Source organism: Nicotiana tabacum, chromosome 20 (assembly GCF_000715075.1).
Source record: "Nicotiana tabacum cultivar K326 chromosome 20, ASM71507v2, whole genome shotgun sequence".
Taxonomy (NCBI): Eukaryota; Viridiplantae; Streptophyta; class Magnoliopsida; order Solanales; family Solanaceae; genus Nicotiana; species Nicotiana tabacum.
Genome location: NC_134099.1, coordinates 11752565 through 11824653, shown reverse-complemented (window position 1 = coordinate 11824653; position 72089 = coordinate 11752565). Strand labels below are relative to the sequence as shown.

At 36.0% G+C, this 72089-nt stretch overlaps 2 protein-coding genes across 2 annotated transcripts; one reads left to right on the top strand and one right to left on the bottom strand.

Annotated features, from left to right (window-relative positions):
* Positions 1-46371: 46371 nt before the first annotated feature.
* On the bottom strand, positions 46372-46818 carry LOC142174242 (uncharacterized). Its single transcript, XM_075240036.1, has 2 exons — positions 46684-46818; positions 46372-46551 (listed from the first exon to the last, which is right to left on the bottom strand). The coding sequence occupies exons 1-2, from the start codon at positions 46816-46818 to the stop codon at positions 46372-46374; spliced, it is 315 nt and encodes a 104-aa protein (XP_075096137.1).
* Positions 46819-64914: 18096 nt separating this feature from the next.
* On the top strand, positions 64915-65768 carry LOC107784831 (uncharacterized). The gene is made up of 3 exons (XM_016606015.2): positions 64915-65035; positions 65193-65318; positions 65520-65768. The coding sequence occupies exons 1-3, from the start codon at positions 64978-64980 to the stop codon at positions 65657-65659; spliced, it is 324 nt and encodes a 107-aa protein (XP_016461501.2). The 5' UTR covers positions 64915-64977; the 3' UTR covers positions 65660-65768.
* Positions 65769-72089: the final 6321 nt, after the last annotated feature.

Below are 72089 nucleotides of genomic sequence, written 5' to 3'. Positions count from 1 at the left end.
TATATTACTTGGGAATATTTTCCTGGGGATTTACCTGGAGATATTACCTAGGGATTAACTTAGCGATTTTATTGTTGCAATTTTAGCTGGGAATTGTTCTTGATGATTTACATGAAGATTTTATTAACTTTTTATCTTATGTATCTTAGTTTTCTCCTATGTATAGTTAGAATGATGAAACTTAATTATAATATGTTGCTTAAGTTATATTATTTTGTAAAAGATTAGTATTGAAACATAAGTATCAAGTGATCTTATATTTTTTTTCTAACATTATCTCTTGATTAATTTCTAACATTATTCAAATAATGTAATTGTGCATAGGTTTTTGTAATTAGCGAAATAATTCTTACCCATTACTTAATTAATGTACAATATATTTAATTCTTGTTGGTTAATGTATTTCAAACGATCCGACCGGTTATTTTGAGTATTTGCACTTTGCTGGGATGTTTGAAGGCATGAGTAGCTCCGTATGAAGTATTATGACTTATGTAAATCATCGGTATTAGTTTTTAAGTTATTCGGAATTGATTTGGAAGAATGATTCTCACCTAGAAGTTTTAAATTTGAAAGGTTTGACCAAGTTTTGACTTTTTATAATTTGACCTCGAATTGGATTTTTGATGGTTCCGTTAGCTCCGTTGGCTGATTTTGAACTTAGGAACGCGTCCGGATTGTGATTTGGAGGTCCATAGTAGAATTTGGCTTGAAATAGAGAAAGTTGAAATTTTGGAAAGTTTGACCGGGAGTGGGCTTTTTGATATCGGGGTTGGATTCCAATTTCGGAAGTTGGAGCAGGTTCATAATGCCAAATGTCACTCGTGTGCAAAATTTGAGGTCAATCGGACTTTTTGTGATAGATTCCAGCATCAATTGTGGAAGTTTGATGTTTCAAGTTCATTGATTTTGAATTGAGGTGTGATTCGTCGTTTTGATGTTGTTATGTGTGTTTTGAGGCCTCGATTAGGTCCGTGTTATAATATGAGACTTGTTGGTATGTTTGAATAGGGTCCCGAGGGGCTCGGATGAGTTTCAGATAGGTTTAGATTGTGTTGCGCTCATTTTTTATGTTTCGACGTCATTTTTCAAGCATAAATGGTACTACATTATACAAATGTGCTCCGATTTCTATTTTTATTGAAGCATTAGATCCGTATCGTAATTACGGAGCCATAGCTAAAAGAATCGTTGAATTTGGACATCGTATGCCGATTTTATGACTATTTTACTAAGAATTGAGTTGCCAGATTTTTTTTAGATTAATTACAAAATTGCCACTGAATTCGTATTTAAAAATCTGCACAATTTTCAAATATTAAAACTAACATATCTCCTTTAATATAAGGTTAAATGGAGTGATTCAAGAGCCTAACGTGACTAAAATTTCATAAGGAATTCATCGGAGGCATCAAAAGTGAGTTTCGGAATCATGTGCACGAAAAGCGAGGCAGAATAGCTGGCAGAAAAATATATAAAATAAGAGTTTGTTCATTTCGTCATATTTTAAGTTGGGGAGCTTGAATTTAGGCGATTTTGGAGGCGATTTTCACCATATGGATTGGGGTAAATATTCTCTACTCGGTTTTGATTATATTTCATGAATCCATCTTCATTTTTGGCATTTAATTGATGATTTCAAAGTGAAATTTGGGGTTTTTTGCCAAGAGTTTCATAAAGTGAATTTTTAAGTTCTTACCATCGATTCAGAGTTGGAATTGGATGAAACTAGTATTGTTGGACTCATAATTGAATGGGTTTGTTACACCCCATGTTTTCGTACATGAAAATATGCCATAAGTGAATTGATGAAAGCTTGGGAATGAGATATTACATCCCGCATTTTCGGACATTAAGGTTTCGTCGTAAAGTTAATCGACGCAAGCTCGGAAATAAGATTATTTTGAGGTTATAAGTATTATGCTATTTCAAACAAGGGATAAGTAAATTCGTGAAGGTGAGAGGGTAAGCAAATCGAAGAAAATGAGTTTCGTCGAAGCTTGGCAGTTTAGGATAAAATACGGTACGAGCGTTAATACCCTGTATTTATGGACTAGTACCATACAAGGTATCACATGGACATGATAGTAAGATGTATAAGGTATGTTAGAAGTGGGTATTATTTGAAGTAAGTTGAGATAGTTCTTAATTATGTGGTTAATTATTAGATAATGGGACATTACCTAGTTAATTAATAATTGTGGTTGATTTATTTTAAGTATTTGGATAAGAACCTAATCAACTAACATGGAAGCCATACCTTGAAGAAATGGTGACTATTTTGGTCTTGAAAGTTAGGTGGCAATGTAAGGCATTGGATTAATTATACCCCAAAAGTGGGCCTATCTAAAAATTTAATATAACTTTCCTAGTTCAAAACAATTATCTTCCTAACCTCTTAAAAGACTTTCAGAAAATGAGTCTAGTAACGTTACTAGCTAAGACACCTTAGATCAAGGGTACTATTGAATGCCATAAACCAGGAGCAAAATTATACGTCCAATAATTCAAGGGAAGATGCAATGAGATTTTGCGATTCTAAGGGAGTACGGTGCAATCTTTCTCAAGAATATCATACAGCTTTTCCCTACTTCGATCTTGACGATACATGTTTTATCGCAATTGACGTGTGTTAGACGGATTATCAAGAGAATCGATTCAGGTATGTTAAGGCTATCCCTTCTTTCTTTTTGGCATGATCTATACGACACGAACGAAACAAGCAAATGCACAAGTTCCATAAATGACTCTATTCATAGAAATATTAGAGATGCTTAAGTTCTTGATTCCCCATGTGTCATATTATTCTATCATCTATTCATGGGTCTAAAAAATATGTAAGTTGGTAAAATTTATTTTATGATATTAATCAGAGGCATAATGGTCTTATGACGTACCGAGAGATTTTATTAACGTATTCCATATGCATTTCATGCATTTATACATGCACATTAACCCATGACCAGATGGTGTTATATACACGTATATATATGTATATGGGATATGAGAAAGGTTATGGAATTATATACGCACCACCTCATCAGCCGGTATATGTTGATGATTTTACTCATAGTGGCCTAGATGATATGATGAGATGCCCTCAGAGGCCTGATGATGTTATGAAACATGTACCTATGCACGACATGACATTCATACACATATGCATGACACCATAATTATTTCATGAATTACAGAGTTATCCAGACTTATAGGTTGAGTCATTTACTCTATATTTCTTCCATGTCTGTTATGTACTTATTTATGTGCCTTACATACTCGGTACATTATTCGTACTGACGTTCCTTTTGCTTAGGGACACTGCCTTTCATGCCCACAGGTCCCGATAGACAGGTCAAGAGCCCTCCAAGTAGGCTATCAGCTCAGCGGAAGATGTTGGTGTGCTTCATTTGCTTCGAAGTTGCTTGTTTGATTAGTATGATTTAGACGGGTATTGTTTGGTATTGCGGGATTCTGTCCCGACTTTTATGAATATTATGTATTCTCAGGGGTTTGTAGATAGATTTCATGTATGTAAAAGATTGTATGGATTTGTCGACCTATGTTCAGTATACAAGTGATTATTTTGGTCTTATAGGCCCGTATGTCTTATGTATAAGTTGGTCTTGTATTCTACTTATCTCACGGCAGCCTTTCGGTTCAGTTATCTTTGATAAGTATGGCATAAAAAGATACGTTATGTTGGTACTCAATTGAGTAAGGTACCGGGTACCCGTTGCGGCCCATAGGTTTGGATCATGACAGGGTTGTCAGATTTTGTGGTTTTGTTGGGTTCCGAGATGCGGGCTCGGGTTGGGTTTTTTGGTCGATTTTGGGCTTTTGATTAAAGATTTGACCTTTTTCGATTCGGATTGGTCCCTTTAGCATTATTTGATGTATTTGAGTTGTTTTTGGTTAGTTTCGAGCCATTAAGAGGTTGGAACGCGCGAGATGGCATTTTTGGATCATCACTTGGCATGTTTGGTATTGGAATTGGCTTGTTTGAGGTAAGTAACGATTGTAAGTCTAGTCTTGAGGGTATGAAACCCCAAATTTCGTATTGTTTTACTATATTTTGAGGTGACACACATGCTAGGTGACAGGCGTGTGGGCGTGCACCGTTAGGGATTGTGACTTGGTCCGTCGCGTAGCAACTATAAGTTGCATATTTGGTTGAAACTATATGATACTGATGTGTTTTAGAAAGATTTTCTGTAAATTGGGTTGAATGCCATATTTGGGCCTTATGCCAAAGCTGTTTGGACCCTTAGGGCCTTTTTCTTATTATCCTCTCATTGTTTTGGTTGAAAATATATACTCAGTCATATTATAATTATTGATTTCATAACTCAGTCTTTATTACTCTGTTTTGATGCATATATAATATTATTTTGGGCTGAGTACCCTATTTTTACTAATAGCCCAAGTTGCTTGAGAGGTTTATGACTAAGTGAGGCTGAGGTCCTGATTTGTGAGGATATTAATGTTATTGGGCTGCACACAGCAGTTACTGATTCATGATTGAGAGAGAAGCCGATGTCCTGATTCACTTATGCCACGAGGTGGTTTGTTATAGCTCTTCATAGTCTACACACCCCCAGTGAGCGGGGTACCCTGATTTTTAGTGATGTTGTGCCCGAGGGGCTGTTTACGAGTGATTGTGAGATTTGCCCGAGGGGCTGTATATGAGTGATGGTGAGGTTTGCCTGAGGGGCTATTATGATTCATAATTGCCCTAGGGGCTGTTTATGATTTATGTTTGGCCGAGGGCAGTATACGAGTGACTGTGAGATTTGCTCGAGGGGCTGTCCATGAGTGATGTTTTTCTTTGGGGGCTGTTTACGATTTCATCATTTTTCTCACTGTTGCACTGAGCCTCTATTTGAGAACTGTTGAAAAATATCTTCAAATGATTTTTCTAAAACTTAGTTTTAAACGAAATGATTTGATTTAAATTCTACTTTTAAAGCCTGTTGCATTTTACTGAGATTTCATGATATTAACTTTATATGTTTTATTACTCGTCACTGCTTCTCAACCTTTATTTACTTTGGTTACTTACTAAGTTGGCGTACTCACGTTACTCCCTGCACCTTGTGTGCAGATCCAGGTATTTCTAGACCCGGTAGTGTGTTGATTATTCAATTGCAGATCCATCGGAGTTAGCAAGGTAGCTTCCTGGCGATCACAACCCTACTTTCATCCCTCTTTATCTTCCCTTAGTTGTATTCAGTTATTTCCAGACTATGTTAGTCTTGATATTGTCAAACAGTTGTAGTAGATGCTTATGACTAGTGACACCCTAAAGTCGGGCTTTCTTTCCGCACTTTTATTTTGTTTTGAACTCCTTTATGAAGGTTTTATATTAAATAGCTTGGAAATTATCTTTGAAACAGAAATATCGATTTGTTTAGATAATGTATCAGCTTGCATAGTACTACGATAGGCGCCATCATAACAGGGTTAGTTTTTGGGTCGTGACAAGTTGGTATCAAAGCCTAAGCTACATAGGTCTCACGAGTCATAATCAGGTTTAGTAGAGTCCTGCGGATCGGTACAGAGACGTCTATACTTATCTTCAAGAGGCTGCAGAACCTTTAGGAAATTTCACATTCTTGAATTCTTATCGTGCGACATTGATTCAACTTGAAGTGTAACTCTTTGAATTCCTTCGACGCATTCGTGTGCGTACATGAGCGCTCGGTATCAACTGTGCATCGACAACTAGTGATTTCCTAGATAAGGTGTGAGATGTGATTTCTATATGTTGTTGTTGGGCCAGTCTGGGGGACTTGAGGCCGGGTTTTGATTGTAGCTTGAGCACTAAGGTGTTGATTATGTGAGCACATACTTTTGGATTTATATCTTCTGTATTGTCCCTATTAGTGGAAGTGATGGTTGGATGGCTACGTGATGAGTCTGATTTGACTGCGAGATGTGTTCATATGATTTGAATATGATGAGAAGGGTCTGCTTGAGGTGTAGAAAGAACTATTTGGTGCTTGATTTCCATCTCAATTAGATGTATAGCCCCGAGTTATGGGTGTGTTGAAGGATCTTTTCATTTTTTTATTTGGGGAGTGAAGTAGATTACATGTCGTGATATGAGCTCAGACTCAGGAAGATTAAGTGATTGCGTGATGTTTATGATGGTGGAAAGGGTATAAAGAGATGTTAGTTGGAGGCAAAGCAGGTGGGTTATCTCTTGCAAGGTGTTCTGAGGGCGTGTGATCCCTATGTTGTTTTATAGCGAGTCCTCTTTTACTAGTGACTTATATGTGCTGCAGTTTAAGTTTGGATCGCATATGAGAGTTGGCTTGACTATTACGAGGGTGAATGTGAGATTTGCAAATGATTTGAGGTATTAGATGGGTTGTGTTGCATGAGCTTATGAAGGATTTAGTTGAATCTCACTATGGCATTATGGCAGTAATAAAGTATGGGCATCACGAGTTATTATGTGTTTTGATCTATGGCTTTGAGCCAAGTGGGAGAGTCTGCTATTGATTAGTTGATTGCACGGTTATGTGTTGTATTGGTTTCAGTTTGAGGTATACTGGTGAATCAGTTGTGGCTTATAGAGGTTGAAGTTAGGGATATGACTCGGGTAAAGAAAATTTTGGATAAGGGTTATGTTATACTTTATGGGTATATGAGAACATTAGATGATTTAGTTGTTGTTGTAAGGGATGTAACGTGTATAGAGTAGGAAATCGCACGACGGCTTAGAAGTATGGGTTACTTCCTTAGGTGGTGTTGTGCTAATGGGACACAGGTCGTTCGGTTCATTTTATCAATTAATTGAGACCTGAGTAAAATGGATGAATCTCGAGAATGGTTATGAAAGATTCAAGATTTATATGTAACAAGTGGAGATCTTCAAGATGTGTAATTGGTTAGGAACTAAGGTTTACATTGAATGGTGTCAAGACTTGTGGCATTCCTATATCATTATGGATTCTACATATCAGGAAGGTAATGACTTTAGATTCATAGGAAGTCTCTTCAGAGTAAGTATTTTGAATGTGGTACTTTTGGGGATATTTAATAGAGTATTCAATGACTTATGAGCCTTAGAGCGGTGTGGTTTTATGCTTGGGTCTCTTGTGGTGAGTTTGGGTTGAGGATTGTGGTGTTATGACGAGGAGAAGTATCAATTTGAAGGTAAATTCAGAAGGAACTCGGATAAATAGGAGAACTTGGTAGCATGTTGGATCGGTATCATAATGGGTACGATTAGTTCTTTGGGTATTTATGAGGTAATGAGTTTCTACAGGTATTTCATGACAATACTCTTGAGTTTTGGTGACCTGCATAGCTTGGTTGGGTTAGAAGGATTCAGTCCTGACGGTTGAGGTTTTTGCAAATGGGATTCAGAGAGTTCTCAATGGTTCTAGGTGTATATTTCCTATCGGTGTGTGGAGCATGTTGCGAATAGGGATTTTCTCTTGGATGAGATCAAATGGAAGGTTTCTAACTAGTTGAGTATGTAGTTTACTGTGACTCGGAGTAGATTATGATATTTTCACACTTTTCATATGATGGCATGGTACATGCAGTGTGTTATGTGAGATTAAGATTTGCAAGAACAGGGTCACAGGGTATCCTTAATCAGCATGGGCAGTTTCATATGACTAGGTAAATGATATTACTATTTGGTGTGGATTGATGAGAGTATACAATTCAGAAGGGGGCAATCTCCATCGGTATTGTGATACTCGTCTAATTGATCGACCGCTGATACTTAGATTTTGTGATATGGTACAGAAGAATTAGAGAAGCATTCCTCGTGGGATGATCGTGTGTGAGATATGTGTCAGATATTGGGTCGGTGGAGTTGGGATCAAATATGGTGATTCCTGTGTTCTATGGTCTCGTGAGTAGATTGTTTCATGGTTATGGACCGTGAAATTGTAGCTAAGGTTAGTCAGAGGGTAGTATGTGTTGTGATTCAGTCACTATGGACTTTTGAAGGGTTATTTATCTATTGTGGGTGACCAAAGTTGATTTGGGGTTCAATGGTAGGCCCAATATGGATGTGTGTTCTGTACCGGGTCGGATTTGTTGACTCCGAACTTCTATTGTTGAGGGATGTACGATTCGATTGTTGTTGAGCTTATTCATTTTCTGGAGTGATCTATGAGTTACTCTTCTATGTTATGAGGAGTTGTGATTTGTTGGTTATATGCACATATGGTGCGATTCTATTTGAGATTTATAGTGGAATTTGAGCGAGATGAGTATTTGGGTATTGCATGATTGATTGCGCGTTGGCTATGTTCTTTCCAGATTGTGGTATTGGGTTATTTTCTCCGTAGTTATGGTAATGCACTTTGGGTGCTTGATGTCGAATGTCGCGTGGTTATTGATTTTGAGCAAGGCGGCTCGAGGTATACAATACGGACCAACGTTTGGATAGGATCGCACATTGTAGTGGAGTTATGTAGAGGTACGACCCTTTGTGTTAGATTCGTGAGTTTTTATTCTACATTGTGTGCTAGGCTCTTAGCATGGTTGTGTTGGTACTTGTTAAGATGGCGGGGAAGTCCTCTCGTTGAGTCATTTTTTTAATGATTTGAGTACATTTAGGATGTTGCTATTGGGTGTACGAATTGCATAGGTTATGGCTTTGGATTGTATTGGTGTGTCATGTCATCAGAGTAGTCTTGTTGATGAGATAAGGTCATTGGAGCTAGAATGAATACTATCAAAATTGGTTACAGCATGGTTGGAAGGATAATATCGGAAGTCGACTTAGAAATCTACTATAGTTCTTGTCGAAGAAGAGGGAGCTCCATGACTTGTTGATCTGACAAATGGTTATGAGCTTCTGCGTGTTTCTTTCATCATTGGCAGTATATGAAAGTATTAGAACGAGGCTTTTTTTGTTAAGAGGTGTATTACTGGTAGTAGGTTATTTTGAGAAGCTATTGTTATTAGGAGTTATCGCCATGAATGTTTGAGTTATATGGTATATCATGTGATTACATGTTGGGTTACAGATATGGTTTGATACTACTTTTTCGGACTTATACAGTGTGTAGATGCGAGGTTCTGATCTCATAGAAAATTCCGGATGTTGGAAATTGGGCCTTAAGACTTATGGACTAGGTTAAACTAAGAAATTTCAGTCATGTTGTGTTATTAGACCTATATGGTATAGAGTGACGTGGGATCACCCCCGGGTATGTGCATATTGAGGTTACACGGCGATTTGATAGCTTTTGGAACAACTCCTGGCACGTTCAAGGACGAACGTATGTTTAAGTAGGGGAGAATGTAACGACCTGACCAGTCATTTTGAGCATTTGCACTTTGCTCGGTTGTTTAAAGGCATGAGTAGCTCCGTATGAAGTATTATGACTTATGTGAATCGTCGGTTTTGGTTTTCAGGTTATTCCGAATTGATTTAGAAGAATGATTCTCAGCTAGAAGCTTTAGATTTGAAAGTTTTGACTTTTAAGAATTTGACATTGATTGGATTTTTGATGGTTTGTTAGATCCGTTGGATGATTTTGGACTTAGGAGCGCGTTTGGATTGTGATTTGGAGGTCTGTAGTAGAATTTGGCTTGAAATAGTAAAAGTTGAAATTTTAGAAAGTTTTTCCGGGATTGGACTTTTTGATATCAGGGTCGGATTTCGATTCCGGAAGTTGGAGCAGTTCCATAATATCAAATGTGACTTATGTGCAAAATTTGAGGTGAATCAGACGTGATTTGATAGGTTTCCCCATCGGTTGTGGAAGTTTGAAGTTTCAAGTTCATTGATTTCGAATTGAGGTGTGATTCGTCGTTTCGATGTTGTTATGTGTATTTTGAGGCCTCGAGTAGGTCCGTGTTATGATATGGAACTTGTTGGTATGTTCGAACAGGGTCCCGAGGGGCTCGGGTGAGTTTCGGATAGGTTTGGGTTGTGCTGTGCTCATTTTTTATGTTTCGACGTCGTTTTTCAAGCATAAATGGTATCACATTAAGAAAAAGAGCTCCTATTTCTGTTTTTATTGAAGCATTAGATCCGTATCGTAATTACGGAGTCATAGAAAAAAGAATCGTCGAATTTGGACATTGTATGAGGATTTAATGGTCATTTTACTAAGAATTGGGTTGCTAGATTTTGCAGATTAATTACGACATTGCCAGTGAATTCGTATTTAAAAATCTGCACTATTTTCAAATACTGAAACCAACATATCTCCTTCAATATAAGGTCAAATGGAGTGATTCAAGAGCCTAACTTGACTAAAATGTTACAAGGAATCTATCAGAGGCATCAAAAGCAAGTTTCGGAATAGTGTGGCACAAAAAGCTAGGCAGAATAGCTGGCAAAAATATATATATAAATAATGGTTTGTTCATTTGGTCATATTTTGAGTTGGGGAGCTTGTATTTGGGCGAGTTTTACCATCTGGATTGGAGTAAGTGTTCGCTACTCGGTTTTGGTTATATTTCATGAATCCATCTTCGTTTTTGGCATTTGATTGATGATTTCAAAGTGAAATTTGGGGGTTTTGCCTAAAGTTTCATAAAGTGAATTTTTATGTTTTGAATATCGATTCAGAGTCGGAATTAGATGAAACTAGTACGGTTGGACTCATAATTGAGTGGGTTGTCGGATTTTTTTGTTTTGTCGGGTTCCGAGATGCAAGCTCGGGTTGGGTTTGTTGGCCGATTTTGGGCTTTTGATTAAATATTCGACCTTTTTCGATTGGGATTTGTTCCTTTAGCATTGTTTGATATATTTGAGTTATTTTTGGTTAGTTTCGAGCCGTTTGGAGGTTGGAACACGCAAGATGGCATTTTTGGAGCATTGCTTGGCTTGCTCGGTATTGGAACTGGCTTGTTCGAGGCAAGTAACGATTGTAAATCTAGTCCTGGGGTTATGAAACCCCGGATTTCATATCTTTTTATTATTTTTTGAGGTGACGCACTTGCTAGGTGATGGGCATGTGGGCGTGCACCGTTCGGGATTATGACTTGGTCCGTCCCGTAGCAACTATAAGTTGCGTATTTGGTTGAAACTATATGATACTGATATGTTTTAGAAAGAGATTTTGTAAATTGGGCTGAATGTCATATTTGGGCCTTTAAGCCAGAGTTGTTTGGACCCTTAGGGGCCTTTTTCTTATTATCATGTCACTATTTTTGGTTGAAAATCTATACTCAGTCATGTTATACTTATTGATTTCATAACTCAGTCTTTATTACTCTGTTTTGATGCATATATAATGTTATTTTGGGCTGAGTACCCTATTTTTATTGATAGACCGAGTGACTTGAGAGATTTATGACTGAGTGAGGCTGAGGGCTTGCTTTGTGAGGATATTTATGGGATCGGGTTGCACGCGGCAACATGTTATTACTAATTCATGATTGAGAGAGAGGTTGAGGGCCTGATTGATTTCTACCACGAGGTGGCTTGTTTAGTGCTTGGGCTGTAGGAGCCCTTTCAAAGTCTGCACACCTCCAGTGAGCGCGTGTACCCTTATTTTAAGTGATGTTATGCACGATGGGCTGTTTACGAGTGATTGTAAGGTTTTCCCGGGGGCCTCTATATGAGTGATGGCGAGGTTTGCCCGAGGGGATGTTATTTTTCATGTTTGCCCGAGGGGCTATTTATGATTTATGCTTGCCCGAGGATCTATATACGAGTGACTGTGAGGTTTGCCCGAGGGGCTGTACATGATTGATGTTTTGCGTGAGGGGCTGTTTACGAGTTCATTATTTTGCTCATTGTTTCACTGAGCCTCTATTTGAGAACTGTTGAAAAATATCTTCAAATGATTTTTGTGAAACTGAATTTTAAACGAAATGATTTGATTCAAATTCTGCTTTTAAAGCCACTTGCATTTTACTGAGATTTCATGATATGGACTTTATATGTTTTAGTGCTCGTCACTGTTTCTCAACCTTTATTTAATTTGGCTACTTACTGAGTTGGCATACTCACATTACTCCCTACACCTTGTGTGAAGATCCAGGTATTTCTAGACCAGGTAGTGGGTGTTAATTATTCAGTTGCAGATCCATCGGAGTTAGCAAGGTAGCTGCGTGGCGATCGCAGCACTGCTTTCCTCCCTCTTTATCTTCCCTTAGTTGTATTCAGTTATTTCCAGATTATATTAGTCTTGATAATGTTAGACGGTTTTAGTAGATGCTCATGACTAGTGACACCCTGATATCGAGCTTTCTTTCTGTATTTTTGTTTTGTTTTGAACTCCTTTATCAAGGTATTATATTAAATAGCTTGGAAATTATCTTTGAATAGAAATATCAATTTGTTTGGATAATGTGTCGGCTTGCCTAGTACCACGATAGGCGCCATCACGACAGAGTTAGTTTTTGGGTCATGACAGTATTTTATATATAAAAAGTTAATGTGTTATTTTAGGATTATAAATAAAACTTTATAAAAATTACTAAGAATATCTTTAAATTAAAATAGAATCATAATTTTATTCACTTGTTTTTACTTGAAAATAATTTTTTATTTGATTTATTGAATCCTTATTTAATTATCTCTTTTTAATAAAAAAGAAAGAAAGAAACAAATAATAAAATGGATAAATTAGTAAATAAATATTCTATGTGAAGAGAAGAAAAAGTTGGAATATCCTCGTCACACATCGACTGAAACGTATGAGCTTTTTCACGTTAAAGTTTAACTTAATTCCAGTGAGTTCAACAGTTGCTTCTTTTTGTTACTAATAAGGCTTTTACTAAAACATAACTAGTGCATTACAGAAGTTGGATTTGAATGGTATGTTACTAGTTACATCGGAAGCTAAAAGCGATAAGGTAAAAGTAGGGGTGTCATGACCCTAAGCTCGGACCCGGTCGTGATGGCGCCTCTCATGAATACAAGGCCAGCCGACACTTACCCACTTCAGTTTTAAGCAATTAAACAATAAGAATTAAGTCTAAAATGTAATAAATAATCTCAAAGTAAGCAGTTAACAGTACAGTTTGCGGAAAAAAAATCCAACACAACCCGATACCAGGATGTCACCAGTCATGAGCATCTATCAATACACTACAAGTCTGAAATGTATTCCAAGCTATTACAGAATAACTAAAAAGAGAAAGAAATGAGGTAAAGGGGGAGAGGCACGGGGCTGCGAACGCCGATCAACTACCTCGTGGACTCCGAAATCTGCCAGGAGCTCTCAACCCTCATTAGCAGGATCATCAATGCCTGAATCTGCACACGGGGTGCAGGGAGTAAAGTGAGTACTCCAACTCAGTGAGTAATAATCATAAATAAAGACTGAGCGATAAGAAACCATGAAAAGCACATCAACATGTTGTATAGAAGCAGTGCAAACCAATAAGAAAACAATGAAACTGTGAAATCTTTAAAGTATCTTAGCTCAGTTTAAACTTCTTGAAAAATGCATTTTTAACAGTTAAGCAACTTCTTTAGAAATATCTCTTTAACAGTTAAGCAATTAAATTCAAAGCAACTAGAACAGATAAGCACAGAAAATCCGCCCCTCGGGCAACAACATGGAACAACACCAGCCCCTCGGGCTATATCTCACATCACAATAGGTACCCGCGCTCACTGGGGGTGTGCAGACTCCTGGAGGGGCCCCTTACAGCCCAAGTGCAATATCAAGCCACCTCGTGGCATCATAAACAGGCTCTCGGCCTCATATCAATATCAACAAGCCACCTCGTGGCGTACATATCTCATGCCCTCGGCCTCATAATCAAATCAGTGTATCACCGTTGCGGCGTGCAGCCCGACCCAAAAGTATCCTCATAACACAGGCCCTCGGCCTTACTCAGTCAAAAATCATATAAGCCACTCGAGCAACAACAAAACATGATGCTCAGCCCAAAATATGATTTAAAATATCATTTCAAGTGTTAAAGCAGAGTAAACATGGCTGAGTTTTAAAAACAACAGAATATAGCATGACTGAGTACAAGTTTAAAGTAAAAACAGTGATGAAATATCAATAAAATCCCCGAAGGGTTCAAATAGTTGGCATAGGCCGAAATATGGCATTCAGCCCAAAACATGATGATAACAAACAGTTTTCAATCAAATACGCGGTAAAACAATAGTTTGGGATGGACTAAGTCACGACCCCCAACAGTGCATGACCCCACGCTCGTCATGTAACGTGTGCATCACCTCAATATAGCACAACGATGTGCAATCCGGGGTTTCATACCCTCAAGACAACATTTACAATCATTACTCACCTCGATCCGGTTCAAACTCTAGCCCGCGATGCCTTTGCCCTCGCGAATAGACCTCCAGATGCTCCAAATCTAGACACAATCAGGACATAGCCATTAAAATATGCTAAGGGAACAAAGCCCACTCGAATATATCCAATTTACATCAAAACTCCCGAAATTGCTCAAACCCGACCCCCGGGGCCACATCTCGGATTCCGATAAAATTTACATCAAAAGGTTCCTTATCTCCTCACGAGTTCATACATATCCAAAGTGCTAAAATCCTACCACAAACGGCCCCTCAAATTCCAAATCCTAGGTCTCCAATTACAAGCCCTAGTTCTTCAATACTAGGCTTAAATTCCATGATTAATTAGGTAGAATTCACACAAGAATCGAGTATTGAGTTCAAAAATCTTACCTCCAGGTGTTATCTCTTGAATCCCTCTTCAAATCCTCTCAAAAAGCTCCAAAATCTCCCAAAAATGGTGAAAGTTATCCCTAAAATCGCGGACAATGGCTATTTAAACATTCTACCCAAGCATCAAAAACCTTCTTCACGAACGCGGTAAAAGCCTCGCATTTGCGAAGCACAAAAATCCGCTGACCATAAATTCCTCTTACGCGAACGCGACCTCCAGCTCGTGAACGTGAAGCGTCTGCTATCCAGACTATCGCGAACGCGACCTCCTTGCGCGAATGCGAAGCACAAAAGACTGGGACCCCAACTGCTCCCACTTACTTTACGCGAACGCGGGAACCTCATCGCGTTCGCAATGCAAACTGAACCTCACCCTTCGCGAATGCGGGACAAACATCGTGAACGTGAAGGCCAAATTCTCAGCCTTATCACTCATCAACGCGAGATCACTCTCGCAAACGCGAAGGCCAAAAGTCTATAATACCAACAGCAGAAAATCTGCATCTCCCCACAACAAGATTTGATCCGTTCAACCACCCGAAACTGACCCAAGGCCCTCGAGACCTCAACCAAACATACCAATATGTCCCATAACATCATTCAATCTTGTTCCAACCTTTGGAACGCTCAAAACAAAATCGAAACACCAAAATCACATCGGATTCAAGCCTAAGAATCACAAGAACTTCCAATTTCCGCTTTCGATCAAAAAGCCTACCATACCTCGTCCGAATGACCTAAAATTTTGCACACACATCCCAAATGACACAACGGAACTACTTCAACTTCCGAAATTCCATTCCGACCACTGTTTTAAAATCTCACCTATCAACCGGAAAATGCCAAAATCTCACTTTTGCCAATTCAAGCCTAAACCTTCCATGGACCTCCAAAATGCATTCCGATCATGCCCCTAAGTCTCAAATCACCTAATGGAGCTAACCAATTCATAAAAATTCCGATACGAGATCATATACAAACAAGTCAAATCTTGGTCAAACCTTTCAAATTTCAAGCTTCAAACTGAGAACTGTTCTTCCAAATTCATTCTGATTACCTTGAAAACCAAAACCAACGATTTACATAAGTCATAATATATCAAACGGGGCATGTCATGCCTGAGAAGCAAAGTGCAAAAGCTCAAAATAACCGGCCGGGTCGTTACATCCTCCCCCACTTAAACATACGTTCGTCCTCGAACATGCCTAGAGTTGTTCCAAAAGCCAACCAATCACTGAATAACCTTACCATGTACATACCCGGGGGTGATCCCACATCACCCTATCTCATATAGATCCGATAACACAATGTAACTAAAATTTTCACAATCCAACCTAGCCCATAAACCTTAGAACCATATTTCCACTCCTGAAATCATCCACAAGATCAGAATCTCACATCTATACTCTGAATAAGTCCGAACAAGCTGTAATAAACCATACCTGCAACCTCAGGTGCAATTACATGATATACCACATAACTCAAACACTTGTAGCGATAACTTCTAATCACAGCAGCTGCGCACAATATTTGAATACTGATAGAAAACCTCTTATCAACTAAAGTCTCATTCCAACACATCCATATACTACCAATGATAAATGAAACACGCAGTAAACCATAACCTTCTCTCAGATTAGTCATTCATGAAGCCACTTCTCCTTTGGCAAAGACCATAACAAATTTCTGAGCTAAACCTCGATATTATCCTTCCAACATACTGAAATCGAATTCGTCCGTATTCATTAAAGATCCCTAACAATCTCATCTAATCCAAGACACTACTCTCGTGACATGACACATCAATACAGGTTAAATCCATAACTTGTGAAATCTGCGCACCAATAAGCAACAATCCGAATATACTCAAATAAAAGAGATGTACTGCAAGCTCACCAGTACCACCACAACACAAGGCTGAGAACCCGCCTCACATTATAGAAACAGAACACACGAATCTAACCCGCAAGGGCATACCTCCACATAACTTCGCTGCAATGCGCGGACCCTATCCAAACACTGGTCCACCTGAAACACCTCAAGTCATTCTGCTCGAAATTGATGATCACACGCAATTAATGTCTAGAACCAAAGAAAATCATCATAACCACGGTGAAGCAAATACATAACACCACACAACCCGAAAGGACATAACTGATATGCCATCCACCGAGCAATATCTAATACTCCTCTCGCTCGAGTTCCACTGAGAGACCCCAATAACACTACACTACATGTGCCTATAACCAAAAAATCCCAATGCCTAGCAACACGGAAAGGTAACTCATAGATCTCCTTAAAACACTAATAGTCTCAATAACAATCGAATCACACATCCCTCAACTGTCACGATCCTAAATCCGGACCCAGTCGTGATAGCGCCTCTCATGAAGACAAGGCCAGCCGACACTTCCCATTTTCCAATCATTAACATTTAAATATTAAGAAATTGTCTAAACATGATAAAATAATCCAAAGTAGCAGATACTATCATAAATACGTGGAAGAACAACCCAACACAACCCGATACCGGGGTGTCGCTAGTCATGAGCATCTATAAGTCATAATACAAGACTGCTAAGTCTATATGCTAGTACAAATGTCTGAAAAGAGATAGAAATGATAAAGGAGGAGAAACACGGGATTGTGAACGTCAAGCAGCTACCTCGTGGACTCCGATAGCTGCCAGGAGCTCTCCACTCGCACTAGCAGGATCCTCAACGCCTGAATCTGCACACAGGGGTGCAGGGAGTAAAGTGAGTACTCCAACTCAGTGAGTAACAAATGTAAATAAAGACTGAAAGCAAGAAAATCACGTAAGGCACAAAACATTCTATAATGAAGCAGTGAAACAATTAAAACAGTAAACCAGTGAAAGATAAGTAAAATTCTTTAACTCAAACGTAGTTTCATGAAAAGCCTTTTTCAATAATTAAGCAGGTAATTGACAGTCAATTATGAAAAGTAAATACATAAAGGTTCGCCCCTCGGGCATAGTATCAACAAATCCGCTCCTCGGGCAATATCTCAGAATAGTACCAGCCCCTCGGGCAATCACATAGAATAATACCATCCCCTCGGGCTCAATCTCATATCACAATGGGTACCTGCGCTAACTGGGGGTGTACAGACTCCTAGAGGGGCCCCTTACGGCCCAAGCGCAATATCAAGCCACCTCGTAGCATCATCACTAGGCCCTCGACCTCACATCAATCAAGCCACCTCGTGGCGTACATATCTCAGGCCCTCGGCCTCAAAATCAGTATCAAATATTTTCTTACAACATAGGCCCTCAGCCTTACTCAGTCAAAATCCTCATAATCCATTCAGGTAGTAGTAAAACATGTTTCTCAACACAAAATATCATTTAAATGTTAAAACAGAGTAAACATGGCTGAGTGTGAAAAATAGTGAAATATAACATGACTGAGTTGAAGTATAAAGTCAAAATAGTAAGGAAATACCAGTAAAAATCCCCGAATGGTTCAAATAGTTGGCACAAGGCCCAAATATGACATTCAGCCCAAATAATGATGATAACAAATAGATTCCGCGGTAAAATCATCAATCGGGAGGGACCAAGCCACAATCCCCAATAGTGCACGACCCCACACTCGTCATTAACCGTGTGCCTCACCTCAATATAGCACTACAATGTGCAATCCAGGGTTTCAAACCCTTTGAACATCATTTATAATCATTACTCATCTCGAACCGGTCAAATCTCTAGCTCGCGACGCCTTTGCCTCTCGAATTGGTTTTCACTCGCATCGAATCTATCCAAAATCAGAACAAGGATGTCAAAATATGTTAAGGGAATGAATCCCAAGTGAAAATAATCAAAATACGACACAAATCCCAAAATTACCAAAACCCGACCCCCAGGCCCACATCTCGGAATTCAATAACTTTTACATCAATAGATTCCTTATTTCCCCACGAGTTCATACATATCAAAAGTTCTGAAATCCGATCTCAAATGGTCTACCAAATCCTTAATCAAAGGCCTAATTTCCCAAGCCCTAGTTTCCCCAATTTTCACCCTTAATTTCCATAATTTCTAGCTCTAATCCATGAAATAATAGCATAGGAACGAGTTTTAGGTACAAATTCCTTACCTAAATGAAGTTCCCCTGAAATCCCCCTTTGAAATCGTTCAAAAAGCTCCCAAGCCGAGATAAAAATGATGAAACAGCTCAAAATTCAGGAAGGCCACAATTTTTACCTTCTGCCTAGAGTTTTTCGCATATACAGCCCAATACCTACTTTTGCGGTACCACATTTGCGGTTATTTCTCCACTTCTGCGGAAATCACTTAACTCACTATTTTTCGCATCTGCAATCCCTCATTCGCATCTGCGACATCGCAGATGCGGTCCATCTCACTGCTTCTGCGGTCCCTGACTCCAACAGCACTTTCCGCTTCTGCGACCTCCCTCATCGCACCTGCGGTATCGCACTTGCGGTCCTCAATCCACAGGTGCCAAAATTCCAGAAGCAGCAAATTCAGTAGCTGCAACAAAATTCCAACTTCTCCATTAACCATCCGAATCACCCCGAGGCCCCCGGGACCTCAATCAAAAGCACAAATTTTATAATGAGTAAAGTGAGTACTCACTTTACTCCCTACTCACTTTACAAGCACAAATGCCTGAATCTGCACACAGGGGTGCAGGGAGTAAAGTGAGTACTCCAACTTAGTGAGTAACAAATGTAAATAAAGACTGAAAGCAAGAAAATCACGTAAGGCACAAAGCATTCTATAATGAAGCAGTAAAATAATTAAAACAGTAAACCAGTGAAAGATAGGTAAAATTCTTTAACTCAAACGTAGTTTCATGAAAAGCCTTTTCAATAATTAAGTAGGTAATTGACAGTCAATTATGAAAAGTAAACATATAAAGTTTCGCCCCTTGGGCACAGCATCAACAAATCCGCCCCTCGGGCAATATCTTAGAATAGTACTAGCCCCTCGGGCAATCACCTAGAACAATACTAGCCCCTCGGGCTCAATCTCACATCACAATGGGTACCCACGCTCACTGAGGGTGTATAGACTCCTGGACGGGCCCTTTACGGCACAAGCTCAATATCAAGTCACCTCGTGGCATCATCACTAGGCCCTCGGCCTCACATCAATCAAGACACCTCGTGGTGTACATATCTCAGGCCCTCGGCCTCATAATCAGTATCAAATGTTTCCTCACAACATATGCCCTCAACCTTATTCAGTCAAAATCCTCACAAGCCACTCGGGCAGTAGTAAAACATGTTTATCAGCCCAAAATATCATTTAAAAGATCATGCAAGTGTTAAAATGGAGTAAACATGGCTCAGTGTGAAAAATAGTAAAATATAACATGATTGAGTTCAAGTATAAAGTCAAAACAGTGAGGAAATACCAGTAAAAATCTCCGAAGGTTCAAATAGTTGGCATAAGGCCCAAATATGGCATTCAGACCAAATAATGATGATAACAAATAGATTTCAGTCAAATACGCGGTAAAATATCAATCGGGAGGGACCAAGTCACAATCCCCAATAGTGCACGACCCCACACTCGTCATTAAGCGTGTGCCTCATCTCAATATAGCACTACAATGTGCAATCCGGGGTTTCAAACCCTCTAAACATCATTTACAATCATTACTCATCTCGAACCGGTCAAATCTCTAGCTCGCGATGCCTTTGCCTCTCGAATTGTCCTTCACTCACATCGAATCTATCCAAAATCAACGAGGACGTCAAAATATGCTAAGGGAACGAAGCCCAAGCAAAAATAATCAAAATACGACACAAATCCCAAAATTACCAAAACCCGACGCCCGGGCCCACATCTCGGAATTCAATAATTTTTACATCAATAGATTCCTTATCTCCCCACGAGTTCATACATATCAATAGTTCTGAAATCCGACCTCAAATGGTCCACCAAATCCTCAATCAAAGGCCTAAGTTCCCAAGCCCTAGCTTCCCCAATTTTCACCCTTAATTTCCATAATTTTTAACTCTAATCCATGAAATAATAGAATATGAATGAGTTTTAAGTCCAAATTCCTTACCTTAATGAAGTTCCGTTGAAATCCCCCTTCCAAATTGTTCAAAAGGCTCCCAACCCGAGATAAAAATGGTGAAATAACTCAAAATTCGCGAAGGCCACAATTTATACTTTCTGCCCAGAGCTTTTCGCATCTGCGGCCCAATACCCGCTTCTGCGGTATCAAGGAAACCCTGAAGCTGATCCTTCAACTCCTTTAACTCTTCTGGTGCCATACGATACAGTACCCGACGTCAAATCAATATCGAAATCAATAACCTTGCCCGGAGTCATGCCCGGCCACAAGAAAACATCTGAAAAGTCCCTCACCACCGGAACTGAATTAATGGTAGGAGTCTCTGCACTGACATCCATCACGACAGCTCAAATAAGAAAGACAATCCTTCCCAGCTATCCGTTGGGTCTTAGAATGTAAAACCCTACTAGGACATAAAATCCATCAAACCTCGCCACTCAATCTGTGGCATCCCCGGCGTAGCCAACATTGCCGCCTTAGCGCAATAGTCCAAAATGACATAACACTGAGACAACCAATCTATACCCAATATCACATCCAAAATCTAACATACCAAGCAACAAAAGATCCACTCAGGTTTCCAAACCCCGATAGTCACTAAACAGTGCCGATATACGCGACCTACAACCATAACATAGTTTGAATATGAGAACTCCCAGTCTCCAACTCCATATAGCACACGAATCACCATACCTAATCCCAATTCCGCCATTCAAATACATACCATACCTCTAATACCCAATCAATCCATGAGAGATACTCTAAAATTCTTTTGTGCCACCAAGCAAACTTGAATATCAGTAGTCGATCTGACAAGAGAGTGCCGCCATACTAATGAAGTATCATTAATCTCAATCACATTGCCCTTTTCCTGAAACGTATACCCCCGTCAAGTCACACCAATTAGTGATACCATTTCCTTAATCATCTGAAACTACCCGCGCTGCCGAAGACTTTTATGACCTTCTTTCAGAACGGAACTGTAACCTTACACATGCAAATCTCAATCCTCTACAATATACCGCATACTCCAGACCATCCTAGGATAACATGAGAACTTCATATCCCTTCCGAGCCACAAGCCACTATGTACTCAACTAACCAAGAACTTTCCATTAAGCCCATCTGGAAGAAAATCACTATATATCCCACGTTCCTCATGCCAGTAGAAAATATACACCTCTAAACCATAGTAGAAATCATAAAGAACTCTTCGACTCCCTTTTGCACAACACCAAATCTATCGGGACTGGATCCTTCTAACTCAACCAAGCTACACATGCCACTAAAACCCAAGAGCATTGTTGCGAAACACCTGCAAAAACTCATTACCTCGTAAGTACCCAAGAAACTAATCATATCCTTACCATACTGATCCGGCCTACTACCAAGCTATCCCATCTATCCAAGTTCTTCTGATTTACCTTCAACTTGATACTTCTTCTTGCTATAACACGACCATTCCTCAACCCAGACTCACCACACAAGACCCACGCATAAAACCATCCCGTCTAAGGCTCATAAGCCGCTGAGTACTCTCTTAAATATCTCCAAAAGCACCATATTCGAAATACGTTACTCTTAAGAGACTTCCTGCGAATCCAGAACCATCACCTTCATAATACTAATATATAGAATCCCATAATTGATATAGAAATGACACAAGTCTGGACACCCTCCAAAGGCAAACCTCAGTTTCTAGACCAAAAGTACAACCTGAAAATCTCCAGTTATTACATGCAACATCTTGAACACATTAGAACCATTCCCGAGAGTCATCCACTCTACTTGAACTGCAATTTGCCTCATCAAATGAACCGAACAACCCGTTCCTCATTAGCATTCCGACACCGTAGAATGTAACCTCACCTACGACCAAGAAACTTCTTGCTCTATGCACTGAGCATCCTTTACCAATAATTAACTCCAGATATTCCGTGATTCTCATACATCTATGAAGCATAATATAACCTTTGTCAAAGTCTTCCTCTACTTTAGTCATCCTCGGTCTCAATCTCCGTAAGCCATAACTGATTCACCAGTACGCCTCAAACTGGAACCAACATAGCACATAACCATGCAATCAACTAATCAATAGCAGACTCCCCCACTTGGCTCGAAGCAATAGATCAAAACACACTCAATAACTCATAACACATATACTATTGTTATCATAATACCATAGTGAGATTAAACTCAATCCATCATAAGCTCGTGAAACACAGACCATCCGATACTTTAAATCTTCTGCAAATCTCACATTCACCCTCGTACAGTTAAACCCACTCTCTTAAGCGACTCAATTTTAAATTTCAACACATATAATTCACTTGTAAATAAGATCTTCTAACAGACAACATAAGGATCACACAACTTCAGAATGCTCCGTATGAGATGACCCACCTGCTTTGCCTCCAAATAACATTTTTGTATACCTTCCACCGTCATAAACACTACGCAATCACTTAATCTTCTTAAGTCTAAACTCATACCGCAACATAAACTTTACTTCGCTCCCAACTAGGAAACATGAAAAGATTTTTCAACAGACACTTCTCGTCGTTTCCAAATCATATGAATACACCTCGCAGACATAACATACTCAACTCGTAGCTATCCAATCATTACTCCTTTTAATAGGGATAAATCAGAACATATAGATCCATAAGAACGCGCTCACGCAATCAATAGCTCAAGGCTCAAGCTATAGGCAAAAATCCGGCCCCCAGACTTCCAGACTGGCCCAACATCAATACATAGAGATAACATCTTGCCCCTCGATCAGGGAGTCATAAGCCATCGATGCACATCTGATACCGAGTGCTCATGCGCACATACGAATGCATGGAAGGAATTTAAAGAGTTAATTTTCAAGCTGAATCAAGGACGCACAATAAGAATTCAAGAATGTGAAGCTTTTTCTAAAGGTTCTGTAGCCTCTCGAGGATAAGTACAGATGTCTCTATACCAATCCGCGAGACTCTACTAAACATGCTCATGACTCGTGAGACCGATGTAACCTAGGCTATGATACCAACTTGTCACGACCCTAAACCCGGATCTGATCGTGATGGTGCCTCTTATGAAGACAAGGCTAGCTGACACTTACCCACTTCAGTGTTAAGCAATTAAACAATAAGAATTAAGTCTAAAATGTAATAAATAATCCCAAAGTAAGTAGTTAATAGTACAGTTTGCGGAAAATAAACCCAACACAGCCCGATACCGGAGTGTCACCAGTCATGAGCATCTATCAATACACTACAAGTCTGAAATGTCTACCAAGCTATTATAGAATAACTGAAAAGAGAAAGAAATTAGGTAAAGGGGGAAAGGCACGGGGCTGCGAACGCCGAACAGCTACCTCGTGGACTCCAAAATCTGCTGGGAGCTACCCGCGCTCACTGGGAATATGCAAACTCCTGGAGGGGCCTCTTAAGACCCAAGTGCAATATCAAGACATCTTGTGGAATCATCACTAGGCTCCCGGCCTCATATCAATAAGCCACCTCATGGCGTACAAAACTTAGGCCCTCGGCCTCATAATCATAATCAGTGTATCACCGCTGCGGCGTGCAGTCTGACCCAAAAGTATCCTCACAACACAGGCCCTCGGCCTTACTCAGTCAAAATCACATAAGCCACTCGGGCAACAGTAAAGCATGATGCTCAGCCCAAAATATTATTTGGAATACCATTTAATATATTAAAACGGAGTAAACATGGTTGAGTTATAAAAACAGTAGAATATAGCATGACTAAGTGCAAGTTTAAAAACAAAATAGTGAGAAAATATCAATAAAAATCCCATAAGGGTTCAAATAGTTGGCACTAGGCCCAAATATGGCATTCAGCCCAAAATATGATGATAGCAAACAATTTTCAATCAAATACACAATAAAACAATCGTTTGGGATGGACTAAGTCACGATCCCCAATAGTGCACGACCCCACGCTCGTCATCTAGCATGTGCGCCACCTCAATATAGCACAACGATGTGCAATCCGGGGTTTCATATTTACAATCATTACTCACCTCGATCCGGTTCAAACTCTAGCCCGCGATGCTTTTGCCCTCATGAATCGACCTCCGGATGCTCCAAATCTAGGCACAATTAGTACATAACTATTAAAATATGCTAAGGGAACAAAGTCCACTCGAAAATATCCAATTTACATTAAAAATCCCGAAATTGCTCAAACCCGACCCTCGGGCTCACGTCTTGGATTTCAATAAAATTTACATCAATAGGTTCCTTATCTCCCCACGAGTTTAGACATATTAAAAGTACAAAAATCCAACCACAAATGACCCCTCAAATTCCGAATCCTAGGTCTCCAATTACAAGCCCTAGTTCTTCAATACTACGCTTAAATTCCATGATTAAATAGGTAAAGGTCACACAAGAATCGAGTATTGAGTTCAAAAATCTTACCTCCAGGTGTTATCTATTAAATCACTCTTCAAACCATCTCAAAAAGCTCCAAAATCGCCCAAAAATGGTGAAAGTTAGCCCCAAAATCGCGGACAATGGCTATTTAAACATTCTGCCCAAGCATCAAAAACCTTCTTCACAAACGCGGTCAAAGCCTCCCGTTCGCGAAGCACAAAAATCCGCTGACCATAGATATCTCTTATGCGAGCGCGACCCCCTGCTCGCGAACACAAAGCATCTGCATTCAAGACCATCGCGAACGCGACCTCCTTGCACGAACATGAAGCATAAAAGACTGGGACCCCAGCTGCTCACACTTACTCTACGTAAATGCGGGAACCTCTTCGCAATCACGATGCACACTGAACCTCACCCTTTGTGAACACGGGACAAACATCGCGAACGTGAAGGCCAAATTCTCAGCCTCATCACCCATCCCTTCACGAACGCGAGATCCCTCTCGCGAACGCGAAGGCCAAAAGTCTGCAACACCAACATCAGAAAATCTGCAACTCGCCAAAACAAGATTTGATCCGTTCAACCACCCGAAACTCACCCGAGGCCCTCGTGAACTCAACCAAACATGCCGACATGTCCCATAACATCATTAAAACTTGTTACAACCTTCAGAATGCTCAAAACAACATCAAAACACCAAAATCACATCGGATTCAAGCCTAAGAATCACAAGAACTTCCAAATTCCGCTTTCGATAAAAAAGCCTACCAAACCTCGTTCGAATGACCTGAAATTTTGCATACATATCCCAAATGATACAACAGAACTATTGCAACTTCCGAAATTCCATTTTGACCCCTATTTTAAAATCTCACCCATCAACCGGAAAACGTCAAAATCTCACTTTCGCCAATTTAAGCCTAAACCTTCTACGGATCTCCAAAATGCATTCCGATCACTCTCCTAAGTCTCAAATCACCTAATGGAGCTAACCAAGTCATAAAAGTTCCTATCCTATATAATATACAAGCAAGTCAAATCTTGGTCAAACTTTTCAAATTTCGGTCAAACTTTTCAAATTTCAAGCTTGAAACTGAGAACTGTTCTTCCAAATTCATTCGGATTACCTTGAAAATCAAAACCAACAATTTACATAAGACATAATACATCGCATGGGACAAGTCATACTCGAGAACTAGAGAACAAAGTGCAAAAGCTCAAAATGACCGGTCGGGTCGTTACAAGGGGAATTTTCAAAAAGTAGAACATAATTAGGTTGTAGATCCGTGCTTGTCTTCCCATACTTGGCTAATACATCTGCTACACCATTACCCTCCCTGAATGTGTGGTGGATCATGGTCACCTGGAGTTCCTTGAGCATCGACCTGCACGCAAAAATGATATGTGAGTGTTTTAGTGGTGAATTTAATATGATGTGTAGCAGTACCTAAGAGTCCGTTTCCACTTATAATAGTCTGAAATGGCGAGCATTCGCTAGTATTAGACTATGATATAAATCTAGAAGTTCAGCTTCTAGAATATTAGTATGTATCAAATGTTTGGTAAAGCCATACACCGAGGTGCCTGAGGCATCGCGAAAAACTCTAGCTGCCCCACCCCTGTAGAAACAATTATCAAAGGCTCCATCGATATTTAACTTATAGCAATCTTGGTGTGGGGGATGCCATTTGATTGGAATGCGAGTAGTTAGTGTGTGTTGGTGATTGGATGTGTTAGCTAGGTAATAAAATTGGGATGTCTAATTATATATGGTATGGACATTAATGGGAGCGTGGATGTGGTTGAAGATATTATGATTACAGTTGATCTAGATGTTCCAGAAGATGATTGGAACTATGATATGTAATGGAACAGTATTGGGAGGAGAGGTGCGTGGAAGACATAATGCTTTGACCCAATTTGGAGTGAAGTGTGGTAGGAGGGGGCTATTGAAATGTTTCCATATATGTGAGGCAGTGGCATAATGAAAAAATATATGCTCAATATCTTTAGGTGCTTGCCTACACAATGGACAGGTAGGATCACTAGAAATGTTGCGATTAGAGAGAAATGAGATGGTTGGTAGTTTGGCTTGTAGCATGAGTTTGAAGAAGTTTTTAATTTTATTGGTAGAATGTATCTTCCAACCACAATCGAGCTAAGAATGGGGTTGGTGTGTGTGTGGAGGGAACTTTATTAGGGTGTAGGCAGTAGAGGTTGAGAAAGATCCTGTTGATGAGGGATGCCAAAAAATTGATCTTTAGAACTAATTATAGAGTTTAACAAAGTATTAGTGATGAAAGTAAGTAGGGAATGTGGGATGTCAAAGGAAATTGGTGCGAGGTTCCACGATCCATTCTGAATGATAGAGCTGAGTGGAAGGTTATCTTCATTTTGTTTAAGTGAACCATGAATAAGCTAGCGTAAGGTGTGGTGCGTAGGTAGCCAGTAGTCAAACCATAGTTGTATTTGATTACCATTAATATCCTAGTCCATGTTTAAAAAAAAGGGTATGCTTTTTCCATGTTTTTCCATATGTAGGAAGCACAGTTGGTGTTTGGGTGGTGGAATTTAGGATGTGGTTGTTGTAGATGGTTAAAATTATATTTAAGGTGGAGAGTAGTTAACCAAGGAGTGTTAGTATTGTTGTAGTAGCGCCAAAGAAGGGCCGTAATTGAAGATATATTTTTTGGATGAGTTTATGAATTCCTAAGCCTCCTAAACTTTAGGTGTAGTAATTTTGTCTCGGTTAATAAGATGTAGCTTCCGTTTGTCTGGGGAAGAGCCCCAGAGAATTTTTTTTGAATACGATCTATATGTTTTAGTGTCTTAGTTGGAAGGAGATTAACTTGCATGGCATACGTAGGAATAGTATTTCTACTGACTTGATGAGGGTCGTTTTGCTAGCAAATGTTAAAAAATTATATTTCCAACTAGCCAGTTTTCGAGTTAGCTGGTCGATAAGGTATTGGTAATCAGTGGAAGACAGTGTGGTGTTGGTTATAAGCAGGCCAGGTACCTGCCAAAATTAATTGTGGGTGCGATGTTAAAGAGTGATGAGATTTTATTTTGAGTGTCATTAGGTACATTAGTAGAGAAAAGAATTTTTGATTTAGAAAGGTTAATGCATTGGCCTGATTGGCACTGTAGTTAGTTTAAGATGTTGATAATTGTGTGCACATTCTTCTCAGTAGCTCTGGAAAACAAGACTAGGTCATCGGCGAAAAGTAAGTGAGAAAGTGGGGTTGATTTATGAGATATTTGAATTGACGCCCATTGAGGAAGGTCTACAACATGGTCAATCAGGCATGAGAGCAATGCCATGCAGATGATAAAATATAAGGGCTTAACGGGTCGCCCTGTCTAATGCCCCGTGTGGGTTAAAAGAATTGTGTAGATTTTCCATTGACTAGCATTGAACTAGAGGAGGTTGAGACGTATGACATTATTAGTTTGATTAAATATGGAGGAAAATTTAATTGGTGTAGTGAATAATGGATAAAAGACCATTCTAAACGGTCGAAGGCTTTCTCGAGGTCAATTTGAAATAACATGTTACCAATTTTACCTTTCTTTCTTCTAAAAGAGTGTACTGCTTCCTGAACTATGATAGTATTATCAATGGCGCGTCTACCTGGTATAAAAGTACTTTGTGTGGGGCTAATAATTGTGGATAAATATGGTCTAATACAGTTAGTAATAATCTTCATAATGATTTTATAGATTGTATTACAGAGTCTTATTAGATGGTATTGAGCAATGTTTCAGGGTTTTGAACTTTGGGAATTAATGTGAGAAAGGTTTTATTGAGTTCAGCTGGAATGGTAGCTGAAGAGAAGGCAGTTGTACAGATGGTAACTATAACTAGTTTTGTATCTTCCCAGAATTTTCGAAAGAAAGATGGGTGTAGGTCATCTAGCCCAGGTGCCTTAAAAGGTTGAAAGGATGAGATTGCTCAATAAATTTCATTATAGGTTAGTGTTTGTGTCAGCATTTGATGTATAGCATTGGAGAGCACATTATAGGAATAATTAGAATATAATTTGGGAGTAGATGTGATTTGTGTTGTGTATAAAAGTTGAAACTGGTTAGTAATTGTGTTATATATGGTATTAGGATCAAACGTACAATTACCTACACTATCAACAAGCCCAAGTATATGATTGCGCCTGCGCCGATGAATAGTTGTAAAGTGAATAAATTTGGTATTGGCGTTTCTTTCGTTTAGCCACTGAATCCTAGATTTTAATTTCCAAAAATCTTCCTCAGCTTGTAGGAGTACATTTAAGTTTGTTAGGAATCGATCTTCTAGATTGTAGTGGAAAGAAGTTTTTTGGTGTGGATTCATTCGTTGAATGCCAGCTATTCTGGGGAGTAATTTTTTTTTTTGTAAAAACTATTACCAAAGGTATTAATGTTCCAATCTTTAAGATGAGTAGTAAAGTTATGGAGAGAATCAAAGTACAACAGGCTATAGTGCCAATGAGAGGAGATAATATGACGAAAATCTGAGTTGCTTATCCACATTTTTTCAAAATTAAAGTTAGAGGTAGTCTTGGAGAATGGTTTTTGTAAATTAATTAATAGTGGGCAATGGTTTTAGTGTGTGCGTGGAAGGTGTAAAACAGTAGCATCTTTGAATAATTTTATCCAAGGTTCGTTAGCAAAAAATTTATCTAATTGTAACGACCCGACCGGTCATTTCATGAATTATCTCGTTTCCCCCATTTCTGCTTCCTTATATATTCCTAAGCTGTATTTCATCATATCGTGTTGGTTGGTTTGGGTACGGAGTGGTTTCGATGTGAAACGAGACACTTAGTCTCCTATTTAGAAGCTTAAGTTGGAAAAGTCAACCGGATATTGACTTATGAGGAAAATAAGTTCTCAATGGCTCGTACTCTTCGTTAATGCTGTATTTTGTCCCGGGCCCGGGCCTTAGTGGGCCTAACGGGCCGGGCCTCGCGGTCCCGGGCTTCGTGGTCCCGGGCTCTGGCGGTCCCGGGCCTGGCGGTCCCGGTCTTCGTGGGCCTAATGGGTGGAACCGGCCCGTGACGGGCCTAAGCCCACATGGTCCTGTGCTTAACGGGCCGGGCTCGTGGGCTTCGCGGGCCTAGCGGGTTTTTTTTTTTAAGACAATTTCTTGTAGTATCATGGCTATATTAAAAATATATATGTAGTATATATGTATATCTAATTATTAAAGTGCTTGACGAAAAAGAAAATAACAAAACAATAGTAAAACACTAAATTGTCATGCATAAATATCACTTCTTGAAGTATATTATATTGTATCTTATGTATATATATTCTCTTATATATTTTCTTTTAGTATATGTATTGTATCTTATGTATATATATTCGCATAATAATATATTTTCTTGTAGTATATATATTGTATCTTATGTATATATGTTCGCATAATATATTTTCTTGTAGTATATATATTGTATATTATGTATATATTGTAGCATAATATATTTTCTTGTAGTATATTATATTGTATCTTATGTATATATATTCTCTTATATATTTTCTTGTAGTATATATATTGTATCTTATGTATATATATTCGCATAATATATTTTCTTTTAGTATATATATTGTATATTATGTATATATATTCGCATAATATATTGTCTTGTAGTATATATATTGTATATTATGTATATATTTTCGCATAATATATTTTCTTGTAGTATATATATTGTATATTATGTATATATTTTCTCTTATATATTTTCTTGTAGTATATATATTGTATCTTATGTATATATATTCGCATAATATATTTTCTTGTAGTATATATATTGTATATTATGTATATATATTCGCATAATATATTGTCTTGTAGTATATATATTGTATATTATGTATATATTTTCGCATAATATATTTTCTTGTAGTATATTATATTGTATCTTATGTATATATATTCGCATAATATATTGTCTTGTAGTATATATATTGTATATTATGTATATATTTTCGCATAATATATTTTCTTGTAGTATATTATATTGTATCTTATGTATATATATTCTCTTATATATTTTCTTGTAGTATATATATTGTATATTATGTATATATTGTAGCTTATAAATAATTCTAAGTATAGACAAAGAAATATTGCGAAAAGAAGCTCATGGGTAGAAGCAATAAATTTTATTACCAAAAATGACATATCTTTCTTAGTCATCCTTCCCCCAATGGAATGAGCACAACAAGGTACTAATACCACCACTAGAAGGAAAAAAAACTAAGGAAGATGTGCCAAAATACAAGTTACATATTATTCTATGTATTATCTCTAACAAATCTCATAAATCCTTCAAGGTTCGGAGGAGGTTGCGTTGGTGGTGGTGGAAAAGAAGCTTGTTCATCACCACTTCCGGACGAAGCCGAATCCTCCGTAAGTTCCGCTATCATTTCTTCATAAGCTTCATCTATCGCCGGTTGTGCTTCTGCAATTCCAAAGTTTCTTCTTTCCGAGCGGATCCAATCTCTAAACAATACTGATTTTTCCAAGCTATCCCTCATAGACGCTCTATGATCACCTATTTGCAGTCTTGCTTGACTGAAAGCGCTCTCTGATGCAACAGTTGAAGCTTGAATTGATAAAATATCTCGAGCCATCCTTGCAAGAACAGGAAAATATTTTTCCCTTGCCTTCCACCATTCCAAAAGATCAAAAGAGCCGTCTGGATTCTCCTTTTCAAGTCCCTGAGACAAATAAACTTGAAGCTCATTTAGATGTGAAGTTTCATCATAATTTTCACCTTGAGACCCCCTGAACTCCGTCCAAGATTTAAGAGCTTTTAAGACCGCAACTCTTTTAGAGGATTGTGAGCTAGACGAAGTAGGGGTTGGAATAGTTGGCCTAGCATGCTCTAAGGCAAGTTGATAAGCATTATAAACTGTTTGAGCGTTAATCTTAATTGAAGCTTTTGCATCTGCAAGTGTCGCAATTTCCTCATTTGAAAGATCTAAAGCCTTATAAATATTTGAATACCAAAAATGAGGACCTCCCAATTTTATTGTAGGATTTAGCATTGCAGCAAGACCATAAATAGGAGGGATAGGAAAAAAATATTTTTTAAACTTTTGTTTCATTTCATTTATAGCAAGTTCATAAATATCCCCACCCTCGCTAAATTCAACAAACAAATCAGATAGTGCTGCAATATAAACTAAACAGTTTGAAATAGTAGGATAATATTGCCCAGAAAATGCATTTGTTGCAATTTGAAAATGTGCTAAAAAATCTAAAAGAATTTTAACATTAGTCCAATCTTGAGTGGTAAGCATTTCATCATCATCTTCACCACCTACCCGAGAATTAAACGTTGCATTAATTGGGTTTCTATATTCATATGCTACTACTAAACTTTCGTACATACAATTCCATCTAGTCGGGCAAGGTTTAGGAACCTTTCTTTCTCTAAGGCCATATTCATCACATTTTTTAAAATACTCTCTAAGTCTACTTCTACGGTTTGAATAAAAAAGCCAATTAAGAGCCATTCTAACCTTTTCAATTTCTATGTTTAATATTCGCATACCATCACCGACAATTAAATGATAAATATGACAAATACATCTAACATGGAAAATATTAGTAAATGCAGGATTTAGAGTTGTTGTAAGCATGCCTATAGCACTGGTGTTACTAGAAGCATTATCCATTGAAATTGCCATTATTTTATCGCTAAAGCAAAAATATCTACAAATATCTGCAACAGTGTTAGCTATAAACTTACCTGTGTGACGCGAATTAATTATTCTATATGCAATTATGCGTTTTTGCATTATCCATTCCTTGTCTATCCAGTGACTTGTAACAGTTAGGTAATCACAATCATTACCACTTCTACCAATATCAGTAGTAATAGAAATCCGATTAGGTATATGAGTAAATAAATAACGCAAATATTGTTCATATTCATGTTTGAATTTATAAATATCACTCTTAACTGTTGCGCGAGGCCAACCTTTATAAGTAGGATTAAACACTCTTCTAATATAATGAACCCAATTAGGATTAGAAGCAAAAGTATAAGGTAAGCACATAACAGTAATCATCTTTGCTAATTCTTCACGATCTCTATTTGGATCGTAATATAAAATACCTCCAGTGACAGTGTTAATTCCTGGTTGAACTAGATTTGAACCTGTACTAGGGTTAACCGCAGAATCTACACTTGTCCCCTCTAGATGCGCTTTCATTTGAAAAAATCTAGCCTTATCTCTAGGGTGTGTTTTTATGTGCCTAGTCAAACTACCTGTGCCGCTGCGGTCTCCTACATATTTATGCGACATTAATTTCCCACAAGTTTTACACTTAGCCTTATTTTTTTCTCTTACTTGAGTAAAAAAATTCCAAACTAATGATGTTTCTAAGCGTTTAGCAGGTTCTCTATTAAAAGTAGGAGTTTCTACAGGTGGGTCGACCGGTGCATCACTTGGGTTATTAAGAGGACTAGTAGGTGTATCATCTAAATCCGGTGCTTGAGTTTCATCATCATCCTCATTTTCCTCATTATTTTCTAAGATGGTTTCATTAGGATAAAGAGCATTCATAATTTCATCATCTAATCTATCACCTGGTGCAACACTATGATAAAATTCACTATCGGTAAATTGAAAACAAGGGTGATCACTATCAAGAATTACGGAAGGAGGAGGACGTCTAGGTTGGCGACTACTTTCAACTTGCTTATCTTTTCTAGGTCGGGGAGCCGGGGGAAGGGTAGTTGGTTGGCCACTACTTTCACCGGTTTTATCTTTTCCTTTACCAAACATTTTTTTCAAAGTAAATGTCATATTAATTATAATTATGCAAACTAAACCACACAAAAATATATTCTAAAAACGTAAGAGTTGAAACGAGTTTACCGGATTGCCGAACAACTTCTTGAAAATTGAAAATCGTTGAACACTTGAAAACTTCAATTCAACAACTTCACAATTTTTCACGAAATTTCAACAATAAATTAAGTAATTGTAGTAGAGAGATTGAGAGATATTGAGAGATATTGATGAATTGGTGAATAAAAATGAAAGAATGAGGGGGTATTTATAGTTGAGAAATGGGAAAAAGTGTAATTATATAAAGTTTGGGGGCCAAATGGCCATTTTTTTAACTTAAAAAACGGTCATATTTTCAGCCCAAACGGCTAGATTTTAAATATGGCCGTTGGAGATTTTTTTTTTTTTTTTTTTGAAAAATAGCCGTTGGGCCCGCCAGGATCGGCCCAGGCCCGCCTGCCGGTCCCGGGCTAAACGGTCCCAGGCTCGTGGGCTCAACCATGGAGACCAGCCCGTGACGTGCTCAGGAGGCCCACCAAGACCGGCCCACCCAGGACCGACCCACCAGGCCCACCAGGCCCGTTAGGACCGCGGGCCCGGTCCGGTCCGGTTCAGGCCCGGCCCACCGAGCAGCATTAGCTCCGTTAGATGATTTTGGACTTGGGAGCGCATCCGGAATGTAATATGGAGGTCCATGGTCGAATTTGGCTTGAATTGGCGAAATTGAAATTTGGGTGATTTTGGTCGGTAGTGAAATTTTTTGATATCGGGGTCGAAATTGGGTTCCGGAAGTGGGAGTAGGTTAGTAGAGTCATTTGTGATGTGTGTGCAAAATTTCAGGTCATTTGGACGAGGCTTGGTCGATTTCGGCATCGTTTGCGGGAATTGGAAGTTTACAAGTTCGTAGGCTTGAATCCGAGGGTAATTTGATATTTTGGTATTATTTTGAGTGTTCGGAAGATTTGCCTAAGTTAGTTTGTTGATATGTGACTTATTGGGATTTTTGGTCGAGGTCCCGAGGGCTAAGGCTTGAATCCGAGGGTAATTCATGATTTTATTAAAAATCATACAAATACTTCATATATGTATATTATTATAAAAGCTTCTCATGATTTTAGAACATTTTTGTAGCTATAAAACTTCTCAATAAGGGTAAAATGAGTAAAACAAAAAATTTAAATTGCTTCAATAAATCCATTTATATATTATAAAAGCACAAATATTTTACACTAGTCTTTAAAGTTTAATTTTTATTTTATTTTTAGAAAAGACAATTCCATAGTGGGTAAAATTATAAAATTTAAAATTTTGCTTATAATAGAACTCTAAAATCAGCCCAGATTTTAGAAAATCACTGCCATTACATAGGAGATGCATACCTTATTCATAATGTATTTGAATTTGCACTCAAATCATATTCATTGAACTTCAAATATGATAATAAGAAAGAAAGGTAAGAAAATTTGGCTCTCGATTACAAAGCAAAAATTACTTATCTTCAGTTTTCTCTTAGTACGTAACGAAGTACACAAAATTAGACTAAAAGAATAGTAAACTAAAAGACATATGAAATACAGTAAAGCTAGACTGAGATAAAATTCTAATTGAACTTAAATCACACGATTGTTTGGCTTTATGTGTGCGAAAGAATCCTAATACCTGTCAATAGCTTTTCCAATTCAAGTTTGAATGTCGTCTACCAATTAAATATTGAATACTAGAATCTTGTGCAAGTCTGATCTTTTAAATCAAGTTGCTTAGGGTTTCAAGTATGAACGTTGACAATGTCGTACGTGCACAAGCGGGGCGGGTCCAGCCCTTTGGTTCCGGGTTCATCTGAATTTGCTGTTTTTGATGCGGTTAAAATTGTAACAAAAAGTAAATATGAACCTTTAATTTTGAAAATATAATGGATTTAAAGCTAAAACCCTAAAGGTTGAATCCATAAGTTTAAATCCTGGATCCGCCTCTCTCCATAAGCTATAAATGTTTTTACATGAGACACAATTAAAATTCTAATATGGACATTTAAGAATTAATCTCTTACAAAAAACTACTTGCATGTTATTTAAGTATAGTTTCACAGATCTCTCTCCAAGTTTGGCTTGTAACACTAAAATTCTTCCATGCAATTTACAATATGAAGTTTGTCTCCCTTATTTTTATTTCTTAGCTTAATAATTATTTTAAATTATTTGTAATTAAGGAACAATTAATATTTAATTCGTAACTGGGGCAATGAGTATAGTTCAAATCCGTTAATAATAAATAACTGGGGCAATATACCAAATCTGAGAATGATTGAAGGTGATCTGGATTGATTTGGAGTTAAAATTCGTAATTGAAATCGAGTTTAAATATTTATATGGATCGGGCTGCACGCCGCAACGATATATATATATATATATATATATATATATATATATATATATATATATATATATATATATGTATGTATGTATGTATGTATGTATGTATGTATGTATGTATGTATGTATGTATGTATGTGATACATAAGTAATACACGAAAGATACACAGTATGATATACATCTCATCTTCTACTTTGAATTTTCAATTTAAACTATCTCAAATCTCCACCAAATCGTTCCAAAATTGAGATTCGAACTCATTAAAAAATCACCAACATAATTCAATAATACCCAATAAAAAAAATTACAATTACACAAATTTTATATTTTTAACCCGAGCTTCAATTTTCTTCATTGGCTTTAATGAGTCTTCCTCACAAACGCACAAAAGTGTTTAGCCACAAAAAGGATTTAGGGCTAATATTGGTAGCATCTAGCATGTTACAAGTAATTGAATAATATTGTTAGTATTTTATAAATTGGCTAATATTCGTAGTATTTTTGCTCTGAAAGACCAAACTGGATAGTTTTCTTTATAAAAAAATTAAGTTGCTTTGATCTGGTTTGTAAATTTGACGAACCGACAAAATTAACTGAGCTGTCCTTGACTAACCTTAACAAAGAATTTATATGATCCACCAACCAAAATTCAAGATTTGAAGAATCCAATTTCTCACTGGTAATAAATTTATATTAACTTTCTTTTTGGTAGGTACTTTATGAACGAGATATTATATAATGTTGTATATACATCGTAAAAAACTCATGTAAAATTCATAAAGTCTTTCTTTTGCTACAAAATATGGGCAAGGCTTCGACGACTGTGTTTTTGTTGGTTGTCTTCTTGATCGTTTCATGCGGTAAGCAGGGGCGGATCTAGTGCATAGATTATGGTTTTCCGGGAATCCAGTAACTCTTGCGTAGACCCTGTATTTATATTAAGAAATTTACCAAATATTAGTAAATATCTGATTGTGAATCCAGATATTATTGCATATTAATTTGAAATTATGGTAGGAACCCATAAGGCTCAAATCCTGGATCCGCCTCTGGCGGTAAGTCTATTTTTTTTCCATCCTTTATGAGGTGGAGCCAAAATTTAAAGTTTATGAGTTTTGAATACGCTTTGAAGTTACTGGGTTCTAAATTAATAATTTTTACATATTAAATGAATTATTTAAGACATATATAAAGCTTGAACTAAAATTATTGGGTTCGATTGAACCTGTTCCCTCAATACTAGCTCCGCCTCTGCATTCGACAATTTATTTAATTAGGTTTTATAGCTAGGAAATAGGAATTATGTTTAAGTAAGATACTAACGAATTTTGTGATTTTCAGATATGGTGACAAGTCGAAGGACATGTAAGACAACACAAGATTGTCAAATGGAACGTAAGAATGTGTTTCCAAGTTGTTATTGTGTTGATGGAGTTTGTGTATGCAAAGGACTGAAGACATACTCCATTGATGGTGAAGGAAATAGTGGTTTAGTTGGCAATAATCTTCATAGTTAATCCTATCAATTATGTGGAGTTTGCTCATTAATGTCTCATATGTTGATGAAGACTGTGATTAAAGGAGTATCGCAATATAAGATAATGGTTACTAGACAAATTAGTTGATTGCAACATGATCTGAAATTATTGCATGCTTGACAAATTAAAATTAAGGAAAATAAAAATAAGGGGAGAAATTCAAAAATAACCAGATTTACAATTGTGGTCATTCAAAAATGTGAAAATGGCGCGTAGTAGCCACTAATTAGGTGTCTTTAATTTTTATCCACTAATTATAATGCTCAGCAAATATAGCCACTACTAATAGGAAAAAGACAGTTTTACCCTTTCTTCAATGCATATATTACCCAAACCCTTTTTTTTTCATTTAGAAGAGGAAGATTTGAGAGCGAATCTTTCAGGGCAAGCTTCGTGTGTTCTCAGCATCTGTATCATCCTCGCATGCAAAGGAGCTGCAGTTAATCTTTCTCCTTCTTCATCTTCTCTGTCATCTTCTCTGAATCGATCGATCGAATTGGTAGTTTTTTTTTGTTTAATGCATTTTTGTGTTTCTATATGTGTAATCGCGATCAATGTCGTGTCAAGTATGTGTGAAATTTCAAAGATGATCATTATAAGTTGATTCAGTGTCGGAGAAGTAGCGTATTTTTTTGATGCTGTTACTCAGGAATTTTTGGTATTGAAATGTGAAATGTATTTGTGGTTGATTCAATATATTTGATTAGGTAAGGACATTTCATAAAAATAGTCGTATAAATTCATAAGCTTACCGTGTTTATGAATTTTTAGTTAACTGTGTTCATGAAAGATAAGGACCAAACGACATTAACTTTTGAAGTTGGAACTCAAAGTTAAGGACTGAGTGTTCTTAACTTTTGCACTTGAAACTTGAAGTTAAGGAGCAAGTGTCCTTAACTTTGGAACTTGAAAGTTGAAGTTCAGGACTAAATGTGCTTAACTTGAAACTATAAGTTAAGGACTGCCTGTCCTTAACTTTTTTTAACTTGAAACTTGAAGTTAAGGACCAAGCGTCCTTAACTTTTGAACTTGAAACTATAAGTTAAGGACTGCCTATTCACCTTTTTAACTTGTAACTCTAAGTTAAGGACTAAGTGTCCTTAACTTTTAAACTTGGAATTCAAAGTTAAGGACTGTCTGTCCTTAATTTTTTTTAGCTTGAAACTTGAAGTTAAGGACTGATAATAGGCGAAATCTAGGTGATTTAGCTATTGTTTATGCGTCCGCTTGATTATATTCCGATGACATATTATGGTTAATTGATGAAAAATAGGCTCTAATTGTAATATGTATACATTGCAGGATGAGGAGCCTAAATGATGCTTTCAAGAGGAGATTGGAATGATTTATGAGCAAGAACAACCCCTAGGAGTCGAATGTGCGCAAGGGCGAGACGGAAAAATGGACAAAATCGAGCTACTGTAGCGCGCGAACTACTGCGCGAAGTTTGGAACTTCGCGCAATAGTTCGCGAGTGTTTCTGCCTGGAAGCCAAGAGAAGCGCGTGAACTATCGCGCGAACTCCATACTTCGCGCAATAGTTCGCGCACTACCGACCCGGAGAGACTTTATTTAGGGGTAAAATTGGAATTCCTTCTTAATCTCACTCAACTTACATAAAGCAAAAACTCCATTATTGAAGGGAGATTAGATCTTAGAGGGAGAAATAGTTTTAGAGAGAGGAACTTTTTGAGGAGCTTCATCTTGGAGCTAAGAAAGGAGAAGAAGAACAACATCTTGGAGCAAGGATTCAAAAAGTTCTTCTAAACTTTCTTCTATTTGTTTGTTAATATTATGTTTAAAACTTTTATTGTTGATTTTTGTGTGAATATGAGTAGCTAAATACTCTAGTATTCTTGGGTCATGGATGTTAGATAATTATATTACTTGAAGCTTAGACTGATGATCTTGAATTTATCGTTATGGGTTGTTTATTTGATTCTGCTTCTAATTATTTTATTGCGTAGCTAACAGTGAAATATTATTTACGAATCTTGAATTAAACTTGAAAAAGGAAATTCTTGATTGCATATAGAATCAAATAGAGCAAGATCCGAATCCTGGGCATCAGGTGAAAGATTCGCAATTAAGATAGAACTATACTTAATTGCCTTGCTTGGTTGAGAAATAGGATTTGTAAATGCATTTGAGTTAATATTAATACCATAGAAATATAGGTATTAATTTAACTTGAATAGATGCATAAGAACTCGAAAGATTCTTATGAATATTATTAACCCTATAATCAATAACCTGGATAATTCAATAAATCCATCTTAAGCTAAAATAGTAGCATAATTTCTAGCAAGTCCATGACCCGAGAATATATTTATCCAAATTGTTATAAAAAATATTGTGTAATTGGTGTAGTAATTTTGTATTGAATTATTGTTTAATTACTAGGTAAATTGTAAATTAGTTCTTTATATATTTTGTGATAATTTAGCTTGAATTGATAATTGTTTGAGTCTACAACAGTCGAGAAGTTGATCACAATTCCTCGTGGGAACGATACTCTACACACTACTCTATTACTTGTCGATAGTGTACACTTGCGTGAGTGTTTTGGTCGCAACAAGGACCAAGTATCCTTAACTTTTGAACTTGAAACTATAAGTTAAGGACTGCCTATTCACCTCTTTAACTTGTAACTCTAAGTTAAGGACTAAGTGTCCTTAACTTTTAAACTTGGAATTCAAAGTTAAGGACTGTCTGTCCTTAACTTTTTAACTTGAAACTTGAAGTTAAGGACCAAGTCCCTCCAAGTAACTGTAAGTCCTAATCTTTATTTTCTTTTTCCATCTTTGTAGTGTAATAATGGAAGGAGATCGTGTGTTCAAATTTGATGTTTGGCGTAATTTTATGGTGTATTGGAAAGGAGATTTACAGTATAAGGAAACAATCAAAAGTTTTTGTCAAACAGGCAGTGGAAGAAGTTGAGAGATGGTATTTTTGGCAACTTCTTCCGATTACAAAGTGTGAAGTTCTGTGGTAAACTTATTCACTGTATTTTGCTTTCAGAAATTGTAAATAATGACCCTGATTTGATGACATTCAAGGTTTTTGACCGAGAAATTAAGTTTACACGTAACATATTTCATATAATTACTGGTTTGAAGTGTTATTCCTCACCGGACATCAAAAGTTTACATGAAAAAGAGAATAGGCTTTCGAAAGTTTATTTCCCCGGAAAGGATAGAGTTGAGTTGGGTGATTTGTTTAATTTTATTACTAGTCACCCATATGGTACAACTACAACATTTGTAGGCAGCGATGATGATGCTGTGAAGTTGGCAATAATTTATTTTATTGAATCTGTTTTGATGGGCAAGCGGAAGAATAGGAATGTGTCCGAGCAGATAATGATAATTGTAGACGATGATGAACTCTGCTCTTCTTTCAACTGAGGCTCTCTTTCTTATGAAACATTATTAAAATCATTGAAGAGTTGTTTGAAGCTGAATGAGACTCAGAAAGAGAAATACAAAGATAAAGACAAGGATAACTACACTATACTTGGCTTTCCTTTTGCCTTTTGTGTTTGGATTATGGAAGTAATTCCTATTTTCCAAGAAAAATAATTTGTGAACTTCCATGAATCTGGTTATCCTCGGATGTTATGTTATTCGAAAATAAAATCTCCACAGTTTGATTCTCTGTGTAAAAAATACTTCCATAATGAAAATGTAAGTCAATCTAATTACTAGCTATTTTTTGTTTATTTATTTTAGTTCTGAAAACTTATGTTTATTTTTTGTTATATAATAGTTGTATAAGTTGATCGAGGTATCACCATTTATTCCTGTTGAAGAAGATACAGAGCCTCTTAGTATGGAGGAGCCAATTTCTCAAGATCAAAGCTCAATGCCTTCTTCCACACAATTTGATGAAGTCATGTTTAAGGAAATTTTTAAAGTAGGTTTTCTGCCTTTGAATAGTATTTGTTTTTTATTTGATTATTTTTTGCTTACAAGACTTTTTTGTTTTTATGTTTTTTGATTTTAGAGATGCACATCTAGATGATGAAACTGAGAACGTCACTGATATTGGGAAAGGTTAGATATAGATTTTGAAATTTTTTTCATTGAAATTTATATTCAATAGCGTAATACATATAAACGTTTTTGTGATTACAAATATTTGTAAAATCTATTGATGGAGTGGAAGTTCAAGATGTAGGAGAATATCAAGACCAGGAAAATCCAAAAGAGACAGGAGTAACAGAAAAAATTTGTAAATGTAGATTGCAATCTCAGGAGGATTTAGAAAGTCCATTGGGAACAAGTGTCAGTGAGATTGTATGCAAATACTTAGAAGGAACATATGATCTGTCTACACCTCTATCATATAAAGAAAAATTTGGAGTTCAAACTTGTGCCAATCAAGGTTAGATAAAATTTTCATGATATATTGAATGTTAGTTTTAGTGAATTATTAGAATGGATATTAATTGCGTAGCGTTACAGAATCTTTTGAAGCTGCAAGGGAAGAAGCTGGAGAGAAGTATCAAGAGAAAAATGGAGTACAATCTCAAGAGAAAAGTGAAGATAATGATGTAATTGGGATGATCTTGACCATTGCAAACGGTTAGACAGTATTTTTTTTTAAATTTTATAAATTGTTTGTTTTAATCAAAGATTAGTGACAAGTATTAATTGTATTAGGTGTTGTAAATATTTTGTAGAATCTTGTGAACTTGCAACTGAAGAACATGGAGAACAATTACAAGATAAAGAAAATGTGCAGCTGGAAGATAAAGAAAATGATGCAAGCAATATTTTAGCTGAATTGTCTCTTGAAAAAACACAAGAAGGCAGTATGAACAAGACAGGTAATGATTGTATCCTAAATATTATATTCATAATTGAAATTCTGTCTCTTAATTTGATGACTTGCAGCAAACTAATATATTTATATAGTGTTGCCTGCAGAGGAAAATAATGATGAAGATCTTAACCAATATATGAGGAAAAAAAGAGATATAGTATTGGTTATGATGGTCCGTCATTTTCTATTCTTACTCCTACTCCTCCAAGTACACAAATGAGCATTGATGGGGGTTTTGCCTATGGAGGTTGAAGGAAATGTTGAAGAAGAGCTTGGTCGAGGTAAAAGGAACAAGGAGCTTAGTTGGCAGTTGAAATCTCCTTTTGATCAGGAAAGAAAAAAAAGGAATATCGATGGCAGACAATCAAAATACTCCCAAGATTTCAGGCTGTATAAAATCAACATATACTCGTAGGTGTATATTTCATTATTCCACAGATGATGCAAAATTATTGAAGAAATTCATTTTGTGGTTGGGCAAGGAGAAAAGGAGAGGTCGCAAAAAAGAGTAAGTCCCTTAATGTATTTCAGTATTGATATTGAAATTGCTAAAGTTAAGTGTCCTTAACTTCTGTGATTGTAAGTCTAAGTTTAGGACCAAGTGTCCTTAGCTTTTGAATTTGAAAATCAAAGTTAAGGAGCTATTGTCCTTAACTTTTCAACTTGGAAATCAAAGTTCAGGACTAAGTGTCCTGAACTTTTGAACTTGTAAGTCAAAGTTTAGGACTATGTGCCCTTAAATTTCTAACATGTAATTCAAAGTTAAGGACTGCATGTCCTTAACTTTTGAACCTGCAAGTTAAACTTAAGGACTGTTGTCCTTAACTTTTGAACTTGATACTCAAAGTTAAGGACATACAGTCCTTAAGTTTTGAACTTTGAACTCAAAGTTAAGGACAAAGTGTCCTAACTTTTAAACTTGTAAGTTTAAGTTAAGGACCATGTGTCCTTAACTTTTGAACTTGAAACTCAAACTTCAGGGCCAAGTGTCCTTAGCTTTTGAACTTGTAATTCAAATTTAAGGACTGCCTGTCCTTAATTTTTTAACTTGAAAGGCTAAGTTCAGGACTAACTTCTAACTTTGATATTTTTAAAATTTCGGGGGAGAAACTGATATATATGCTGATGAGAATGGTGTGAGAAAGAATCCATACAAATTTTATCATCAAAAAATTAGTAGCAAAATGTTCTTCCTTGAGCTTTCAGATAGTAGCTTTGTACTTGATAATAAGGTTAGATAATTTGCAAGGCATTTATTTTCTTTATTCTTAATTTATCATTTTTAATTATTTTATGACTGATGGATTTTTTTTATTTTTTGTCTTTTTATGAACCATATTGACATTGCCCTATATTATCTGAGAAAGAAGGAATACTACCACCCTTGCGACCATTCTTTTCGTTGCATAACTACTGATATTCTTTTTGATAACTATATGGTGCTTGTGTATAAAGATTTCAGTGAAGATGCTACTGATGACTTTTGGTGTGCTGGTGATAATCAGTTATTTTTGACACCATATGTGTGGGGGCAGTCGTAGATGTGGAATTGCTTGGACAAAGGTTGACAAAATCTTTTTTCCGTGTCGGCTTCCTTCAGAAGATGATAATGTTGTGACACACTTTCTTTTGGGGGTATTGGACTTGAATCAGAAAAAGATTGATGTATACGATTCCTTATATAGTGAGTCATATGAGGCAGGAATGAATCACATGGAAATGTATGCACGTATGATCCCCCACTTGCTAAAGTTCTCACAGTTTGACAAACATCACAAGTCTTTTGAAAATGCCTTCAACAAATTTGATATTCAGTGGCAAAGATCACTACACCAAACTGGATCGTATGTGTTGTTATTTGTTATATTATTTATATGTACTTTAAGTTTATTGTTTAATTCACTGCATATCTTACATTTTTCCTTAGGACTGATTGTGGTGCATTCCTGATCAAGTATGTGGAGTTGTTGATGATTGGAAAGAATGTGGAGAAATTCCAACCTGAAGACATAAAAGACTTTAGAAAAGAACTTGTCACAAATCTTTGGGCACATGGTGAGTGGAAAAGAAATTTTGGTTATGATACACCACCAAAAAATGTTGGCGATGACTATGAGAGTGAAAATGAAACTTGCTGTCCAAAGGAATTGTAGTTTAGTTGTAAAGAAAGTTAGTTGTGATTGATCTTTTGTATAAAATTTCTCTAAAGAATCCATATGAATTCTGCAAGTTCAGAAAACTTCTGAAATATTTTGTAAATTCCTCAAAATGCACTTATATTTTGTTTGCGTAGAAAATATTTTTGTCACAGCTATGCAAAATTACAATTTCAGAAGTAATATCAAGGCATCATGTCATTAATTTCTTTTTTTCTCTCAAGTGTTGATTTGTCCATGGAGTTTGTTAGAATTAGTTCATGAATAAGTGTAATTGAACTTCAAATTGAAAGTTAAGGACCAAGTGTACTTAAATTTTGAACTTTGAACACAAAGTTAAGGACTGCATGTCCTGAACTTTTGAACGTGTAATTCAAAGTTAAGGACACACATGTCCTTAACTTTTGAACCCGCATGTCAAACTTAAGGACTCATGTCCTTAACTTTACAAAAGTTAAGGACAAACAGTCAATAACCTTTGAACTTTGAACTCAAAGTTAAGGACTGCCCGTCCTTAACTTTTGAACGTAAAATTCAAACTTAAGGACTGTCTGTCCATAACTTTTGAACTTGAAACTCAAAGTTAAGGACAAACAGTCCTTAACTTTTGAACTTTGAACTATAAGTTAAGGACTGCTTGTCCTTAACTTTTGAACCCGTAACTCAAAGTTAAAGACTGTTTGTCATTAACTTTTGAACTTGAAACTCAAAGTTAAGGACAGACAGTCATTAAGTTTTGAACTTTGAACTATAAGTTAAGGACTGCGTGTTCTTAACTTTTGAACCTGTAACTCAAAGTTAAGGACACACATGTCCTTAACTTTTGAACCCGCATGTCAAACTTAAGGACTCCCATCCTTAACTTTTGTAAAGTTAAGGACAAATAGTCAATAACCTTTGAACTTTTAACTCAAAGTTAAGGACTGACTGTCCTTAACTTTTGAACGTAAAATTCAAACTTAAGGACTGTCTGTCCATAACTTTTGAACTTGAAAGTCAAAGTTAAGGACAGACAACCTTTAACTTTTGAACTTTGAACTATAAGTTAAGGATTGCGTGTCCTTAACTTTTGAACCTGTAACTCAAAGTTAAGGACTGTCTGCCCTTAACTTTTGAACCTGTAACTCAAAGTTAAGGACTGCATGTCCTTAACTTTTCAAACTGTAACTTTTAATGTTTGAACTCAAAAGAAATAAAAAGAAGGTAAGCAGAAAGAATTTTTGTAAATTCAGACATCTGCTCAAATAAGAATAATCTAAATGAATCCAATTTATAGCAAAAACGTAAAAGAGTCGATAAACATAAGTGGATATATATATTATTCTCTATGTTTTCTTGAAAATGGATGGACTGCCGGAGAATATATACAAGTTGTTCTATTATGACCAATTCTTCTGCAACGACCACATTTGAAAGTTATTTTTGATGACTCTGTAGCTGGAATGTGCCTTTTCTTCTGCCTTCTACCTGGTGGCACTTTGAAATCTGGAGGTTTAAGAATTTGTGACTTAACACTCTCTGGTACAATCCAAGAATCAGTATGTCCTATAGGATGTATTTGTAATTCATATGTTTTCAGCCAAGATTCCTTTAAGTACTAGTGCGAACAAAAGTTGGACTTCTTAATGTTTCTCTTCTCAATAGCTGCAATTGCATGTATGCATGGTAATTCATCAAATTGAAACTGAAAACAATCATATGTTCTTTTGTTTAAGTCCACTAAGAAAGTTATTCCTTCTTTTTCAACTATAGAACGCCATGAATCAACAGGGAAGACCTTCAATGTTGAAAAATTATAAGTTAGTACATTATGTTAAATTATATTAAAATCATAAGCTAAACATAGAACATAATACTTACATTCAAAGTAAATGCTAAATCTATTTTTTTTCTTCAATTCCTTCTCTACCCAATAAGAAACATCATAAAAAGTTCCTTCTGCTTCGTTTTTTCTTTCATAAAACCAACGTTGTAGCTTCACTTGAATGAAATCCATCATTCTTAATATAGGCAGCTCCCTTGCTTCTAATAGGACAGAATTCATTGACTCAATTATGTTTGTTGTGAGCATGTCATATCTTTGTCGTGGACTACAAGAACGTGCCCACCTTTCCGGTGGTTCTTCCATCAAGAAGTCATAAGTCTTCAATCTACTTTTGCTATATCTGACATGTATAGATCAAATTCTTTGCGCCTGTATACTCTTGCAGTACTTTGGAAAAGTTTTATGACCTCACTTTTCACCTTCCTTCGCTTTAGGGTCTTCTCCAAATGATAGATGCAAATCCCATAATGGCTTTCAGGATATACCTTTTCTATGCCATATGCAATAGCTTGATGCCTGTCTGATAAAAAAAATAAATTCTCACGGCTCCCAATTGCATTGCGAAGCTGACTAAAGTACCACTCATAGGAATTGTTATTTTCAGATTCAGCTATTCCAAAAGCTAGTGGGAAAATTTGGTTATTTGCATCCTTTGAAACTGAAATCATTAAAACACCAAAATTTTGACTTCAAAAAGTTGCATCAATAGCAATCACTCGTCTACAATAATTCCAACCAGCTATTGATGATCCATATGCATAAAACATATAAAAAAACTTGAAAATACAATATAAAATAAGGTTAACATAAGTTAAGGACAGGTAGTCCTGAACTTCATATTACAAGGTTAAAAGTTAAGGACAGACAGTCCTTAACTTTGAGTTTCAAGTTATAAAGTTAAGGACATGCGGTCCTTAACTTTGAGTTCAAAGTTCAAAACTTAAGGACAAATCACTCTCTAAGACTTGAATACCCAAAGCTTGTTCGTTGTCAATCTCTATAATGGTTTGTCCTTCTACTTGAATAGAATCAAATGTTTGAAGCACCTCTTCAGTTATTGGTTGAGCTTCAACCATATCTATTTCCATTATCTGTTGGCATTTGTCTTGATTGTCATGTTGATTGTCATGTTGAGTTTCTCTATTGACATGTGTTTGTAGCACCTCTTCAGTTATTGCTTGAGCTTCAACCATATCTATTTTCATTATCTGTTGCCATTTGTTTTGATAGTCATATTGAGTTTCTGTGTAGACATGTTCATTGCTCGTTGATCCAAAAACTCTTTCCGAAATATCAACAATGAAACGACGGCCCTTGACGAGTGAATGCGTTTTTAGTAACTCTATACATGTGTGAAGATCTAAATCTTTGGATACAAGCATTCCCTTGCTTGTTCCAAGGTTGATATCAAACCATATCACTGCTCCAAACTTATGTCTATCCAATTCAATAACTTCAAAGATCTGTTTAATGAAATCTTCAAACCGAATTGCCTCAGGTACCAGAACAAGCTTTGTTTGATGATCAAGATATTTATAGTCTTCAGTCCATCTACCATTAAAAGCAACTATAATGCATATTGTTTCCATCCTGCAAGTCAAGAGAATGGGAAACTCAGGACATATTTTATAATGCAATCCTTGTATAATTAAGAACATGTACTGTAAGTTCAAGACCAAGTTAAGGACCAAGTGTCCTTAACATTTGAACTTGTAATTCAAAGTTAAGGACTGCATGTCCTTAACCTTTGAACCTGTAATTGAAACTTAAGGATTGTCTGTCCTTAACTTTTGAACTTGGAATTCAAACTTAAGGACTGTCTGTCCTTAACTTTTGAACTTGGAATTCAAACTTAAGGACTGTCTGTCCTTAACTTTTGAACCTGCAAGTCAAACTTAAGGACTTATGTCCTTAACTTTTGAACCCGCAAGTCAAACTTAAGGACTCTTGTCCTTAACTTTTGAATTGAAACTCAAAGTTATGTGCTCAATTTTTATAGAAGTAACCTGTAATTCAAACTTAAGGACAAAGTGTCCTTAACTTTTCAACTTGAAAGCCAAAGTTAAGGACCAAGTCTTCTTAACTTTTTCAATTTGAAACTCAAATTTTAGGACTTAGTGTCCTTAAATTTTTCAAAACAATTTGCAAAACTATGACAGTATGTCCGTAATATACAGAAGAACAGCAACAAAGTTAAGGACATTGTGTCCTTAACTTTTTCAATTCAATTTGCAAAATGAGGACACTATGTCCTTAATATTATGTGCTCAATTTTTATAGAATTATCACAGGACGCGATGTCCTTAACTTTATCAATCCAGAAATTCAAAAAAAAATCAAATTACTAATTACTGTATAAAAATCAATAGAAATCAGAAAGAGTATAACTATTTCGAAATAAAAATTAATAGAAAAAACATAAAAGTATAACTTACTGTAAATCTATGCCGATTTTTGGATGAGAATGTTGAATTTTTGAAATCGGAAGAGAATCTTCTTCAATTTTAACGATCACAGTGAAGTTTTGCGCGTCTGGTGATGCTGTTGCTGCTCGTTCTTAAATGCGTAGGTATAAGTTATAGCAGAAGGGTATTTTCGTCCAGTCAGCTATAAGTTTACTAAATCAGTGGCTAAAGGCTAAAAACATTTAGAACACTGGCTTTAAAATAAAGATAGGTGCTGTTAGTGGCTATTTGTGCACATCGCCCTTAAAAAATAGCCACAGTTTTAAAAGTAATCGAAATTTAGCCACTTTTCATGTAAAAATAAATTTGATAGAAAACATTGTTCAAAATCCGAAAAATACTCCAGCATAATATACTGGAACTCCAGAATATACTGGAGTTCCAACATAAGTATACTAGAACTCCATTATATTATACTAGAGTTCCAGTATAATATACTGGACTTCGAGCATAATATACTGGAGTTCCAGTATAATATACTGATATTATGCTGGAAGTTCATACACAGGTGCTCCAATCTCCAATATATTATGCTGGAACTGTCCTGCGTGTTGGAGTTCCAGCATAATATGCTGGAAGTTCATACACAGATGCACCGATCTACAGTATGTTATGCTGGAACTTTCTGTGTTGCAGCAAAATACTGGCTATTTTTTACTGACTTTGCAAACGCTGACTATTTTTCAATGACCAGTTCGAAAACTGGCTAGCCCGTGTTATTGTTACAAAAATAAGTTGGCTTTTAGCCAAGTGTACAAAGTGAATCAAGACATAGTCATATGAGACAATTATTTACTAATTGTGTAAAATTATTATTGATTTTATAATTGTAAGATCAAAACAAAAATTGACTAATCTTTACAAGGAATATCGGATGTACCAATGGAAATTATTGTCCGGGAAATAAATTATCAGAATATAGATGGTTTTACCGAGGAAATCATTAGAAATGTGAAAATATTAACTTCTAAAATTTAAAAAATTATCGGCGAACTACATTCGTCAAAATCTGACAAAAATGTCTTGTGCCAAATTGCTAAATTAGTATATAATAAATAAATTATAAAAATATGTTATCAAGGAAAAACTCCGTAAAAAAATAATGTTATTTATTACTATTTTTCAATTAAACTAGTTAGTTAATACTTATTTTTATCACTTAGCTATGATAAATTAACTGATCTGATATGTGCAAGAATATTTTTTTTTTTTTTTTACCCTACTATCATCTTGGAGACTCTATTCTTTGCTTTATGCTCTATTTGAACAAGTGAAAGAAACCTTTTTCACTTATATTGCTTGGACCCTGCAAAAATATTACTATTGTATTGTGTCCGATCCTCAAAAGAGTTCGACACGTATCCAACATATATTTTGGAGATTCCCGATAAACAGTTACATAAAATGAAAGCAAAATATAAGTTGCCTGTTCATAAGAAGATGTATCAATTTTTTTTTTCTTTTTTTCATCTGATACATCAAATCGTGGAGCTCGTTTGGCCACAATTTTTTTTTTTTATATTTTTTTAAAATCGGCATTTGGCCATAGAATTTTCAATTTTCATTTGAAGATGAATTTTAAATTTTTTTAAAAATTTTAAAAATTCCAAAAAGCTGTTTTTTAAAATTTACACTTAGATCACTCACAAAAATTCAAAAGTAACCCAAAATTATATTCATGTCCAAACACAACTCTAATTTTCAAATACAATTTTTACTTTTTTCCGGAATTTTACGTTTCTTATATCCAAACGCCCACTTGATATATATGATAATGTTTCAAGTACTAGCTATTTTTCTTTAACTAACCCTCCATAGACGATCGAAACCATTTCTCTGATACGCTAACCAAAGTCCAAGGTTTGGAATTAAAAAAAAATCCTAATTTAGAATTGCGTTATATTATATAATGTGGTGATCAGAAGTACTCTAGACTCGAAAAAACATATTTCTCTGCCCAAGATGGCCAAGACTTTGATGACTCTATTTTTAGTAGTCGCCTTCTTTATCATTCAAATGTACATTCGAACAGCAGAACACGCAACCTGCGCTGATGCCATTGTTGAACTAAATTACGAAGCAAGAACAATAAATTGCGTGTACCTTATTATGCCCATATAAAAATATTGTAATTGCAATCAAGAAATTACTACCAAATCTACTTTTAATCACTAAGAAATAAAGTTAATCTTTCACTAATTAAATACCCTAACTTGTGTGTGTTTTTCGTATAGAAAGATTAGTCAGAGAGAAAATTCCTACCGCTCAAGAAGTTCTGTATTTTCTCTTTAACATAAATAGGCAGAGTAATAGCGGTTAAGGAAGATAACTCACCACTCCATTTTGCACGTTTATTTTAGTGGGAGTTTGTGATTGTGTGGTAACTTCTCTTAGCCTCTCTTACTTATCTCTCCTAACCAGATCGGGTCAGCTCACATGGAGCGACCCACGATCCATAATGCAACAGTTGTCAAGAATTCTAAAAATAAATTTTTATTTTTACTTGTCACTGTTTGCATATCAAGAGAAAAATAATTTATTATTCCTATTTTGCCCTTAGAATTAACTACTTACTCCAAATTATTTTTCAAATCCATTAAGACTATACACCAATTAAGATGAATATTATGGTAAATTGTGCACTTTATTTATTATTTTTTAAGAGGTGTGCAAAGTTAATATTGGATAAGTAAAAGTGAATGAAAGGAGTAATAAGTAAAATATAAAAATATGCTATCAACGGAAAACTCCGTCAAAATTTAATGTTATTTATTATTATTTTCAATTAAACCAATTAATTAATACTTAATTTTACCGTAATTTATGCGAGAATAAGTTTTTAATCTACTATCATCCCAGAGACTATATTCTTTGCTCTATGTTCTATTTGTACAAGTAGAGAAACCCTTCCTTGCTGGTACTCTCCAACAATATTATCATATTCATGTCCAATTATCCAAAAATATATGACGATTTTTTTTGGAGAGTCCCGATAAACAGTTATTACTCACATAAAATGAAAGCAAAATATAAGTTGCCTTGCAGGAGATTCATAAGAAAATTTTTTCGTGTAATACATCAAATCTTGGTATATATTGTAACTAGTATTAGTACTCGCGCGGATGCGCGAACACTAATCATGTCAAATATTTAAGTTATTTGTATTTTATATGTAAATAATCTTAAAATTTACACTTTCTCAATAAATATAGATAATCATTAGATATTAACTAAATGAAAAAATTAACCATTTCTTCTATTTTTCTTTTTTGATACCATTTTTGTCGATGTTATTGGATCCTAATAATAGTCAGGAAGCAAAATAATAACTCATGTTTATGGCAAAACAATCAAATGTTGTGACAATGAATGACTCTTTGGATAAGACTTAATTCTTTTACTATTACTTGAACTCTTATTTGGTGTGTTGATATCTCTTAAAAAATATTTCTTTCTTAAAATTTCAGTTTCTAAAACATTATTTTTCAATAATAATTATTTTTATAATAATGTAATTGAAAATATTATTCTTAATTCAAAACTCATTTTAGTTGACTATCTAAAAATATAAAAAATTCTTTAGCTAGTGAATTCTTCGTACCCCATTTTGATATTTGATATTAACCATGTTAAATATCTGAGTTATTTGAATTATATGTAAATAACCTTAATATTTAAACCTTCTAAATAATTATAGATAATCATCAAATATTAATTAAGAAACACTACATGAAAGAAGACTAACATTTTCTCAATTCTAGTAGTGATAATTTTATTTTTGCACTATTCTCATGTGTCATTGGAACCTAAAAAATAGTCACAAAGTGAAACAATAACTCATATTTATGGCAAAGCACAAAGGTTGACACGATATAAACGATTATTTGATCACGACGTGACTCTTATACTACGACTTGAACTCTTATTTGGTATGATTTTATCTTTCAAAAAATATTTCTATTTTGAAATTTCAATTTCTAAAACTTTATATATGCTATAATAATGATTATCTTTATAATGATGCAAGTGAAGATATTATCCTTAATTTAAAATTCACTTTAATCGGCTATCTAAAAATTTAAATGATTCTTTGGCCGGATTTATTTCAGTATGACTCCACTTTAAGTTTATCAATATCTCTAGCCCCAGAATTTGAATTTTTAATATCCTATATATACAAAAAGTTTGTTCTATGAATCATTAAATGTTAAATTAATTAATTATTATTATAAAATATTGCATATATTGTCTTAAAATTGTCAAGTAGTTTATTTTTCGACACCATACTTGGCTTAACGTCAATGCAAACTACTCAAATTGCATTCCAATTCAAATTTGAATATCATACCAGTTTATTAATAATAGTGTTTTTTTTAAAAATGACACATAATATAAATTTAAAAAAAATATTGATATCATTATCTTATAATCTGTGTATTTGAGTTGAAAAAAATATATTTGAAATCGATGAGATTAACTTTCAAAATTTATATACTCAACAAAGATGAAACATATGAAGAAATTTGTTGTCATCTTTTATTTCTCGTTTTTTTAGATAATTCTAATATTTTTTCAATATATATTTTCTTTTATCTTATTTTTCATGTCATTATTTCTTTTGTTACAAAATTAATTTATTTCACTATAAGAGGATGAGTTTTAACAAAAAATGTCTACATATGAACTTTAATTATATTTTTAGTCTTTAGTTGAAATTATTTCATATTTTTCTTTTGGCTTTATCTAATCAGCCTAAATAGGTGCTCACCCGACCACTTAAATTAAAAAATGAATGATGTGTAATTTATATATAATCCATATATAATATGTGAATAATTGTGTATTGTTGGTATATCATCTATTTATATTAGCTATAAAAAGTAAACAATAAATATGACCGGATATTATTTAAATATTCCATAAGATTTCGATTTTTTGAGTTTATCCCTTATATAACTTCTATTATAATAATTTTAAAACTCTCTAATAATGTTCAAAAATATCTTATATTTTTATTATCTTTGAATTAAAAAAAGTAAAGAGTTTTTTCGAAAAAATATTTCACGTCATACCAATTTTTTCTTTATATATACTCTTTGTTACACTTAAAAGTCGCTATAAAAACTATCAATTAGAAACCAATTTATCTCTTGTTGAGTTTGAAAAAAACCTTTCACATTATCTAATGATTCAAAACTAATATTCTTCAACGAAAAAAATATTATACCGTTGCAATATTGGCTTGACTACAGCTAAATGAAGGGGTTTCAGCTTATACCTTTCAATTCCTTGAATGTGCTAAATTGAAATTAATGATAGCAAGTGTATAACCAAAGTTTTGTTATTTGTTTGATGTCCATTTATGCAAACTGACCCTTCAAACAAATATTTTTCAAGAAGAAAAAAGAAACAACTTTTTTTTTAAATATTGACTAATTTTGTGATATTTCTTTCTCCAGCATGTATGTTTACTTTATTATATATGTAAACAAACTTTTATTTGGTTTTGTAAACTCTTTTTTATTATTTAGATAAACATAGACGTGGCCTATATATTACATTTATTTTAAAAGAATTTTGTTTTATTCAAATCTAGCTATAGTGTTTCAAAGAACTATACATATAGGAGTTTAAATGTGAAAGAGTTTTATAATTATATAGAGTAGTTTTTTTTCTAGAGGCGAAGTAGTATTTAAATAATTAGAAAAAATAACAAAAGTTCCTAACACGATTGCATATGAACATTAACCGAATTAAGTATGATAACATGATAAAAAAAAGATAAATTTTATTTTTAATTTAAATTCGAATTTTAGAACTTTATCTATAAATTCAAAATTATCTTTTAATTCAAATTTCGTATATATATATATATATATATATATATATATGTTAGTAAAAAACTTTAGAAGTTAGGTTTAACACTATTTTCTTAATGAATATCATTAGGAAGAAGACTACTGCTAAAAACAGTAGGAAAGAGGAATATGAATTGCCCCAACAATTAGACCTGCTTAATAAGTGGGCTATACCATTAGTCAAGCCTAAGGTAATATACCAGTTATGTACCTTTGAAAGGATAGGTTTAAAACAAGTAGTTAAAACTACTGAAGAAACTATCACTGTAGATAGTGACCATGCTACGTTCAGATTATTAACTGAAAGTGATTTATCCCCTTATAGGGATTCACATAGATTTATATATAGGCTTAATACAAGTCGCCTTTAAGCCACTTACTTTAAGAGGCTTACCTGAAAGCTGTATAGCTGCTCTCAGAGATAGCAGAAACCAGAACTAGAAAAAGTCTCTTATAGGGACTATGCAAACTAATTTGGCCTATGCCCTATTTATTTTAATACTTATCCCAATTTGCAGATTTCTCTTAATGATGATAATTCTTTAAATGCTTTAATACTTAGCATTAAACTACATGGTTATGATTATTTACCTGGTACAGAGGTCATATGTATCTGTTATAGGATTTATTTCAAGCCTTTATATACTTTCAATCCTATGTGTAAAATTATAGATTTCAAAAATGAAATCATTCTTATAGAAACCAACTTTGGTAAATCCAAAGTAACCACCAGAAGACCTATCAAATGTGATGAAATTGATTTCCCTAGGGAATGGGTCATAGAGGAAGCAATTGCCCCTCGAAACACTGGTAATGCTAATCTTAATAACCTGTTCGCCCAGAATACTCACATACATATTAGTATAGTTGTTCTGAGTGAGCATGGTGTTCAAAAAATTTTGGCTGCTCAGTTAAACCCGTTTATGCAGAGTGGCTGTTGAAGGGTTGGGATGAGTACCGTGGTTTAAGGTTTACCTAGAGGATAGTAGCTAGCTAGGACTGAAGTTCTTGTAATTTATTTCCTGAACCTTATTCGAAAGCGATCCCGTACCCCCTTGGAGTTTACTGTTTCATCCCGATAAGGTTATGGGTTAAGAACTGTATAGACCAGGCAGTTACTATTTCGACAGTAAATCTTGGTTAGGCCAACCTAACTGGTGGTGCTCAGTTAAACCCGTTTAGGCAGAGTGGCCGTTGAAGAATTGGGAGGAGCACCGTGGTTTAAGGTTTACCTAGAGGATAGTAGCTAGCCAGGACTGAAGTTCTTGTAATTTATTTCCTGAACCTTATTCGGAAAGGGGGTACGGGATCGGTTCTGAATAAGGTTCAGGAAATAAATTACAAGAACTTCAGCCCTGGCTAGCTACTATTCTCTAGGTAAACCTTAAACCACAGTGCTCCTCCCAACCCTTCAACGGCCACTCTGCCTAAACGGGTTTAACTGAGAACCACCTGTTAGGTTAGCCTAACCAATGTTTACTGTCGAAATAGTAACTGCCTGGTCTATATAATTCTTAACCCATAACCTTATCGGGGTGAAATAGTAAACTCCTAGCTACAAAAACATGCTTAGTAAATAACCTTCGAATACTAAGTCTAACACTTACCTGTTTAGCCTATCATTTAGACTAACAGTACTGCATATATTAAGGGGGGGGGGAAGAATAGTACCCGAGACTGTGTGATTTTGTGGCCAAACGACCTTTTGATTTTTCTTTCAAAACTCAAAATATTACATAGGGTGGTTTTTTTTTACAATAGTAGTAGAGAGAGAAATTAGAAAGAGGTCAGAGCGTTGGCTAATGTCTGCCTCCTCATAAACTGAAATGATCCTTATATAATGGATCAACTAACAATCAAACAAAACTAAAACAGCAAGATGACCGACAAAATAATTACAAGTATGGCCGACAAGATAAAGAGAAATCCTACATAATTAAAACCGGACAAATTACTTTATAAAAGTAAATTCCCTTCAATAGTGGAGGGGTCCGTTACTTTATTAAAGTTGTCTTTATTACCCCAATAATTTATTTTATAGGGCCTTCATGTCTTCATGCCTTATCTTTTCCTTTATCGTTTTTTCTTGCAGAAGATTCTTCTGTTACTTCCTTCAATTTTGCAAGGAAGTCTTCTATTTATTCCATATTAACTTTTGTGTCAGAAGTGCCTTGTGCTTCTCCTGCTACAGAGCCTTCTTCATCTGAAGTGTTGCTTAGGGAGGCCATAGATATATCATCTGCAATCCTTGCCTCAAAATTTCTAGCAAGATCTTTCTTTATTTCCTCGAAATATGAAGCGGGGATTTCTTTCTTGGATATAGCCCCCTTTTTCATTTGGAGCTTTCTGGTAACTTGTTGGAAGGGACTTATTTCACCTTCATCGATACTGGGTTTTTCTTGGTTGACATAGATTTCAATTTTGTCTTTGATTTGTTGGATCAATTCTTCACCGAATAATTTTTGTTGTTGATTTGTTTGAATCAATTTGGTCCAGAACTTGTTATAAACAATTCTTTGAAGGCAAGAAATTCCTTCACTAGTATAACCAGTTTCAACATCCCATTTCATTATCGAGGAAATAGAGAATTCTATAAAAAGAAATACATGGCAGCTATACCATCGTAAAAGATATTATCTTTTCGTAAGAAAATAATCTTGGGAGATATGTCTACCCATTGAGTATATACACTCTTAAATAAAGGAAGAAGTATTTCTAATGATGGACCATATAATTTCCACCATTTGAAGAACCAATTAGGAATCTGTTGACTGTTCATATTAGAGAAGAGTTTAATGAACCATGAGTGTCTCCTATTAGGATTCTCATAGAGAAAAGTTTTATTAAAACTTTCCACATAGTCCCAATAATTAAATTTAACTGAGAGCTTTTGGTCAGGATGCATGTATTCTCGATCCTTAAGGGTACTAATACCCCATTCATCCGAAGGTATTACCTTCTTAATAATAATTTTCGAAAAACTATAAATTTTCTTGGTGTTTGCAGGATAAAAGTGCTGAATTTCAACGGATCCCGTTGTTGAGAGTATAATCTCATAGTGCATCCTGTATTTACAAGCAGGAGTAGCGTATGACGCTGTATCAAAATACCTGGCCATTAATTGCCAACGGTTATCCTTCCATTTAAGGTCGGATTGTTCCAAAAGAATTATTAACTCTTTTGTATCCTTTCGGTTATAAACCTCAAGGTTCTCACTACTATCCTCTGATATGACTGAGGAGTAGGTTGGTACATTAGATGATATACCTTCATCTTTTCTGTATTGTATAAAATCCATGAAATCCTTGTATATAGGGTGATCGGTATTACCTCTTGCTATATTAGCGGCTATTAGCCTTTGATTTCCAATTTGGGCGAGAATATTATTCCCTCTACTATCGGTAGATGCCCTTCCTCTTCCTCGACCCTGAGGAGGTCTGTATATAGGCCTCATAATCTGTAAAGCCAAAGATAAAACTATTAGTTCAAATATTCTAGTGAGAAAATCAGGAAGGGTATTATGAGACCCTTTTTTATATATTATTTCAAAATCAAAAGGGGCTAATAATGCTTGCCACCTTGCAAACATTTGCTTGGAAACATCATGTTTGAAATCTTTATCAAAGATAAACTTTGCAGCTTGACAATCAGTTTTAATCAAAAATTTCTGATTGTATAAATCAGTTTGGAATTTCATAACACATTTAACAATAGCAAGAATTTCTTTAGCTACGGTTGCATAATTCTTCTGGGATTCATTCCATTTTCCTGAATAAAATTGAACAAGGTATTCTTGTTTATCTATTGGAGAACATTGTTTCAATATTCCACCATAACCAATATCAGAGGCATCGGTTTCCACAACCTTTGCCCAAGTGGGATTTGCGAGAGTCAAACAGGGAAGGTTATTAATCTTTTGTTTTATTCTCTTGACTGATTCAGTATGACTGTCAGTCCAAGCCTTTGGGTTTTTCTTCAATCTATCATAAAGAAGAGCAGTATTCTTAGCAGGATTCTATATAAAAGGAGAAATATAATTCAAGCTTCCTAGAAATTGTTGAAGTTGGGTCATATCAGTAATAATATCAGGGAATTTAGAGGCAAATTCAATACTTCTATTAATGGGAATAATTCTACCCTTTTCAATATTATGACCCAAAAATCTAACAGTGTTTTGGAAAATTATCATTTTTGGTTTGGATATGACTAAACCATTTTGAATAATAATTTTTTTAAACAAATCTAGATGTTTAAAATGATACTCAATATTTTTTGAAAATACTAAGATATCATCAATGTAAACAATTATGAAATCCGTATAAGGAAGGAAAATATCATTCATAATTTTTTGAAATTCAGAAGGTGCACTTTTCAATCCAAAGGGCATCACATTCCATTTACACTGACCCATTGGAACATTGAAAGCAGTTTTATACCTATCCGATTCAAATATCTGAATTTGCCAATAACCTGATTTTAAAAATTTTGAGAATATGATGGCATCATGAAGTCTGTCCAATAAATCCTTTTTATTAGGGATAGGGTATCTGATCCATTTTAGTACCTTATTAAGGGGCTTGTAGTTAATAACTAATCTAGAAACTCTTCGTTCCTGTTCAGCATGCTTATTAATATAAAAAGCAGTACAAGATCATTTGGACTTCGAGAGTCTAATCAAACTCTTCTGCTGCAAGAAATCAATTTTTTTTGCATAACTCTAAATAATCAGAGTTCATCTGACAAGGTCGAGCCTGAGTTGGGATATTATCCTCAGAAAAAGAAAAGTTATTTTTAATAAAATTAATTTTTTCTACTAATTTAGGTTTTTTTAAATCCTGTTCAATAGTAATGTAACAAATCTCATTTTTCAAAAATTCAATTTGATTGACTTTTAAAGAAATTTTATCAGAAATAATTTCATTTAGAAATCTTTGGATTGGTTGAGTTATAAACTCAAAAGTAATATTACTACTATTATAAATGCCAGTAAAATTTTTTGTATCCCAATGTAAAAAAGGCATCAATTTGTGAAAAATTGGGACACCTAGTATTACATCAGGGTCAATATCTTTTACCAAAACAAAACTTTCTGGTATACAAATATTTTATTAGCAAATAAAAGCTTTAGGTAATTTATATGAAATACCCATTGGACCACCGCTAACATTCTTTAAATGGTGAGTAGTTTTATGAAAATATCTGGAGGGTATTACTCCTTCTTTTACACAACTCAAGTCTGCTCCACTATCAAATAAAGCAACAAACTCTTTTTTGAAATTGTAATCGATCAAAAGTGTTATTTTTATTAAAAACTTTTGAGAGGTAAAATATTGAATTTTTTGCAAAAATTCATCTTCAGAAAAATCCATGGTTGCTAGTTAAGTATTGGTAGTAGCTTCTTCTGAAGAATTTGCTACAACATTTGTTTCAGTAATCTTGATACTGAGGTTTTTGTCAGAATTCTCTAATTTGAGAACTCTTTCATTTAAGGCTACATTTGAAGCCTTTAATTCCGATATTTTTTTCTTGAGATGATTTATCTCAGTACTTAAATCTTGGGCAGTAGCCATCTTTTCAGGTTAAGACTTATTTTTCACCATCTTTCTAATTTCAGACATAGTGTAAGGTCCTTTTTGATATGAAATTTCAATTTCTTCCACCTCTGTCCCTATCTCAGAACTCGTAGGAAGTTTATCAATAATTTGGGATCTCAATTTAGGGTCCTTAATAACCCTTAATAATTCCCACATGTTGTCATTGGTCAAGACGCTGATATTCAAGTCTGTGAACTGGGAATAAATATTATAGAGATCATTATCAGTGTTACAACACTGTTTTGAGCATTGTCCTCTATCAGAGAATTCGTGATCATTATTAGAAGATGAAATATAATTCTTTTTCTGAAGGACTCGTAAATCTTCACTTGTAGATGAATGATCTTCATCTGTGTCAGATATTTCTGGTGAAGAGTTCAAAAGAATCTTATATAACGATTCTTTGATACTATCATCTAAATCAAGGTCTTTGATTTTGTCTTTGACCTTGCAATCTTTTGTATAATGGCCTATACGTCCATATTTATAGTAGGCCTGAGGGTTTTTTGATTTGATATAACCCTTTTTGGCTTTATGAAAAGCCTTTCTTTTCTGGGTTCGTTCATAACATTTCAAACGTTTTTTAGGCGAACCATTTTTCTTCTTGAAATCCTTTTTCTTATGGGATTTCTTTCTATTAGAAAGTATGTCAATGGCGAATTGTTCACAGAATTCGTCTAATTGATGTCTCTCAGTGAGACGATGTTTCTTAATTTACTGGTTTAGCTTAATCTCATTGCACAGAGCTAAACCTTCCTGAGTGCAAACACTAAAGAGTTTACCATATGAGTAAGTATCATAATTGATACTCATTCCTGTGCCTCTAAGGACCTTTCGAATCCTTTCAGCAAATAAGGGAGGGAGTCCATCTATGAATTTAGACTTCCAATGAGTACTATTACTCTCTGGTAATTCCATCACTCTCGATAAGAAAATATATTTATACCATCTAAAAGATGTGAGAGTTTTACACCTCAGATTCTGGAGCATCATTCTAATGGTATTACTATTATCAAACCATCTACCAGAAAAATGCTCGATGATATTCATGACTAAAGAATAGACTGAATTTTGGACAGTCTTATCTTCTTCAGCCTTGGTCGCACTTATTATTTGAAAGCGTTGGTCATGAGTGAGATAATTATCCCACCAGCCTTTTAGCTGACCAGTAAATCCGGCAATAATCATTTCTGCAATTGCCCTATCTGTATTTTTATTTACTTTACAGATAGTACTATACATAAGCATTCTATGTACTGTTGTATAGATTTATCTTTTAACAGGACCATCTATATTCCACTCATAGATATCTGACCCACTATAACCTTGGTGGTAGTGGTCATTGTCCTGTTCTTCTATTAGAACATCTTGAGGGGTTGGTCTAGGATAATAGAACATCTTTTAGTATGGTTTACGAGCATATTTTTTAGAGATTTTATTAATCTCATCGTCTACCTTCAGGTTGCAAGTAGACGCATGTTCTAAACTTAGAGGATTAGCTCTAAATTCACCTAGCTTCCTAACAAGAAGTTCTTCGATATTATCAAGGCTTATGTCATCCAGACTCTTTAATTTAAGGTTTCTTACCTGAGGAGGTGGTTGGATACTTGTGGTAGCGATTTGCTCTTTACCTTTAGTATTCTTCTGTTGAATTTTTTGGACTTCAGCTATCAGCTTGTCCAATTTCTCATGAATCTTAATAACATGTTCGCCCAGAATACTCACATACATATTAGTATAGTTGTTCTGAGTGAGCATGGTGTTCAAATTTTTGGTTGTTATCGCAACAACATCATTTTCAAATATTTTTGAAAAAGCCGTACAATAAATAACTTTATCTTTTTTCCCTATGTCAAAAGATTGTTGGGGTGAAAAAATAGAATTAACAATATTTTCATTTGTGAGCGTATAATCTCTTTCTAACACATAAATATAGTTATAAACATGCTTAGATATAAACCAAGGAACAAAAGCAATAATCTTTTTTATTTCTTGCTAATATCCTTATAAAAATCATGTCTAAAAAATTGTATCAATTCACTAGTCATGTTTTCATGAAACCATTTTCTGAAAACAGCCCATCTGGGTTTTAGAAATTCTTCTAAAATTATTTTTCTTGCTGGTGAACACGGACTAAAATCTATTTAGTTTTCAACCATTATTAACACCATTTGGAAAGTTCATTTCGGATGCAGTAGGTTCAAGATCTGTATTAATCTTGACGATATTATCACTACTGATGCTGATGTCATTAATTCTATTACTTTCTCTAATTTGAGATGTGGATGCTCTAGATGAAAAATCTACCACATAATCAACTGGAGAAATATATGAAGAATTTGATCTAGTTAATCTAGATGATAAACTGATATTATCAGTTTTTATGGGTTCATTGAACCTGATTTTAACAGTGCCATCTGAGGTTTGTTCTATTTTTATAACCTCAGTATTACAAGTGTTTCGAGGGGCAACTGCTTCCTCTATGACCCATTCCTTAGGGAAATCAATTTCATCCCATTTGATAGGCCTTCTGGTGGTTACTTTGGATTTATCAAAGTTGGTTTCTATAAGAATTTTTTCATTTTTGAAATCCATAATTTTACACATAGGATTCAAAGTACATATAGGCTTAATACAAGTCGCCTTTAAGCTACTTACTTTAAGAGGCTTACCTGAAAGCTTTATAGTAGCTCTCAGAGATGGCAGAAATTAGAATTGGAAAAAGTCTCTTATAGGGACTGTGCAAACCAGTTTGGCCTATGGCCCTCTTTATTTTAATGCTTATCCCAATTTGCAATTTTCTCTTAATAATGAGAATTCTTTAAATGCTTTAATACTTAGCGTTAAACTAAATCGTCAAATATAGAATAAAGTTACCATATACTATTGACATTTTTTAGCTTGCCACTTGGCTTAATCATAATGTCAATCATATATGGTAACTTGCTTGCTTTAATATATATATATGTATGTATATATGTATTTGTATTTAACTAAGGCAGAATAACCTAAATGGCACCTATACTTGTGACACTTTGTCATGCCGGTCCTCCTACTTTACTTTTTTTCATCCAGACACTTTAACTTGTTCAAAATTAATATTTTAAACCCCTCTGACCGTTGACCAAGCACGTGTGACAAAATAATGGTTGAGCTGGACAAAGTGGGTGTAATTCACGCAGATAAGGAGCATGAATATGAATATTTTGAACCAGAAATAATTAAAATAAAAAGAAAAAAATCATTAAACTAAGAATAAAAAATAAATAAGAAAAAAAAGAAGAAAAAGGGATATTCTGTTCCTCCCTCTTCGTTCCCCCCTTCCTCCTGTGAGATTCTTCTTCTTCCCCGCTCCCGTCCCTCCCCCCCTCCCCCCACACACACCACCCCCCTTTTCGTCTCTCCCCCTGTACGCTAACAATAGGCTTGCTAATTGAATTAGCTTTCCGGGAGAGTTTCTCCACAAGTTCCTGCTGCCTTCTTGCATATCAAGCTCCCCATTGGCTTTGAAATCCACGTCAATGGAAAACTTAAGAGAAAGGTCTTCAACCTCTCTTAGTGATTCACTCATAGGTTCTTCAAGAGTTGGCTTCATGACCTCAAGACGATTGGTAGGGTGGCGATTTCTGTAGTGTTGAACATAGGAGAGGTAATTTCGGTAGTACTTTAGCCATGAGAAACGGTGGATATTCTTTGGGCCATTTTTACGACACTCCAGCCATATGTTTTTGTCAGCAACAAGCTTTAGAAAATCCCTTACTACAAGTGGCCATTGCTGCTATCAAATACTAATTTTGTTCTATTTTCATTTAATTTTGACATTTTCTAGGAAGAAGAAATATGTGAATTTATTTTAGGGGAGAGAGATGAGATGGAGACATTGATTTTCTTTTTCTTTAAGAAAATAATATATAATAAATACTTTTAGTAGATAAAATATAAAAAATGACGTGAAATATGATGTGTCATCAACGTCAAGCAAGTGAGAGACACACACGGTCAGAGGAGTTTAAAATATTAATTTTGAACAAGTTAAAGTGTCTGGATGAAAAAAAGTAAAATAGGAGGACCGTCATGATAAAGTGGTACAAGTACAGGTGCCATTTAGGCCATTCTGCCTTTAACTAAAATAGTTAAATATAGAATAAAGTTACCATATACTATTAATATTTATTAGCTTGCCACTTGGCTTAATCATAATGTCAATCATATATGGTAACTTGCTTGCTTTAATATATATATATATATATATATATATATATATATATATATATATATATATCAGTTGCGTACTAGACATTCTTCTTTGACTAACCCACCATCGATGAAACTATTTCTTTGATACGCTAACCAAAGTTCAAGATTTGAAATTAAAAACAATTCCTAATTTGGAATGGCGTTAAATTATATAATGTGGTGATCAGAAGTACTCTAAACTAAAAGCACATTCTTCTATACAAGATGGCAAAGACTTTGATGACTCTATTTTTGGTAGTCGCCTTCTTTATCATATCACAAGGTCAGTCTCAATCTTTTTCAATCACTCAATCTCACACACACATAGTTGTTTTAGCATGAGAAGCACCTTTTAGTTGTCACATATCCTTGATTTATGTACCTAGATCCTCCAAAAATTTATATATATGCTATACGCTAACGAGTTTTGTGATCTTTAGATGTGGTGACAGCACAATGTCAGTGTAAAGGAGATTGTAATATTACATGTGAATCTGGTCTTCCAACTTGTGTTGATGGGTTTTGTGTATGTTTAGCTCTCGAGACATATTCCACCATTCATAAAGGTCTCTCTTTCCTTCCCTCGTGCTCACCCTATCTCTTTGTCTCTTAAATCTTTCTCATATTCAGTCACTTATGGACATAATACAGTTATAACATTAGCATAGTTGGATGAATCCGCCAGCTTTTAATTTGGTTATTTATGTAACTATGTCGTCCAAAAAACTATGTCTATACTAGATGCTAACGAGTTTTGTAACTTTCAGATGTGGTGAAAGCAGGAGAGTGTGATTGTCAAAAAAAAGCAGATTGTCGTCAGCCATGTGAATCTGGGCTTCCAACATGTGTTGATGGGTTTTGTGTTTGTTTAGCTCTCAAAACGGATTCCACCAATCATAAAGGTTAAGGTGGCGGTTTTGGTGGCAAGTATTAACCTTGCCAGAGTTCTCGTAGTTATTAAAAATAAAGAATGCCTCATTGGCGGATGAGGTTTATATTTAATTTGATGATATTTACTTAGAAAAAATAATGATAATGAAATTGCATTACTTGGTTGGATCAAGACCAGAAAATCTTATTTATCTTCCATTTTAGATCTTATGTATGTTTTTCTTTTTTTTTTATGTATGCTGTTACTATATTCTTTTGGAGGAGCCAACGTTCAGGGTGGGGAAAATGGAGATTATGTAATTTGTACCTCTAGAACGCAAGGTTGCAACTTTAACATTGAATTATCAAGTAAGTTAAAACGGTATAATTGAATTTATGATGTGGCTTGTAGACAAGCGAATCAATTTGATCCCAAAATAATAAATAAATTAAATAAAATGTAAGACTTAACTTTAAAATTAAGATAAGACAGTAAATAGCTTGGTTTCGGCAGCAAGGCTTCCGAAGACAGCAACATCAATAGACAAAAATAGAGTATTTATTGAGCTTAGAATAATGTGAGCATAAGTTTGTCAGAAATTTCCTCCTCTTGCAATGGCTGTTGAAGCCACTATTTATAGTTATTCCTAGGGAACAAGGTGCTAGGATCAAGCCCCTCTTAAATGATAATTACGGGGGTCGTTGATAAATGTATAACGCCAGTCTATGAATGTCAAAATTTCCCATAACGGATTGTGTAAATATAATACTCATGAATATTCTTAAGCCATCTGGTGGCAAACATTCGTTTGTATTTGTTAGCAATATTTCCTTCGGGATCTGCCCGAAGCCAACCGAAACTGCTGTCCCCAATCTTGGTTTTCACTTGCCTTGCTTTCTGTTTGCCTCCAGTTCCACGTGTCACTCTATTATTAGAGTATTTAATATGAACCGATTTTACTCTATATAGATAGTCCCCCTACTTTCCGGTGGCACATCTTTGTGCCATTGGAAAATTGGTGAATATACATTTCTTGGCGGGAAATTTTCTGATCCCATCTTAAAAGTTTCTGACGCTTGATTAGTCGCACGTCTCTCCCGTTTAATGCCCCGAACATGCTTCACTCCACGATTTAGCAATACTTTGGTCGGTTCTCGAGGTAATCATGGCCACAATTTTAGCCGCCTATTTCTTTACTTATTCACCTCATTCTTCCTCTTTTATGCTTCACAGTTTTTCAAACTCTCTCAACTTCTTTGCCTTCAACTCTTTCTTGTTTTCACTCTTCTTTAATCTTTTTTTTTCAAAGAACTCTTATTACTTTTTGCTAATCATGGCTTCCTCCTCCAAGAGATCAAGTTCTCTAAAAAAACAAAGAAAGCACCCATGATGCTGCCCCTCCTACGGTGAGCACCATCATTCCCAGAAGACTCAGCACAGTCAAGGACTTCGAAGAGAAGTTTCCTTCTACAAGCTCTTGTACATGGGCTATTGGCGTGTACCCTTCTTCCATTCGTCCTTCTTGCATTCCTTCTGTGAAAGAGGATTGTGGTTGCCATGACCTAAACATCATCTCTCCCGAACTCGTGGACCGAGTAACCTTCCCTAAGAAGGGCTTTACGTGCGTTTACACGTAACCCTTCACTTTGGGACAATTCTCATTGAGCAGGGGACTTGACCCCGTCATCTTGGAGTTCTGCCACCGGTATCAAGTCTACTTGGCACAAGTAGGCCCCTTTGTGTGGTGGACGGTAGCCTGTCTATGGTGGTTGTGCCAAGAGATGAAGGAAGAGCTCACCTTGGCTCGCATATGATCCTCTACTCCCCCAAGATGTTTCATGGGGGAGTAATAAACTTTAGTAAATGTGGCCACCATGCTTTGCTCGCCAGCATGGATGACGACAATGATCGAGGATGGATGGAGAGGTTCGTTGTTGTTGCCACCAGGGATATTATCCCGGCTACAACTCCATCTTTCCCTAAGTCATGGACTCGTACACGTAAGTTCAACGTATTTCCTTTCTCTAAAAAAAGGTTGTTTTATGTTGTTACTGATTGTTCTCTTTTCACTATTTCAGCAACTCAGTGGACACCATAAAGGGTTGAAGGCTTAAACTAGTGGGTCCAGAAGATTCTGGACATTACCACACCTGAGACCCACTGGTGGAAAGAACTGGCCCCCCAAATACGGGTTGAAGGCCCAAAATCATGGTAAGTTGGCTCGCAAAACTAATCTTGACTTTATCTCATTTTTGTGTATTAGATAATTAGTTAACTTCTTTTTTCATTAAACTCAGGTCTTCCGCAGGGCTCTGTTACCATTCCTGAGCAGGATGTTTTGGTTGGTCCCGCAAAGGCTGTGAGGCTGCTGAAGGAGGCCTTCACCCGAACATGCACCATCGGATCAACTTCTAGTGCAAGTGCTCCTTCTCGGAGTCCCTAGCCGAAGAGAAAGCAACCAAAAAAGCGACGCTTTTCCTCTCCTGAGGGAAAAAATAAAAAGATGAAGAACACAGTGCCCGAGCCAGCCGCAGTTACTGTAGTGATTGATTATGATGGGGAAGCCAGTGATGAAAGAGCTTCCCTATAGTGGAGACAATGACCTTTATCAGCTTAACAGAATACTCAATCTAAAGAGCTTATAACACCAACTAAGGACGACTCCTAAGCTCTCTAGAGAGAGTGTGACCTAGTGGAGAATGCCAATTCTTGCTTTCGAGCCTCAATTGTTGCTCCTGGTACTATGAGGCTGAGTACCAGGCCTCTTCCATCTTTGGTTTATGAGTAACCTAAAACCAGCATTGCATTTGTCGCAGCTATTTCTCAACTAACAATGCCATTATCTGCATCTCCTTTTACGCTAGTCATACGTTCGTCACCAGCAACTGCTACATCACCCTCACCAATTGTAAACACCCAAGAGGAGGATCTGCATCCTTCCAGTCCCCATACCATGGGAATTTGGGGCACAACTATTCGTTCCCCTCCGCAAATCCATATTGGAGGAGAAGTGTCTCCCTCTCGGTCTCTACCAAGTGTCATTTGTTGTTTTGGCTGGTGGAACTCGCCAATTGCCTGAAGCCGCTAGCTTTAGAGGAATACAATAAGAAAATACACTCTCGTTTTCGGGAGTGTATGATAAATAATGCCATGCACAATGCAAAATAGTATGGTGCTCATTCTCTTTGTTGTTTGTTCTTTCTAGACTTGTTATGATAGGATTTCTAACCTGGGTTTTTTCTTTGCATGTCAACTTCCTTGCTTTCGAGGGCCTTCAAAAGTTGATCCTTGATAAAGAGAAGCTTACGTACGAGCGGGATCAACTATTGGCCGAGAAGGAGCAAGTTGTTGCTTGCCTCCCGGCATTGGAAGCACAAGCTCCTGAACAGGTGAGTTGGAGGCTCGATTGCAGCAGAGTGAGCAAGAAGTGATGGCCCTTAGCCAATAGGCCTCCCAAATAAATGTGCAATTTCAAGAAGCAAGGGCTAAATGGTCTGAGGACCAAAACACTATACTTGCTGCTACCGAGCACTAGGCTGCCTCTATTGAGAGATTGAATAACTTGGAGGAAGCCTTGAACTCCAAAGGTAAAGAAATTGTTGCTGCTGAGGAGAACCGTGCCCAGATGGGGGAGAAGTACAAGAGGGTCATGGAACACAATAAGGTTCATATCTCCACTATCTGTGACCTTGATCTTAGCCTTAGAACACAAGATCCGAGTCGGATAGCTTTTCGACCAAGGTTGATCGGCTTAAATCAAAGCTCCAATGCCGAGCGGATTCCCTCACTGTTGAGAAAACACATTCTATGTGAGGCATGAGGAGAAAAACCTTGGAAGAGGCCAAAGCGAACGTCATTGACTTTGACACCGAGATCGCCAAGTCCTGAGAACTGGAGTCAACCGCTCGAAGGTGCCTCCCGTCTCAATTCGATGCAACTGGCTCTTTCGATTCCGATTCCGAGTTCTCAGGAACTGAGGAGGAACTTGAATGGGATAATGAGGAGGACCAAGATCCCGAGCGGACGGCAGATCCACCTACTTCTCCTAAGGGCGCAGATGCTTCTCTTCTCCCGAATTCCGGGGATGCATTAGTTTAGTTTTCTTTCTTTATTTTCCCTTTGTTGTTTTCATTTTATACTTTTGTACCGTGCTGATTGGCACATTTGTTATATAAAAGTGCTTTTCGTCTAAGCATTGCGCAAAGTTTACTTTTTTGTGTCGAATTATGCAGGGCTTCAGATGCATTTTTCCCCGATAGCATTTGGGTTCTGGACGTAAACTCTTTAGAAAACAACCCTTTACTATGGGAGTTTCATAAGAGAGGGCCCTTTTATGTTTATGGTGCTCTAGAAGAGGACGTCTCCTGTTCATTCTAGCACTAGAATTTGAAGTACTTGATTAACTTTCAAAAGATAAAATTAATTCAATGTTTGGCCAAGAAACAAGATAAAATTAAGGGAATTTACTTTATTCCTTCCATTTTCAAAAGTACATAAGCATTCATTTTCTACGAGGCTGGCCATGCAATTCTCGGTCCCGAAGATACAATCTTGTTCCCGAATTTTGTAATCTTGATTTCTGATCAGGTTGCCGTATTCTCATATAATCCCCCCAGTGTTCGAATGCGAAGAATACGAATTGGAGAATTCGATATCTTGCTTCTTTGAAGATTCCACTAGTGAATGGTTGGATAATCTTTGGTCTGATAGCAAGCTTCATTTCCCGTCAGGAACTTTGCTACCGAGCCAAAGATTATCTAACCACCCCAGCGGCCGATAGGAAACTTTGTTTCCCGTTAGGAACTTTGCTATCGAGCCAAAGACTATCTAACCATTCCCTAGTAGTTTGTTGTTTTCATACCTTGTTGTTTAAAGGTATTATATCTATTAATGGCGATTCCTTCGTAGTATGCTTTTCGTTGCTACCTTGTAAAAAACCTTGCCAGAAAAACCTAATTGGGAAAAAAATTGAACGAAGGGAAAAAGACTGCAGCATATACTTTTAGTGTAGGTGGTGCTCATCAGCAAGAATACCTTTTAAGGTGTGCCATATTCCAGTTGCTCGGCAATTTTCCTCCATCTTGATTTTCTAGTTCATATGATCCTTTTTTGGTGACAACTAAAATACGGTAGGGCCTTCCCACGTCGAACCCAACTTTCCTGCATTGATCTCTCGAGTATTTTGAGTCACTTTTCTCAAAACCAAGTCTCCCACTTTGAAATAACGGATATTGGCTCTTTGATTATAGTATCTTTCCATTCTTTGTTTCGAGGCTATCATCCTTATAAGTGCCAAGTCCCTGAGTTCATCAAGCAGCTCCAATTTAACCAGCAACGGTTTGTTGTTTGCTTCTTCACCCACTCGAAAGTATCTCATGGTAGGTTCTCCCACTTCCATCGGGATTAGGTCTTTTCCTCCGTATACGAGAGAGAAAGGTATCTCTCCCGTGCTTAACTTGTTCGTTGTTCGGTATGCCCATAGCACTCATGGTAACCCTTTCGGGTCATTTTCCTTTGGCTGTTTCTAATATCTTTTTGAGATCTTGAATAATCACCTTATTTGTCGATTCCACTTGGCCATTTGTGCTAGGGTGGTATGGCGAAGATGTGATTCTTTTGATTTTCAAGTATTGAAGGAATTTTATGAGCTTTGCTACTATAAATTGTGTCCTGTTGTTGTAGGACATTTCCTTTGGTATTCCAAATCTGCAAATTATGTTATCCCACAGGAAATCGACCACTTCGCGCTTGCCAATTTTCTAGTAAGGACAAGTTTCAACCCCCTTAGAGAAGTAATCAGTTAAAATCAAAAGAAATCTTACCTTATCGAGAGCCGGCGACAGCGGACCGACTATATCCATCCCGCATTTCATGAATGGCCAAGGCAATGATAACGAATGCATTAGTTCTGTCGGTTGGTGTACTAACGGCGTATAGCCTTGACACTTGCCGCATTTCTGAACAAGCGCCTTAGCCTCTTGTTCAATCCGGGCCTATAGAATCCTGCCCTAACTAACTTTAACACTCATGAGTCCACATCTGAGTGATTTCCACACATCCCTTCGTGAACTTCTCTTATGACGTAGTTAGCCTCACATGCTCATAAACATTAGGACCACAGGCCTTGGAAAGACTTTCTAGACTACTAGCCTCCCCCAAAGCTGTAACGAGCTATTTTGGTGCATAGTTCCCAGAAAGCATATGGATCTTCGGGCAGTTTGCCATGCTCAAGATAGTCGATGATTTCATTTCTCCAGTCCCAGACCAAATTGGTCGCATTTACATCATGATAACCGTTCACATCCACTACTAAATGCATAATCTATACGACCGTACCAGAATCTGATCCCTTCATTTTCGTAGATGAGACAGATTAGCCAGTGGGTTACTTCTGTGTTTTCTTCTCTCGGTATGTGGGTGATTGACCATTCCCTCAATCGCGCGAGTAGAGTCTAGACTTTTTCCA

Bases quoted from the DNA above. Each gene is read 5' to 3' on its own strand.
- LOC142174242 (XM_075240036.1), bottom strand. From the start codon at position 46,818: ATGAATTCTGTCCTATTAGAAGCAAGGGAGCTGCCTATATTAAGAATG. The intron at 46,552-46,683 runs GTAGAGAAGGAA...TCAACATTGAAG, and splicing joins TTTATGATGTTTCTTATTGG to GTCTTCCCTGTTGATTCATG.
- LOC107784831 (XM_016606015.2), top strand. From the start codon at position 64,978: ATGGCAAAGACTTTGATGACTCTATTTTTGGTAGTCGCCTTCTTTATC. The intron at 65,036-65,192 runs GTCAGTCTCAAT...TGTGATCTTTAG, and splicing joins CTTCTTTATCATATCACAAG to ATGTGGTGACAGCACAATGT. The intron at 65,319-65,519 runs GTCTCTCTTTCC...TGTAACTTTCAG, and splicing joins ATATTCCACCATTCATAAAG to ATGTGGTGAAAGCAGGAGAG.